Source organism: Macrobrachium rosenbergii, chromosome 21 (assembly GCF_040412425.1).
Source record: "Macrobrachium rosenbergii isolate ZJJX-2024 chromosome 21, ASM4041242v1, whole genome shotgun sequence".
NCBI lineage: Eukaryota > Metazoa > Arthropoda > Malacostraca > Decapoda > Palaemonidae > Macrobrachium > Macrobrachium rosenbergii.
In genome coordinates this window covers 45,302,635-45,374,723 of record NC_089761.1, presented here as the reverse complement: position 1 = coordinate 45,374,723, position 72,089 = coordinate 45,302,635, and the positions used below count along the sequence as shown (strand labels likewise).

At 36.1% G+C, this 72,089-nt stretch overlaps 2 protein-coding genes across 20 annotated transcripts in view; one reads left to right on the top strand and one right to left on the bottom strand.

Annotated features, from left to right (window-relative positions):
• Mks1 (Meckel syndrome, type 1) overlaps positions 1-6,449 on the top strand; it is a 25,504-nt gene extending 19,055 nt beyond the window's left edge. For 2 of the 3 annotated variants that reach the window (XM_067123684.1, XM_067123686.1), the window contains exons 10-14: positions 157-285; positions 387-485; positions 830-996; positions 1,258-1,354; positions 2,917-6,449. In XM_067123684.1, the coding sequence (XP_066979785.1) occupies positions 157-285; positions 387-485; positions 830-996; positions 1,258-1,354; positions 2,917-3,035 (611 nt within the window). In that variant the 3' untranslated portion in view covers positions 3,036-6,449. The remainder of the gene's footprint in view (positions 1-156; positions 286-386; positions 486-829; positions 997-1,257; positions 1,355-2,916) is intronic. The other variant, XM_067123685.1, reaches the window with a different exon arrangement.
• A 12,385-nt stretch (positions 6,450-18,834) lies between these two features.
• Positions 18,835-70,876, bottom strand: ewg (DNA-binding protein Ewg). 17 transcript variants are annotated; one of them, XR_010856543.1, is made up of 16 exons: positions 70,389-70,635; positions 64,655-64,769; positions 59,809-59,877; positions 59,363-59,612; positions 58,325-58,449; positions 53,280-53,396; positions 47,873-48,068; positions 43,421-43,533; positions 33,882-33,986; positions 33,714-33,740; positions 33,373-33,525; positions 27,304-27,433; positions 22,593-22,831; positions 21,398-21,496; positions 19,411-19,513; positions 19,069-19,204 (listed from the first exon to the last, which is right to left on the bottom strand). XR_010856543.1 is itself a non-coding variant. In XM_067123673.1 (15 exons), exons 2-15 carry the CDS (start codon positions 64,682-64,684, stop codon positions 19,469-19,471), a joined length of 1,686 nt encoding a protein of 561 aa, XP_066979774.1. In that variant the 5' UTR covers positions 64,685-64,769; positions 70,389-70,635; the 3' UTR covers positions 18,835-19,468. The 17 variants fall into 17 exon arrangements, 14 of the variants coding, with proteins under 14 accessions (XP_066979774.1, XP_066979781.1, XP_066979780.1 ...); XM_067123673.1 differs by having other exon boundaries at positions 18,835-19,513; positions 27,304-27,421; XR_010856545.1 differs by lacking the exon at positions 21,398-21,496.
• Between the last annotated feature and the right edge of the window lie 1,213 nt (positions 70,877-72,089).

Genomic DNA, 72,089 nt, shown 5'->3' with positions numbered 1-72,089 from the left:
GGGGATTTATATTTATTCATTATTAGCTGTAATCTGTGTTGGATACACATACTATGTATTCTTTATTTTTGTACAGCTTGCTTGTTGACTGATACATGTAACAGTTAATTACTGGTTGCTTAAGAAAACTATATACTGTATGTATATATATTACAGGATGGAAGATCAACAAAGGTTCTGTGTGTGAAGGTTTTACGCCTGCTTGCTCTATGAAGTACGTAGATGATGTCCCAACTGCTCACTATTCTACACCTTTTGTGATTGATGTCACCCGTTCAAAATCAGGTTAGATCTAGAAGTTTTTAGTATATTCACATATAAAAATGATTTTATGTAGTCTGCTTTGCCTATGAAAAATTTAAGATCTGCTCTTCTCCTTGGTGTAGGTCGTGATTGGCCAGTATTATTACTTGGATCTTTTTCGATTGACTGGTGGGACAGAGATCGAGATGAAGGCTATGCAGCTTTTGTCCTGCCTATACCAGGTAATATTTCTTTTTAAATTCATAGGAAGATATTAGACTAAATAATTTTTCCTTGCTAAAAGCCAAAGGGGATAACATGCACTAAATCAACATTCATAACAAATTCCATTTCCCCACATTCTTTATGTATTCCCTTTCATTGGTGTATTCTAACATTTCAAGATTGAGTGGGAAAGGAATAGAAGAAATGTTTGCAGCATTATGAAGAAAAAATTTGAAGAATTTTATTGTTACAGTACTGTTCTGTATAGTATTATAACTTTACCCATTCTGGACAGGCGACTATCATACCTTGTGTATCCAGGGATAGATTATTTTTAAGATCTCTTTTCTATCTTATTCAGATCAAGAGCAGAATGAAGGTGATCATGAGAAAAGAAATGATGTCCATTCTGTTTTAACATGGAGACCTGCCCAGACATCCCCATTTTCTAAAATGCGCAGATACTTTCTCGGAGGATGTCAGCTGTTGACTGATTCATCCTACCTTGTTGTTGGAGCAAATGTCAAGGTATGTGATTAGTTTATTAGTCATAGAATGTATAATTTTATGTGTATATTTAAATCACTGTTGAACTAAAAATCAAACTTGCTTTGATTCTCACCATAATAGTTCTTTGGGTAATAACTGTTGACAAGATGATGATTTGGATACTATTAAATAACCATTTCATTGTATCCATAATGTTTTTTCAACAGGTTGGCAAATATAAATTTTTCTCTAAATTTTTTTTTTTTTTTATACCAGTACTTATTTTTATCTGTTTTACAGAATGGGCAAGCAAGTCGTCTTGGGTTTAGCACAATAAGCAGTGGTGTTGTAGAATTAAGGACAAACTCAATACTGCAGACTGGTGATGCTGACATGAGTAAGTTTGTTTGTATCTCCTCTTTTAAGGTCTTTTTCAACAATTTAGCATTACAAAGGGAAGTCTACACTTTCAAGTGGTATCTTACTCTGAGGAGTTTTACTGATAGCCTTACCTTGGCAAGTGTGCTGGTAAATTGCAGTTTTCTGTATCTTTTCTGACACTGGGAGGGTTGGAACTCTCTTATCATTCTAGCTTGTTCCTGAGTTTATGTCAGAAACTCATAACCAGTCAGTTTCTGACAAGATATCCAAGAGTTTTTTGGCTTCCTCCCTCCAGGACTTTCTTGGCAGGTGTTCGGAAGAAATGTTTTGGTTGTCCATTCCAGGCTAGAGCTTGAAGTCAGGGGCACTGGGTTTTCCTTAGCCTTTCAGAGGAACCTTTTGTTTTCACAGGTAATGAGGGCAGGTGTCTGGTGGTGCCAAACTAACTTTATCTCATTTTACTTCAGTAACATCACCCACAAGTTCTTGGATGCCTTTTACATGTGGTGGCTGCTTAACACATTGTGTAGTAATTAGACTCCTCTTGGACAAAAAGCATTTTTTCTAAGTATTTGGAATGCATAAGGCTGGAGGTTGTTTGGGTGAGTAACTGGCTCCTCTTTCTTCCTTCTCCCATTCTTTTCTTCCTCTGCAAGATAGCATTCAGGCCAAGTACATGCTGGAACAGGCTTTGATGCAGGTAGGCTTCATAGTGAGACATCTTACCTTAGTGCTTCAGGTCATAAGGTGTTCCTCCCTCTGCTCTCTCTGTTAACTGAGGGGGAGGAAATAAAACTAATATTAACCCATCAATTTACTATAATTGACCAAGACATTAGCTGCCTACTGACTTGTGCTCTGCTGTCTTTCAGGCAACACTTGTTTCCCTGAAGTTCTTCAAGAGTAAGAGTACTGTAGACATTTCACTCTGGCTTAGATCCCTATACCAGATTGTTTTTGAGGTTACAGGAGATATTGGTCCCTTGCTCATTATCATTACTGGCATTTCTGGATGGAGATTAAGCATCCCTGTCAGTTGAGAGACTACCCTCCAACTTGAAGAGTAAGTCTCTTCTATAAAAGGGCAATAGTTTTTATTTCCATAGGAACAAATATCAATTGTTTAAAGTAATTTGCATATTTCTTAAGTATACAAACCACAGCTGTAATCATAATCTTGCCTCAACTATCCAGTTGAGTTTGGGGACTCCCTCAACTCATCTGTCTACCTTCAAATAACCAGCTTGTTTCCAAGCTGAAATGAGTTTCCAGCTCACACTGAGGGATATTCCTACATAACAGGCTGTACTGTGTAGGAAGGCTCTAAAAATTTGATATTTTATTGACCATCTGGCACACAGTATGTTTTAAATTGGTCTTAAAAGTCTGTTCAGGCAATCAACTTTATAGGTGGTGAAAAATTTAAAAATTGTCTAAGTAAATGAAAGATAATGCTAATGATTAACTCCTTATATTTTGAAAGTACCTGTAATGTATTAATTATTTTTTTTTTATTTGTTTATGAGCAAGTAGTGATTCCAGGACTTTCATGATACCTGTATTTCATGTTATTTGCAGATCCTTCAGCTATCAAAGGTTTGCATTCCTCCACATGGCAACTCTCAACTCATGCAGTACTTGAGGCATTTCAGCGATCTCGGCAAAAATTAAGGGCTGCTAAGCAGGGTTTGATATAATTAGCTTTTGTGATTGCTTTGGAAAGTACAAAAGTGGTAAGTTTTGAGCCTCCTAAATACAGAAGTTCATTACCGTCCAAGTAGTTTGTTCCCAGCAGATTCTCAAATACTACTACAAGTCAGTGTTCATTTTAAGAAGGTGAACTTTGGGATTTCAAATGATTAGATGATAATGTCAAGGGAGTCACCTTCCATTTCCGCTGAAAATGACTAGACTTTGCTAAGTACAGTAGAATTTAGCTTGGAGTATAAATGAAAATGCCTTATAACCTGTTGACTAGTCACTCAGACACGTGGTGCTGTAAACTAAGCCAAATGTAATTTCTTGAAATTTTCTCTTAAACATGTTTAAAACTCACTGTTATACACAAACTTTTTTTGCTGGTCTTCTTGGCTTATACTAATTCCTGAATTCCAGATAATTTCGTTAGTAGTGGTTAACAAGCAAGCAAAGCCACCCAGCCTGAGTGTCTCCTTTGTCCTGTGCTCAGTATTGTGGTGATTTTGGTTTCGATTACTGAGAAGGAAGGGACTCTGTGTAAAGCAGTTGATGGTTTTGCTTATAAGATGTTTTCACATTTTTAGTTCATATGAGAGCACAGTCTGTTCCTTTGGACGAGGCACTTAACTTCGTAGATGGGAGACTGTTGAATATTTCTAGATTGTTGTTCATAGTTATACAGTACCTTGATGAGTGGCTGTGCGATGTTGAGGATATTAAATTAGACCTCAGTTATCATTATGTATGTCATTTTGAATTACACATTTTAGATGTGTTCTCATCGCAGTTTTAGTATTTCTAGTCTCAGAATGTAGCCCAAAGGGATTAATTCTTAAATAAAGGAGGAAAATGGAGACAGATTTTCAAGTGAGAGAGTCATGGAAACTGAGAGCAGAGACTGGATAAAAAACACTAGTCAGAAAGCAGTGTAGCTTGTATATGAAAGGATGCTGAAAAGTATTAGCAACTATTGACGGGCCAAGAAACTCTCCATTGGACTTTATGTCAAGGATTAATAATGCCAAACATGTAGCTTGTATCATAAGAGATCTTATAGAAAGAGTGGATGAAATGAGATTTCTTGCTTGGATGATCCAATAAAATCAGTGTAGATGTTTCAGAATCTTAGGTGGCATCTTTAAGTTAGTATCAACAGAACTTGGGTTGAATTATACGCGAGGCACTATTGATCACTTGATATGTTTAGAAGGTGCTTAAGTATAGAAGCTGTACCAGAGTACAGTAATAACTATTTAATTCAGATTATTTCCACATGAACACTGGTCTTAGTGACAATGTAGTCCTGATCTGAAACTTACTTATTGCCACATAACTATTATTTGCATGAATCAGTGAAATGGTCATGTAGTAACAGAAGTGAACATCAAGGAACATCATTCAGGAGTGCCTATTGGAGAGTAGTGACCTAAACCAGACTGAAACAACTTAGATTTTATTGTTATAACTAAATGCAGTACCCAAGACATTAAATTCTTATTACTGCTTTATTTTTTCACCTTTCATTAGTGGGATAGATAATTCGTTAATACTGTAACACGATACATTTATGTAGTTTTGACTGCCTTTAGAATATGAATGAGAGAAATGGTGTTGGCCAGCTCTGTGAGAGCTAAGAATTTTGATTGTGCCTTAATTACAACACCCAGTAATAATCATGATCAGCATGCCTCTCACTGGTAGAATTTAGGTATCTAATGTGATCAAGTGAAGTGTAGATCTCTGCTCAAGGAACAGTGTTTGTCTTTAGGTAAAATCATTGGGAAATTGTGAAAGAATTTGCTCTTCTATCTCTTGATTGTGGCTTCATGGTTACCACTGAATCTACCTCGGTTAAATTTGGTAACCCCATCTTATGGTGAGGTAAAATATTCTGAATGTTAGCAACCAAAGCACAAGTATGGATATTTGTGCAGTGCACACTCTTTAGAATTGAGCCAGATAAACAATTCTCATACAACTTGGTCTTATGCAAACAATCAAATAAAAGGGAAAAACTCACGTTGGATCCAACCTTGATATAGCCATTTTATAAAACATGATGTTAGATTCCTTTTAGAAAATTGCAGGAACATACAAAACATTAAAATATATGAGGTTAAGAGTAAGAGATACAAGAATGTCCCACAAAAGGTGGCAAATATAAATTATTATACCATTATACTTTATTGTACTGTAATAGCAAAAATTACAGTAAAATCTTAAAAGCTGAGGAACGTAAATTCAGATATTTAAATACTCTGTGGTCTAGGATCATAAGAACCAAGTGTCTTTTCTAGGGGCTCTTTTGTTAGCCAAATTTATGGCTGCCATAGGTATGCATTTTAGGTACTAAAAATTTTAAAAATCCTCGAAATCAAAGGTAATCTATGGTATTATCAAGTACAGTTTACAGAATCATAAATTATATTACTTCTGCACAGTAGATTATGGAGTAGGAGAATGGTACAAAATAATGTCATAGTTTTTCCAAAGTTTAAGCAGCCATTTAATTTCCTGGATAAAAGGCTGCTGGAAGTGTTGCAATATGTATGGAGTATTTTAAAGGACAGCAGTTGTGCTGCAGGTGAAGATAGAAAATAAAAAGTGCTCTAGATCACTGCCATGTAGAAAACCAAACATGATTAGGTCTAGGTTCACTAAAATCACTTAAAATCACTCTCTGTTGCTGGTTACTTCGTAAAATGTGAATGAAGTCAGGTAAGTAAAAAGTTCCCAAATGCCAGTTTTCTCTCCATTTTTATGATTTAAAACTGTAGACAAGTCTTATGAATGACTAGAAGTGGGATTCTCCAATTCAATTGAACTATTTTACATTAATGACCACAGTAGATAGATAGAATAGAAAATAGAACTTAGGCCAAAGGCCAAGCACAAGGACCTATAAGGTCATTCAGCACAGAAACTGAAATTGATAGTAAAAAGGTTTGAAAGGTGTAACAGGAGGAAAACCTCACAGTTGCACTGTGAATCAATTGTTAGGAGAGGATGGAAAGTTAAGAAGAAAGAAAGAGTTATGAATGGAGGTACAGTAATAGGAATGAAAGGAGTTGAAGGTAGGGGCTGAAGGGACACTGCAGAGAACCTAAGTAATGCCTACAGTGCGCCATATGAGGTGCGCTGATGGTACCACCCCCCTACGGGGAATGACCACAGTAGGCCTGCATCCCTTGTTAATAAGTATTAATGGGGTTATTTGGAATTTAAAGGTAAACCAGTAAACCAGCAAAAAAAAATTTAAGCAGTGGTTTGTTTGAAACATTTTAGATTAAAGTACAGTGTGAACTCGATGTTTGTGAGACACTCCATAAAGTCAGTTATCTGTGTTGCGTTTTTACTAGTCTTGTGTAGTGCAATATTTCTTTTTAAATGTTTAATAAACTAATAATGGCAAATTTCTTTTACTGTAGAGTATAAGTTTATTGTCAGGAATTATTACTTGAAAGTTGTGAAACAGAGTAACCCAAGCAAGTTGTGTAGAATATTGTGTATGAAATGACACAAATGACTTGAAATTCATATCGATATCCCAACCATTTTCAGGCAACAACATTGTTCATCCTTATATCAGTTACGGCATCCCTTTGACCCCCGATTCATTGCCCTGTACATCTTCCTTTTTATTCATTCCATTTTTGGTCTCGTTTTGCTTAGCTATTGGTCTTTTTGAAATTGAAATGGAACTCATTGGTCTTATTAAATTAATTTATATTATTATTCTGTAGCAGATTTGTGTTTACATGAACTAAAAGCACTACTTTTATCAATGCCCTTATACCAGATAAGGTAGGGGACCAAGTGTAAAATTGCAATTTGTACAGTATCTGGTATAGTGACTCTTAAGAAATGGCCAAGACTCCCTTCAACTGAGGATCATTGCCTAAATAGTAGTAATATGGCCAGGCCTTGAAATCAACATTACTAGCACTTACAGAATTGGTCTGGAGGTTTTATTGTTAATGTTAGGTCTTATTTGTTAAATTATGTAAAAATTTAATGACTGGATAAACTAAAAACATTCTTATTATGTGAAAGCATACTTAGAGGCAGGTGCTCATAACTTAATCTTGACATTTTATTTTGTCTTTTCTTCACTAATCATTTACCTGTTGAGATTCCAATGTTGTCATGCAAATTAATCCTTGAGTTACCATTGATATCATGTCATAAATTAAATAACGAAAGACGTTAACTACAAATATTTTGATGTCAGGTAGTACTGGGATGATATCTAGAGGGTGGTGGTGTTGGTTTACCTTTCTCTCTCAAAAGTAGGCTTTATTATAATTAATACTGTATTCAGTAGTTTAATCAGATCATTGAGCTAATATACTGTATTTAGCTTTTGCAGGATTCAGACCTATGCCTGCTTAGAAACGATGGACAGTGACAGACCACTGAGCCATCAAGTGAGATATAAGTTGGTACTGACTCTGTACATATGCCTGCCAAATTCAGATTTTGCTCTTGGAATTGATATCAACCCATCTCCACTATGATAGCTGACTGGTAAGTTTGTAATATGTCGCTACTTATGAATAATTGTCACAAACATGCATGACACTTTTTTATCATGAATATTAAGCTACAAATATCATTTAATATCTAATTCACTGCACCCAAGGGGAATTACCAGTGATAAGTGCTTCATTTCCAGCAGGATTCAAACTGATTCTTGCTTTAGTAACGGCATTAGACAGTAACTTAGACAGCTAAGCCATCAGGAGAGATTTAAATTGATATCGACTTTGCTGTCAATATTCCTGTCAAATTCAGGCTCTGTACTGAGAATTGATATCAACCCATCTCCCATCATGATAGCTGATTGGTAAGTATGTAACATGGCTAATTATGAATTTTTGTCACATGCATGGCATTTATTATATTTAATGATATTAAGACACAAATACTGTTTCCAGTTCACTATACCTTAGGAGTAACTTAAACCCAAGGGGAATTATAAATGACAAGTGATTTGTCCGTAGCAGGATACAAACCAATGCCTTCTTTAGAAAAAGGTTAAGTGGTGGAAAGCGTAGAGTCCAGATTATTCCTAGAATAATGGATATAACATTCATTAAAACCTCCAGGAAATGGAACAGGGGAACAATACTTTCAACTGCATTAAGAATGGAAACCACAAGATCGAGCATATGGAAAAAACTTCAGCTCAAACTGGAAATGCTGTCATTTTTGGGTCCATACCAAACTGACCTCAACCACTGAGTTGAGTCTGCCAGACTCATGCATCTGCAAATGCCACCATGCAAATAGAGAGCAAAGACCTCCACTGTGCTCAGATAGATACTCCTACAGTAAGCTATAACAAAAACTATTCTCAGAAACAGCAATGTTATGCAGATGAGGTGAATCCTATGGTCAGAAGAACCCCTCCAAAACAATCATGAACAGCGCTCTAGCCCTCCTGCATGAACTAATGCATTTCGGGAAGAGGAATCCATAGAACTTTCCCTAAGGGGTTTTTGTTGTCCCATCATTAAACTAGTTCTTCATTGACTTGCACCAAGAAAAAAGGGGGTGCCTCGGCATCACCAAAGAGAGAGCCGGAACCTGACAACAGGTGACTGAGGACAACCCACTAAAGCTGATCTACTTGTTCCTGCCAGGGCAAGAAATGGCACCAGTACTTTCCTGAATTTGCTAAACTCATGAGAATTCTTGTCTGCTAATTGGTCATGACATCTAACTTCCATCCTTATGCCCCACCTGTTAACAGGAAGTAGGGGGTGCTCTTGGGGAGTAAAAGCCCAAGAAAAACCCACTGACCAGGGAACACTGATAATGTATGCATAGCAAGCAAAAGTCAAAGACCATTCAGGTGGGAACCTAGTAACAACCTGTAGAACTGTCTTTGGTTTCAAACTTGTTTTGACAGTGACAGCCCCATAGTGAACAAGAATAGGAAAACTTAAGTTCTGATGGACAGACATATACAGTATAACATATTACAAGTGTTCTATAATTATAAGAAATAATTGTTTATTTACATGAATTCTTCACATCAACACAAGCAAGAAGAATCCTGAACAAAATTTCCCATGCTGCTGCTTATCCATATTCACTAAAAAGATTCCTTTACTTCTGAACTTAACCCCACTATTATGCCAGTTTTATACAAATGGGGACATGTGTTGTTGCTGCTTGAGCCAGGAGCACAAACTGGAAGGAGGGCAAAAGGAATGAAGGTAAGGCAATATTGGACAGTGAAAGTTGTTTTTTTAATGTTCTTTGTTATTCGTGATGTTCACATAATGTTCCTCATCAGAACCCAAAAAACAAGTTGAGTTCCCATTGTTCCAGAACATAATCCACCCTATTACCATTGATTCTTATGGAGAAAGAAATCTATGGACAAATTTTCCATTTATATGAAGTCTTCTGGAATATATCCCATGCATATGGAGAGTAATCTGTACTTGCAAGTACTATGCACATTTCTTGGAACTTTTTAAACATGAAGTCATTTCCTATGATAGGCTACCACACAGCTTGTGCCAGTCCATCCAAAGAATATGTAGTACATTGCTTGCTCCTTAATGGCATGGGTTGAGAGACTGAACTCCAGTCCCAGTTGACCTCTCCCTTTAGACTGGTCCCTCATGACTTCCAGCGCCTTTCTCAGTCATCTCTTTAAACCCTATCCGTAAGGTTAGAGATCTTGGAGGGGAAAATAAGATGGAATTGCTCTCTGAGAGAGGGAAGGTTGGTAGTCTTGGTAAAACTATGGTGTTGGGCTGGAGATCTCAAGTAGCCAAGATTTGGTTCCCTGGCCCCAAGTTAATGGCAAAGGCAATTAAAGCAACCCTCTAAGTGTGGCAGCCAAAACAATGGGATTGTTACGTAGTAACCTTCTCCATCCATTTTTTTCCCATTTCCTCCTACCTAACTGTAGTGGGAAGGAAGGGCTAGGAAAATTTTCCTTCTCTTTATGAATGAAAAAAGGCTGGAATACTGACCTAGGTTTTGGTTAGTTTGTTTCTTCCCAACTCAGGAGCCTGAATGCTCAACTGCACCCAAAGGTTTTGCTGTAGACCACTTTACTGCTTAGGGCTGACAATACACTGGGTGTTAGCATAGAGAATGTGGGACTCCCACTCATTTAGTTCGAGGCTGACTTTTTCATTCAAAAGCCAACTGGCCATGATATTTGTTTTGGTTGTGGAAGCTGTGATTGTTGCCACTTTGGCATCCTTGCAAGGTTTTCAGTTGTCTGCTTGTTTCCTTAACAACCATCAACCTCAACAAGTATCCTATTGCTTCAGAAATATAATCCAGTGGAGTTTAGCAGACTTCCTATACACTTTTGAATTGCATAAATATTACAAAAATCTGGGGAGTCAAATATGTACAAAATATTTGGGTACTCAAATTGATTCAAAATAATGACTGGAATACATTGAAACCAACTATGCATCTTCCTTTTTATATTTACAGTCGACAATAAATTACATAAAATATACAAAGAGGACACCACATAATAATATTACTTTACAATCTAATGAGCTGAGCCTATGGCTTTTTTCCTTTTCTGGAACACAATTGTGGCTAAAGTATTTAAGTACATCATAATTAAAAAGACTATGACATCCTATATGCATCTCCTACATATTCACATTTTATTAACAAAATAAACAAAATCAACACTTGAAATATAAACATTAAAGTACAATGCTTTGATGGGGGAAAAAGTTAAAAACTGCAATAAGAATATGCATATATTTCATTCACTGTTTTAGCAAATCTCCAGTTCACGTTAGGGGAACTGAAATTCTTCCTCTAGATGTTCTGGCTTCTATTTTTTTTTATCCATATCTCTCAAAAGTGTAATAAAAAATTACAGTATTATTAATTACATCTTTATAAATCACGTCAGGCAATGCATTAGATACCATGGAAAAAAAGGCTAAGCTACTTTCAATGGACCATAAGATATCTAAATATCCTTAAACCACAAAATAATTGTTTTCTCAGTGTTTAATCATATGTACTGGAAAAATGTAACTGATAATATAGTATACCTGAAAACTAATCATGCTGCCTTTAGGGAGGTCAGTTCTTTCTAAAACAGAAATATGGGTCATAATTATTTTGCTGAAATTATTTAATAAAAGGGCATAACTTTGGAGCCTGAAATGCCATGCCATTAGCACAGCGCTTTTAGCACTGGAAAAACTACAAATAAGTTTTGAGAGGTGATCTCAGAACTAATGCTATTTAACCCTATGTTTTACCCAATGACAGCAAAAGAAATGTTTGTGACTTGACAAAATACTTGCCTTATATTGGAATATATTGTAAATAATGCAAAAATGCACTACCTTATGATATCAATTTATTTGCTTAATGCAACAGTGAACAAAACTCAGTCCTATCCATCAAGTTCAACAATATTCATTTACAGATATCAAATATACTTGCTCATTTAAAAAAATGCAGACACTGGATTGTGCAAAGTAACTAAATGACTGTAAATAACTAGACTTTCACATTACATTTATTCTTAAGAAAAAATTTTGATGTGAGCTTACAATATTTGTGCTGATATCAAGATACTACAAATAATTTATAGGAGTACAGGAGTAAACTTCATGGCACATGAATACAAGAGAAAAATGGGCTGATGAGGGATGATAAATAAATAAAGTTTGGCACTGAGATTTCTTTGTTAAACTCCTATACAAAGTGTAGTTATCTCCATTTACCTCTATTCTATCTTAACTCTTAATTATACAGGATTTGTTAACACACAAACATGTAGCTATTTATAAAATAAAAAAATAACCAATACAATACTCATTCAGACTACCACTGACTATAATCAACACTGAGTGAAATGACTTGGTGCATTGTGCTGTCAAAGCAGAAAAACAGAAAATAACAAGTACGAATGTAAAGTACGCTCATCCCCCAGTTTTGCCATTTCAAAGATCATGGGCCAAGCTACCGGTACATACAGGATGGATTTTGGTAATCTGTGTTAAATTCATTTTGCCAGGAAAAAAAATTTATATCACAACTGGAACTAAAAGAGAAAAGCTTACAAGTAACAAAAATAGTAATAGGAAGATTCTAGTGAGCACACTCACACAAAAAATTAGTTTAGATTTGATACGCCCACAGTCCAGCATAACCATTATAATTGTGATTCTTCCATTCTCCTACTTTCTGCAAAACTCAGGGATGTGCGTGCATGTTCTGAATTGTATGTCCTTGAAATGCAAAAAATTTTGAAGAGGAGGAATGTAAGAACACAGGCAACAGTAAAAGCCACAACACAGCAAGTAATAAATTAAAATAATTTAATTAATACAGTTAAACAATGCCAACAAGAGAGATCTACTAAAGAGAAAGGACAGGAGTGGAAAAAAAGAAAAAATTATCGTTAACAATTATGAGGGGCCCAAAGACTACTGCACAACAAATGAACTGCAAAATCTGCATATAAAAATATAACCTCGAGTTCACCATATTGTAAAATACCAGCATACAAAGTCCACTAAATATCTGATGAATTGATTTAGAGAAAGGTAACAGTCCATTTTGGACACTTGTCTATACAAGCTTATTTTCTTGACACCCATTTTAATTCACAAATTTCAAAATGTCACTCTAAACAGTTTTAAATTTTGAAAAAAAAAAAAAAAAAAAAAAGCCCACATCTAAGTCTTATGAGGTACATTTTATAATTATACAGTAACATTCACCTAAAGCAGTGAACTTCAACTCTTCAACTGAGAGGTTTATTGCTTAGCTGGCTGAAAGCAACTATACAGTATTTTTATAAAATATAATTTGTAAGACATAAATGAGGCCTTTTAAAAGTAAAGATTCAAGTCACACACTTGTGATTCCTGGCATATATTTGAAAAATTAAACAATGGTGAACTAAGATGTAAAAATACATGAAGATATTACTGTACATTACTTCTGCATAATCTCCATGAAACATTAAGGAACTGACAATGACTGCAATTAAAGTGCTCTATGTATTATTGATGAAGATAAAAATATTCCTTCAATTATAACACCCTGAACATGACTTCCAAAGTTAATACAAAGACTTGTAAAAATAAGAAAATTGCTATCCTGAGCAAAATATCTACAATGCAATCTGCATTGAGTATGTATTTTATCATAATAAAAAGCAAGTGAATCTGAACCCACTTCCAAGTAGTCAAAATTGATCCAAAATTTATCAGTTATTGAACGTACCACAGGAAACATTTCCAGCTTTTATATCCATTTTAAAATTACTATTTACAGGACTTAAAAGAAGTTGAATTACAATGGAGATTATATTCACTTCAAAATTTCTCAAAATCCAGACTTTCAGAGTACTTTTAGGACCTGTCTGGTCCAACAGTTTGATGCTTGTTACATTCTTTATTGTTAGGTGCATGCCTTGCCATTTATGTTGACTGTTATGTATAAATATTAAGTAAACTTCCAAAAATATATTAAACAAAAATTTTTCTTCCACCCAAGAAAACCATAATAATTAATGGATATAATCACTTCAGAGAGTCTAGTTTTCTGAAAAAAATCAATTTAGCATTCTCTTACAACAGTACTGTACTCTGTCCAAATACTGATACTACACTAAGTTGTTTATCTTGTTAATTTTGTGCCTCAAGTACTTGAAAATTGCAATAAAATTCCTCAAAAGATCACATACTCCAAGGCATGATAGCTGTTACATAATGTTACAAGCAACAGTTTTTTTTTTAAACATTTCCTATGTTCTGATCACTTCAAGTACCAAATTTTAAAATTTACAGAAATCTTAGAAACCATTACAAATTGGATGTATAGAAGCTAAAAAAATTGCAATCCAAGTTTTCAAGCCAAAAATTTCAAGGTTATAAAACAGCAGTTCTTCTGTCAAAACATTTAACACCTTCAAATGTTGATAAGTCAGAAACAATAAAAAAAAAGCGCCAGGTGACATTGGGTTAAGTCCCACGTGTCTTCCCTTTGTACCATAATGTTTTACTATACCTACATTACGACATGGAACACTGCAAAATTGGCATCAGAACTACAAGAACACACACAAAGATTCATCAGAAAACTCCAAACAACAAAATGTAACTGCTCAAGTCCTCACAAGAAGGGATCCAAAGATGAAGCAAGATAGACCACTTAATTTTGCCATAAACATTTTTGTATGTTCTCTGGTTAATGATGCTTGAGATTGCTGTGTCCCACGACTTTTGTGAGATCAGCGCTCTCACCCGAAAGATGACTAACACATAACATCAAATGGAGTTATCATATATTCAATGCTCCACAATCTGTAAAGTACTGATTAGTCTTCTTTTTCATTTAATAGTTAGCCAGGGTATGCCACAGTCGACTAGTATCGAAATCATCACAATACAATAAAATTCAGTCCAAGGGTAAATGACCATCTGCATTCCCTCTCTTTAAGCACATCCTACATTTTGGCAAGCAGCCAAAGCCCACGTTCTATTCTTAATGCCTTTTCAAATCTTCCCTGGATATTCAACCTCTTGAGTTTAATTGCCCCTACACGATCAATATACAATCATTACAATACTCTACATGTTCATACAAGAAAATATAATCCTACTGTTACTTTTCAAGTATGTTCAATTTTCTTAATTTAACACATATCACACAAGTTTCACTAACACCAAAGTTTTATGGTGTACAAACCAAAGTCAGACTTTGTCTTCCAACGACTGCTACACTTCCTTTGCAAGGAACATTAAGTCTACAACGGCAGATGCAATCAAAACAACACTAGTACTCTGCTACGTCGTATACTATACAAAGTGCTTTCATTGAAACATCAAAATATTTAATAAAATACTTCAAAAATTTACAGTACTATACTTTGTTACTGTACACTGATGCAAAAATGGTAAAATCATATATACGTATGGTATTCATACACATTCATCAAATAAAAAAAAACATGCATATTATCATTTAGTTTGAATGCATATTTTTTATGAATTAATCAAATATTTTCTTGATCAGTTTCTGACAACATGTAGTACCTCTTCCTTATTCAGTAGGAAAACCAGTCACTCAAAACCTTCCCTCTGAAGGCAGCTGATGCACTTGCCCTATTTAACACGATTATAACAATCCTTTCACTGACAAGTTTATTTACAGATGCCCACACCCAGGCTGCTGTCATTCCACCTAATCCTGTGGCACCATACTGGCCCAACACTAAACTAGTTATCACAGCCATGATTGCTATTTCTAGAGATTAATAGTGACTGGACAGTGGCCTTTTAGAGGTGTACTTTTAAAATACTGAAAATCAACTCCATTACCCTTGTTTACCACTTGTGGTTTGAAAGAAATCCCTGAAACACATTTCTTTTAGAAGTGTTTATGTAATTCAATGTAACAAAAACCTATTTTGTTGCATTTGCTGTGTAATAAAAACTTGTTTAAAAGTGTCGTGATTTTTCTCACAAGGATACTGCACACAAATGCAATACTAACAATTAGGGAATGAATGTCAATGTCTAAGCTCAGATGAATTGGTGCTCCTCCAAATGTGGTATTCTTTGTAACTAGCTGGACAACAAGCATACTAAAGGTCTGGTTTCACCTTAGACCCCAACAGCACAATCTTCTTGTAATCTCTACTTAATGAGAAAGCAACTGTCAATAACGTAATCTAAAGCAACCTGTAATTCAAATAATGCCCCTTGCACGCTACATACAGATAATACCAAAATACTATGAAAATTTTCAATATCTATGGACACTATTTCTCTGATTATATTCTACATAGTACATCGTAACTACCCAAGTAACAAGTACAAAAGAGAAGGGAAGGATATTTTCCCAAAAATTGTTTATACCCACCAAAATGTGAGGCAATCTGTTTTGCCATGGTAACAAAACTGTGGTTTCGGAGCTAGTTTTTCTTTCTGTCGAATAACTGGGTTATGAATCAGGTTTATGAACTACTACTTGATGAAATTTCAAAATTCTGATACAGGTATTTACAACATTTATGCATAACACTTCAAGTAAGTACAAAAGTTACAAAAAACACGACTAGTGAAAAATAAAAAATTCAGCACCAAGAAATGTGAAATACACTATCTCTTAAATAAAAATCTAATTGTTGAAGGTGTTCCAGTAACAAAAGTATATAATAACCAATTCACCTGTCTTAATCAATAAAGGAGGCCACTGTTGAATTCTAGAACATAACACCCAAGCCTCTGTTTTTAATTTTTCTTAATAACAAGGAGTTTCACGCTCAAGAGATCTTTTGGTAGTATGTAATCTCAAAATAACTGTACTAAGTAATTTTACCAAGTTCAGGAAACACACTGCCATTACTTAAAAGAAAATGTGTAATTGCATAAAAACCTCATTGCCTAATTTCGAATGTAAACGTCTAATTTTGAAAAATATAAATTAAAATCTACAAGTTATTCCATGACTACTGATTTTCATTGTCACTTGAAACCCCAAAAAAGACCATTCTCACTACTGAAAATGCTACAAGTTCATATACAGTGGATGCTGGACAGGTTTTACGAAAGTAAAAGTTTTTATATTACACAGATGTTGGACAGGTTTTATCAAAGATATAGTATTTTATATTGTAAACAGTAAATCAAAATGAGATGTGTACTACCCCAAAAACAATATGAGGCCTGTAGTACTATTTTTGTTTAAAAGAATCTTCTTTCTATGACTATTCTGAGAGTCTGAACTTAGTTCAAGCATTACAGTATGTAGGAGTAATTAAAGTAATCAAATATTATACAACTTTTTTTACTATTTGACTACTAATATCTAGGATGATACCATTCATTTTCTGGTTTAGTATTATATTCTAAAAAGTCATTCATTTTCTTGTTTAATATTATATTCTAAAAAGTATATAACATATTCATTACCAATACCAGACACACTGAAAAGAGGCAATGTAATTTAACAAGAACTAAACTGAACCAATGGTAAAATATTTTCTTACTGTGTCTACCAAAAGAACTCCTTACAATACACACTGTTGCATCTGACATGCACAACATTGAGCAACTCCTATATTACACATGACATATACCAAGCAAACTATATTACATCCACCATAAGGAAAAGGAGGGAAATAAATACATGACATGAGAGGATACACTTATATCTTAAATTATAGAAACACTCATGGTACATCAATGATGCATTTCAAAAATAATAACGAGTGCTTCTCTGATCTATTATTGGCTGAATAGTTCAACAGTAAAGCTGTTACCCTTAACAGACTTGATTAACAATCTGTGATATAATGGAGTTTGAGCCACAGGGCAAAGACGAATGAAGAAAAGAAAAAATACCTTTGTGAAGGGAAAACACACAATAGTTATTTTTGCCTTCCTACTTTATAATACAAGTGTACAGCAATTCCAAGTTATACTAAGTTAATTCCACAGAAAATGTTGTAAATACTTTGCCAGATAATTATGAAGAGGTTCTACCTTTCAATAATCATTAAAAACAATTCATGACATATTTATGAAAATTGGGTAAGCACATTCTGTGTACTATACATTTATTATTATTTATATTTTAAAAGAATGAGTTTGAGTTAAAATAACTCTCAGACCTTGGCTGAAGGATTTGTTCTTAATAAACACAGGGTATATTAGATCTTCAGTAAATCACAACTTAAAAATCTGACACACTAACTGAAAACACTGAAGATTCTGACCAAATTTCTTTCACGGATTTGTTTCAAAACTTGAAATTTACTGCAGGATGAAAACTACACATTATATAAAATATGTTTAACTGTTAGTGTTGGTTTTACATTCAGCGTAACCAAGTGATAGCTGAGCATGCAAAACTACATTAAATGACAATAATATACACCAAAATACCCACATATTTAATTTCATTCAGTACTCATATCCAAGAGGCAATGTAAATGACTAGAAAACAAATTGCATCAAAAAGATCATTCTTTTGGTGGTGAAATACTGACTTTTATTCATTCATAAACTTACTCATGACAAAATTCTTTGAGTATTACATTTTTATCCATTTATGTACGTTGTTGAAAACTAATACCTGTACTCCATTTATGCCCCTTTCAATTAAGCTAATTTTTAAAGTGCCTTTCTCTTTCCTTGGTCTGTCTTAAATGTCAACCCTTCATCAAATATGTTCATACACGAAGTACTTTTACTACATATACAATACCCAACTACAATTTACAGCCCTCAAATGTCATACATTTACTGTCATTTTTATTTTACTTGCCCTTGGGGAAAAAATCAAGTTTAGGTAAATATCAAGTCAGAACCCTGCAAAAACTGCTTTCCAGTAATGACCAACAGCATAACTTGTGTATTTTATTCACTTTGGCTCTTAAAATTACTCCCATAACAAACAGTCATCATAAAATTGAGTTTTAACAGTAAAAGAGTAGTATTCAAAACAACTCTCAATGCAGTAAAAATGAAATGTAGTTTGCTTCACCTTCCATATGATTCTGGTATAATGTTTTTTTGTGGTGAAGCCTTCGATCTACTACAACAGAAAAAAGCTGACACTAGGCATAAATAACCTCTTCTGGATTTCCATTTTCTTTGGCAAAATATTTGTGTTGCTTTGGGAAATAACATTGTATTCCTTGTACCTGAAGTACATTTTTTACTACCAGTGAAGATGGGCACACTACCTATTGTATGTTTAAGAATTTCACTTACAGAAATAGAGGAAAAATAACACCTGCTTAGGAAAAATAACACCTGCTTTTGAATAAGGTTAAATTTTACTCTTTCATATATCATCCTATACAGGAAGCAAATATAGAATATATCATTCTTTCCTTGTCATATGACATAATTCTTGAGGATTCAGCAGAATGTAAACCACACCAATAACATTTTAAACTGTGTAGGAGATTTTAAAACTTTCATGAGGGCATCCCCTGACCAGTGCAAACCGTTTCAAATATCTACGAAAATAATTTTCTCTCCCTGGATAAGGAAAACAAACTGCTATCGATATGGAGGTAATGATTATGATGATGATGATGAAGATGATTTTTATAATGACATTTAGTGGCTGCAGCTCAAGTCTCCATATCAGTATGGTTTCATTCTGCTCAGAGGAGCAAAATCTGGAAAGAAAAGTCAACTACAAGCAATAGTTGGGACAGTCAAGAACCAGTTGGATCATTCTGACTCTCGACCTTTAAACGAAGAGAGAAAAAATGATAATAACCCACAGATATAACTTTGTATTCCAGATATCACACTCTAATTCTTTGGTGAAAAGCTGAGATAGGCAGAAAGACAAACATGAATGGGAAACAGTAAGACCAACCATTACTGAAGTTCAGAAGGACTCACAGTCACCCATTGTCATAAAGACCAAAGCCGCCTCATTCTTTATCCACCATGTCTACACTTCCATCATCATCATCATCCTGAAAATAAAAACCAAATGTTGGTAAGCAATTTTAAAACTGAAATATATGTACAATTCTTATAAAGGAATGGATTCCTCACATCCTATTATTTATTCATCCACTAACAATATACTGTAAGAAAATATATACGATTTGCCAACATTATACAACTTCTTTCACCTCAATTTAATATTTACTTACTGTTAAAAAGCATGAAGAGACACATTTAAAGAAAAAACAAGTAAATATAAGTGTGTGTATATGTTGAGAGAGCAAACTACCCAACACCTGGCAACGTAAAGAAAAATGCACGCTAACATAAAATCTGGTAGCTTGCACAGACAGAATTAAACTTGAGCCACACAACTGCTGACACATACTTAACATACTATTTATACCATAACAAGAAAGAAAACCACACACAAGATATCACAATAACAAGCACAAACCAAACACTCGATACAAAACAGAGCAATAAAAAAAAAACACACCCAAGAGATCACAAATAAAGTGAACAAAACAAAACAAAACAAAAAATATACAATATAATACATATAATCAGAGAATTTTGTAACTGTTGTTCAAGTACTGTGACACTGCATCTTCTACCAACCCCCATCCAATTTCTCCATTAAGAACATTCTGATTAAAAAATCACACAGACAAAAGTTAGACAGAAATCTCCAAAACCTTAGAGCAGCTGCAATGACAGGGTACCTGCAGTGCCCTTTTAGATTTGATATACCATTGGCAAGAGAACCTTGATAAGGTTTTTTAGTGTTCAGTAATTCAAAAAGATATTAGTGCTGCTTTCGATTTAGTAAATCACAACGCACTAATTTATAAAATTCAGAATCTTGGAGTGGGTGGATATGTTTTAGGTTTAATTCAAGATTTCCTTACAGGAGTTGCTGTTGATGGTCAGGGTAGTGATTTTGGTCCAGTGTAATTTTTAGTGTTTGCAAGTGATATGGTTGTTGGCCTACAAAATGAGATTGTTCAGTATGCCAATAATGCAACATTTGTGGGTGTAGTAAAGTCTCCACTTATGAGAAATGAAGTTGCCCTTAGCCTTAATCATGACATGGAACTGATTAGTGAATGGTGAGTTGGTGGGGTAGGAAGCTGAACTCCAGTAAAACTAAAAAACTACTGATCAGCAGATCTCATACAGATTTTCCAACCCATCCTCCTCTTCAGGTGGATGGGACTTTGCTGAATGAATCTGAAGCTTTAATTATTCTAGGTGTAACTTTTGACTCACATCTTACTTTTGAGAAGCATCTAATGAAAAGTGTCAGCAAATGCCACATGAAGGTTAGGTATTGTAAGATCTCATATATTTATAACAGTGATAAAATCAATGCAACCTGTTTTAGGTCATGTGTCCTTCCTTTACTAGAATACTGTTCACTGGTGTGGATGTCTGCTTCTGCCAGATTTATCCCTTTTAGATAGAGTGGTTTGTGATGATAGGCTTTTGTTTCTTAATATTTGCAGTTATGACTTGGCCCATTGACAGCTGGTCTCTTGTGTGTCAATTTTTCGTAAGTTGTATTTTAACAGAGATCTTTCACATTCACAATTGATCCGACCCCTTTTTCCTGCTGAGAGCAACCAGATTTGCTGAACAGCAGCACCAATATGCAGTAAATATGCCTCACTGTCGAACTTCTCAGTTCCAGAGGTCCTTTATTCCTCACACTGTTGGACTGTGGAACAGTCTCCCTAAGGATGTTGTGCAATTGGAACTTGTCAAGTTCAAGTGAAGATGCAATGCATCACTACCCTAATACAAATCTTGCATTTTAATAATTTACTTACTTTATCTATTTATTTATCTATTTATTTGTTATTTTTCTTTTTTAATAAGTGATCTCTTCTTTCAGTCTTTCCCCTTACCTCCAGTTCCTTCTTTGTAATGAACACCATTTCTTTGGAAGCTTGCATTTCAAGTCTATGGCTCCTGTGGGCTTGTTCCATATGAATAGGTTTCATCCTCTGAATAATAATAATAATAATATGCATGAGACACACATTTATGTATAGATGGACAATATCCCACTATGCACATACATGCATAATGGTCTTACTTATAGAAGGTTTGACATAAACTTCAACCATGTATGAGGAACTGCAATGGAAAGGTGAAAGTGATGGGCATACTGATACTCGGACACATGCATATTTGACAGAAATCCTTTCACCCACTTATATGGATTTGTGACAAATAACTGTGAAAGACATACTAAGAAACAAGCAGATTGACAAATGTCAGGAAGAAAATTAGTCCCAGAACTTGGTTAGTAGGGTCTAATAGTCTAATAAAAAAAAATTACTGATTAATACCATCTACATTGTGGGAGGCAGGGAGAGAGGAATTACCTACCACCCCTCCTTCACCCAATGGCCCCAGCCTAAAAATAGAAACTAGTATGGGAAATTGAGAACACCTGATGATACCAGTCCATAAGAGGAAAATGTCATGAAATGAAAAAGAAGTGCCAGAAAAAAAACTGAATGACAGAAATTTAGAAAAAAGAATAAAGAAAAATGATGAATAGGATTGGGACTGATTGTATCTAATAGCATTTTGGGAGACTTTTTCTATAATTGTACTGTATAATCTAAGAGAATTTTCATGTTTTCTTTCTCCTCCTTTGAAAACACAAGCCATTTTACCTTAAACTCATTTGAATAACACTTCAAAAATAATAAAAAATGAAAATACAAGAAAATGTTCTCAATTAATTTGTCTGTAACTTGTGAGGTGTGACTATGTAGCAACTATATATAATCTGTCACACACACACACACATATATATAATATGTCCAGTGTAGCTTACTTAAACACATACCCCACTCTCACTCTCTTTCTTCCATAAGTCATCATTAACTTACTGTAAGTTTAAAAACAAATTCATACCTTGCATTATACTTTAAACCTCCCAGTATAACATGTATTGCACAGTAATTAAAAGAACATTGTGCTGGAATATGGATTAAAGAAAACTAAAAATATCCAACTAAAAATAATGATAAAAATGTTAACAACAAAATTACTGTACTCAAGCTCTTGACCAGAGAAAAAACCCACCTGCACAGGTCCTCCTCCAGAAGAGATGATTGTCGAAGCATCTAACGACGCGTTGAGACCCGCTGAAACCTCCACATTTTCAAGCCCTGGTTCAATCTTTGGAACTTGCACTATTGGTGTAACAACCTGCAGTGGCTGCCCATCTGCTCCTTGAATATTGGCTACTACAGTTTGGTAGACAGGTAACGGTACAGTAATCATTCCTGATACAGGATATGAACCTGACACATTAACAGGAACTGTGGAAAAATACAAAATTTACAATAGTTTTTCTTTCACACACAAAGTATCTCTCATGCCCTATCACTTATGATATGACTGGTTGTCCAAGAAATGGGGTCAATCTCTTTATAATTAAGAGCTTACAGTATTCTCCACGTAGAATATTTCATCCCTCTTGCTACGAGAAGCTACCTGCTCACTACATCATCTGTTCCATGTCTCTCTGAGCTAAAACAAAATGATAATAGGCTGAGAGGAGGCCCCTCAGTACAATATGACGTTTGTATTTTTGAAACAAACATTATACTACATATCTTACAAGTTTATACAATAAACAAAACCTCTTCATTTATTTACAGTGGCTAATGCTGAGACTTGAGGTAATTATTATTACTGGTAAAAAATAGCTGAACAAAACTATTGAGACATTAATTTTGTACCCATCTATGGCTTGCCTCAAGAAGGAAAGGTTAGTTAGTTATAAATGATTTGTTTAACCAGACCTCTGAACTCTTTTAGGGTTCTTCTCGGGCTGGGAAAAGAATGGGGGAAAGAGTACATAAAAAAATTAAGTAGTTAACTAAATAAATAAATAATAAAAAAAAGGGGGAGGGAAAAAAAAAAAAAAGAGGGGGAAGATTATATTTTACTTGTCAATTTAATTTTGTTTAGGAAGAGAATGATATTATTAATTGAAAAGTTATTACCTTCTGCTAGAATATCCTTTATTGATTTATTTTGTAAATAAGTCTTTCTTTCATGATGCCATCTGGGACAGTCAATCAAGATGTGTTTGATTGTTACTGGGATGTTACATCTTTCACAAGTTATTGGGTTTGTGTGCGGAGTTGACATCAGATGACCATGTGTGAGTCTGGAGTGTCCTATTCTGAGTCTTGTTAAAATAACCTCATTGATTCTTTGCTTTTGGGTAGAAGAATGCCATTTTTTAACTTCGTTCTTAATTTGTTTTAGTTTGTTTTGTGGGGGTATATTTGTCCAATCATTTTGCCAATCCCTATAAATTAAGGGTTTAACTGATGCTAGCCAGTCTGATATGGGTGCTTTCATAGTAGTTGGGGGGATTGTACAAGCCAATTTTGCAGCTTTATCTGCTTTCTCATTACCCTCAATGCCTACATGGGCTGGGATCCAACAAATTTGAATTTGAAGGCCGTTTGTAATTAACTGATGTATTTCCCGTTGTATATTTTGGACAAGGTGATTATTTGATTTAAATGATCCTATTGCTTCAACTGCACTTCTTGAGTCGCTCAATATGAGTGCTGAAGGAATTCCTTTTTTTGTTATAATCTTGAGAGCCAATTGTATGGCTGTTAATTCTGCTGTAAATACTGATGAAACTGGAACAAGATGACATTAAAGACACCAAACAGCTAAGTGCAAAGAGACCAAATGGAAAAATAAAAGATAGAGTTACATAGCAGGGGTGAAGGGAGGCCATAAAGATCCTTTAGGACTTCTACATTACAGAGTACAAGTACATGGTACACTGTAGAGGGTGGGAGGTGATGCCTTTCAGCCCCTAACCATTCCCACCTCATTTCTTCAACTTGACTGTCCAACACCTCTGCTTATTTATTGTAGTGTACTACTGTTATTATTCACCCTGTGGTGGAGGAGTAAGTATACTATTACCGTAGATTTGTGAGTCATAGAAGGCAACTAAAAGGATAGTCCTGCCTTGGAGATGGACTTTTTTTAGTTAAAGGCTAGGCTCACTGCTGACACCTGCAACGACATGTAGTCATAAAACTTTAGCCAGATTCTTAAACCATGCTGGATGGCATTAGAGAAAACACATCAAGGCAACCAACCCTTTACCTTAGGGTTGGAGGTGGGGATGAAGTGCTACTACTGTTATTATTCATCAAGTAATCTTGACCATCCAGCTCTAATACTGGCATGATGGCTTTGGTTTCCTCATTATAAAATTACATTTCAGTTAATTAATCACAGCTTTAAAAGGCAGGGACTTGCTAAGTTGAATCCACTGAGGATTCTGACAATTTCCTTCATGGATGTGGCCAAGACTTGTCAAAAAAATCAATTTGGGAGAGAGAATATACTCTGCCCGTCACTATCCACAAACAAAACCTAATGGGTGTTGTATGCAAGCTTAGTTGGCTATAAAATGGTCAAGGAGTGAGAAAAGATTACACTGTACTTATAACAATCCACAGAGTTGATTGATAATTCCAACACTTGCAATGATGACTCGAGCACCACTCATATTTCTTTTAAGCTGTATTGACAAAAAGAACAGAATTAACCTAGCAGTCAATGATCCAAAATGCATGCTCTAAGGATCTACAGTACTTCCTTGAAAAAAATGAGACATTTTTAATAAAATAGTCACTAAAACATTGTACAAATACTGACAATCTCTACACCACCAAGTCTGCAGGATGTTGATCTTTTACTTATCCAATCTACCCCACCAAACAAAACCCAAGAGGGTTGAAATGGAAAAAGATGGCAATGACATCCTCCTGACCTGTTTGTAACCTGATCTCAATTATGAAGAAAATCCCAAACTTGAATCTATCCTCTGACATCTGTAACTTGGCCTGAAGCAGATAACTGACCCCATTGGCCAAAAGAAAGGCAAACTTAAAAGCATTCTTGCACATGAGGTTTTGTAAAGGTGCACCATCTCAGGGCACAACTGTTCTCTTATACAACTCATGAACAACAGCATCATGATCCATTTTGATAATTAACTTCAAGTATAGGGGTCTTCCTTCAAAATTCATCTGGAAATCGTCAACTCCTTAATTCTAGAGAGTTCAGACATGTACCTGCTAAAGGCTCTCCTGACAGGTATTTAATTCCTTTAGAAGAAAAATCCATAAATAACTAGAATAAAAGTCACTAGTGAAATTCTGGCCTTTGCAACATCCCAAGAATAAGTCTATAATCTTCTGCACCATTGCCAACAGCCTCAGATTTTGTAATTGCTGGATAAACACATTCCATGATATACAGTTACTACACAAATTATTTTCTAAGGCAACAAAAAAATAAAGTGGATAATAACTAGCTAAACACAATCACAAGCCAAAATTAAATATGTTTGTAATATACATACATCTGAGTCATAAGCTTCAGTTCCTATCTCATCCAAGCAGCACAATTCTACTGATAATTATTCACAAGTATACATATAATTTACCAAACCGAGAGAATGATAAAAAAGAAAAAGAGTCTGTAGTTGACCTTAAGAGAATAATGACAAAAGGCTACCACATATTCAGCAAAAGATATCCAACTGAAAGAATGATGTAGGCTCTTTTTTAAAGAAATTACTATCTTTTGGATAACCAGTCACATTCTGAACTATAAAGGTTTTCCCACTGCATAACGAACTATTTATATGTACTTAAATACTGTCTGTGTAGTAAACAAACATTGGATAAAGAATAGATGCAAAAGAAAAGTGATGAAAACATAATAAAAATTACAAAACACCACAGGTAATGTAACAGTACAGTATATATAATGAACCTTAAAATGTAAATATTACTTTTTCTGGCAGTTTTCAAAATAACAAACCACAGAGGCTGAATCAGAAAAGCCAAAGATTAACTCAAAACTAAGTAAAATTATTTTCTCTATAAAATTATACTAGCCCCATACACATCTGAAATTAACATTTATACTGCAAACAAAATTTCTGAAAATAATATTAATTTCCACAGTACTGTACTTTACTGATAAGCATGACTTTCTACAAACTGTATTTCAAGAATGTCAACAAAAATTGAGACACTGTCACTACAATATACTACTAAGTGGTCAATAACATTTTAGCATGTATAAAAACCATAGTTTTATTGCTAGTAACATTAATTGTTCAAGATGTTGGTTGCACTAGTAAGAAGAACTTTCGTTAGAATTTATATCTGAACTAATGATATTGTTTTCCAATATCATGAATGCCCATAAGCCCAGAGTAGTTCTTCAAATGCACATACTTGATACAAAAATATTTCTTCTGAAATATGACCTTGTTTTCTAGCTTGCTGTTTTTTGTTCACATGAACTTCCTAACTAATGTTCTTCCAGTTTCTATTGCACTGCTCCTGCAGGAGGATAGTTCCTCTTGAAAACAATTTCCATTACTAATATAAAAGGAACACATAGGTTTGCTTTTGAGACAGAAAATTTCCAAGCAAACTCTATTATACATATAGTGTATGCCACAAATCAAATGTTTTATGAGTAATACCATGTCATTTGATGATAGATATGCAACTAAAATTTGCCAAACATAACAAATTCTGTGTACACTACTAAATTGTGTGTATATGCTACTAAAAACTAAACTTTTTCATAAATCACTGTGTAAACAAGCTAGATCAAACCAAGATTTACCATGAGCATTCCATTATTTCTGAGAAAAAGAACTCCAAAATCATAACTTTCATACATTTAATGAAAAAAAATACTTGGAAAAGCTGCTTACTTTGAGATCCATCTTCTCCGGTAAGTATGATGGTCCCTTCGTGACTCAGGCTTCCTTCTGCTACTTGGTTGAGGTCTATATTCACAGAGCCATTCTCACCGTCCAACGATTCCCCATTCTGTGTTGTGATCTGGAAGGTCAATAACCTCATCCTTTTTAACATGTGTCAGGTTAGTCACTAGCACCCAGGAGGAGGAGGAGCCATGCATTTCAAGCAGATAACATAAAAGCTAAAAGCATCTTCAGAGAAATAATAAAGTCCCACAAACTAGGTTAGTCTGTTATTAAGCATGCATGGAAAAAGTACTGGAATGCTAAAAGGCATGATAACAATAATGTCTTTGGATCATACCATAATTGGTCATTCATGGTAAACGACAGAACACTGTAATTATATGACCCCACGAACTGTAGATGCTGTGTTTTGCTGCCAAGTTGCTTGGAATGTAGGATATTAGCCATAAAAGCATGCACTACGATACAAAGCTAATTTCCTGCACCAATTTCCTATTGCAAAAGGAAACCCATTATAGTTCTTGCTTTTTCTGTCCTATCTACACACAAGACCTGAGAAAACTGTTAAAAATACTACAAAGTGTTGTGAAATTAAACACATTAATATCTTAACCAACAAGCTGGTCCTAAGTTAAGGTCCGTATGTGGTGTTCCTAGCAATTTTACTCCTTTTCTTTTTTTCTACTCATCTCCTACTTATACAAATATAGTATATGTTTCTATTTATTTATGAAGTTAACATAAGTAAATTATAAAAAAAAAATCAGCAAAGCATACATTTACAGGAAAGGTTCTCAAAGTGTTCCTGATTACAAATTTAATTGTTCATATGCGGAACGAGCGAAATTTATACATTACTTACATTATACTGCCCCATCTAAAAATTACTATTGTCACTGAAGAAAACCCCTTGGCCCTTCCCCATACCACATTCAGATGCAATCTCTATTGTAAAAAATTACATATACAGGCAGTCCTCGGTTATCGGTGGGGGTTCTGTTCTAGGGGTGTGGTGATAACCGAAAATCAGCGATTTCCCGCACTTTTTTGGCGATTTTTGGGGCTTATCAGCGCCGAAAAGTACTGATTTTCAGTTATCGGCGCCTCTGTTAGGTATGTGTCAGCACCAATACCCAATTATCACTGCCAGTAAGCAGAAATCTGCGATTTTCGTTGCTAGACAAGCGCTGTAAAACCAGATAGCCATTAACCGAGCCTGCCGTTAACTGGGGACTGCCTGTACGTCAAATACATTCATTCCAATTCCTGAAAAATTCAGGTACCACAGCCATTTTCAATTCTATTATGAGTATCCTGGTTATATATAATTAATAAATTTTAAAGAATAAACAAGGTCTAAAAGCATAACTGAAAAGCTGACAAAATGGCAGCCTAATTACCTCCCAAATCTAAATGATTTCAATGAAATGGGAAATATAGATAACTGTTTTTCCTTCAGTTTCTCAATTTTAATTGATATGGTGGTGTGATGAGCAAGCGACATATAAGCAAGTGGCAGGAGCTCTAAGTCAAGAAGGGCATAACTAGACATAAAAATATAAATGATGATGATTAGATTATGCCCTTGTATTTTCTTTTAAAAAACCAGATGGCCTTTCATTTGTACTTGCTAACGTAACTTGGCCTTTCTCTGATATTTCAGGATACCAACCTCAAGCCCCTTACTATTATCAATGCAGCTTTCTATTCAATGGTATTTGCATCCATTAAAATAAAAGTATTTTAATTTTCATTAATTTCCTTTGGCTTATGAGCCGACATGTCACTTTTGAAAGTATGACCTCTTATAGAGCCTTCCTCTTGTCTAAACTGAACTAATTATGCCTGTGCTATTGTCAAAATTTAACTAATACTGCCTAGTCAAATGTTAATCATATAAGGAAAGGACTTCAGTCTTTCATCCCATACTGTACATCACCACTTAAGACAAACAGTTCATCAAACATCTTTATTCTTTCAGAGGTAAGCTCTGTATGACTTGTTTCTTGGGTTCTGATACTATAAATGCCTTCATTTTACCACAGAGTAAAGCACCATCATAGCTTTGAATTATTGGCAAGGACTGGTTAAAAGCACTTATTCTAAAACTAAATCATGATCCAATAAACAACGACACTGGCAGTTTCATGGTGCACAGATTTTAATATGCAATAAATAACATACAACCTAAAATCTGCATGAAATCTTTGTGGAAAAATCAGCAGTAAGCTACACTGCTACATACACTACTAGAGCCTAAAAGAAACAGAAAAATAACCTCAGAACTGACAAGTTCGATTAGTGACAATTTAAGCAAGTTCATTCAATAGCCACCTACAGGACAGCACCAACCGTGAAATAACTCAAGAATTGATCACATAACTACAATCAGTAAACTAATCTCCATCCCAGGTTAGAAGAAAAGCAAACTTACAAAACAATGCTTGTTAATTGGAATTTACATGCTTCACCAAACACAGATATATGCATGCATAGTGTTACAAAATACTTATTATAATACTAATGTTTGTGATTCATGATAATACAAGTAACCTCATGTATACTTCAGTCTAATATGAAATTTTGATCAGTTTGTTTATGCATGAAAGAAATTCATCAATCCTTCAAAACAAGGGCTTGGATAGTTACAATGCTCATAGGCAATATATCCTATAATTCACAACTATATATTTTTATGTATTTTAATTTAAAAATTCTAAATTATCAGTTTCCATACATTCAAAGCCTTTATTTTGCATATGCTCAACACCCAGAAAAATAGTTTGGCCAATTCTTATAAATAAAAAAAAAAATTCTCAGAGGCAAGTACTTCCCCACCACTGATGGGAGACCTTACCCACATTGCCATCATGCCACTCCATACAACTATGAACTGAGGCAATATATGTAGAGCTAACCACAAATTAGGTTTGGACGGCAACCTTCTAAAGGCATCTTTGGTGAAAGTTAAAATTATGATTTTTCATCCCTCTCTGTCATACTGGAGATCCATAGGGTTGTAACGAGTCCTTGGGACTGCATATCTTAGATATATTACCTACTCTATTATTATTCTCACTGGTTACCTACCATAGAGCTGGTAATAACGCCTCGTTACTACCATAAACATATTACCTCCTGGACTATCATTTTCAACTTGTCTAAGTAACTACTGAGTAATTTATATACTATCACAGGGCTGAACCAAAGGATTTGTTTTGAAACAAGGAAAGAAAAGCAAAAGCAGAAAGCAATACAGCCGGGGCCCAAAGGGACACTAAAAATCCTTTTGCTGTTGTTGTTTTACAGGCTGCTCCTTGAGCAGCCTGTAACTGAAACAATCTGTGGAATAAAAGCACATCCTGGCAGTTAAAACTTTTGCACTACCTACAGTGTGCAGTATCCCCCTTGGGGGTTCCCTCCTAGAGTTCTCCATGTCTCCTTAAATGTACAATGCTTGCTAATTTCATTATTAAAGTGTTACAGAATAGTTCAGCAGAGATTTTCTTCACAAAAATGAAAACCCCAGGGCTTGCCAATGTGCCAACCTAAAATATATCTGGGTCATCTCCTAGTCATTCCTACTTTCTAGGAGACATTCAAGTGACTTTGGTTGTAACATACATGTTGAACTTGAGAAAATTTCTCATCTGATTACTTACAATGACTGGGGTGGTCATGTTTACCTGTAACTTAACATCACTACTGTACACTCTTCAAGAATGAAGAGTGACTGCTCAAGTTCAATAAACAAGGTAAGGAGGACCAAACTAAAACCATGTCTTTTTACAACCAGTGTCCACATCGATCACTTGTCACTGTACAGATGAATGGCATCCCACATACAACCTGTCAACACTGACATATCTTCAATTAACAGCATTAAACACTTCAAAGGCACTGACCTTAAGTGAAAAAGGCAAAAATCTGAGCACACTCACTTTAAAATGAAAAGTCTTGATGACCCTTTGCATAGAGTAAAGATCCCTTACCTCAGCCCAAGAATGTCCAAAGAATGCGACTTGCACACCATACTAAGGGGCATATGGACAAGAAAAAAGGCATGGGCATACAGTCCTACAAATTCTAAGATTAAAAATCTTAAATAAATTTAAGATAACACTTTCCTTGTTCATCCCATTTAGATTTATGAAAGCAAATACCACAGACATGTCCCACTCTGCCTGGTACTTTCCAGTCTTGAACCAAAGTAAGTCATTTTTGACATAAACCCATGCTGGTGCTCCTCCTACTAGTTCCCATGATGTTTAGGAGGGGGAATGCCCTATACAGCACGATACACAGGAAAACCTCATGGAACACTTCATTTAATTGGCCTATGTTATTCTTTCAAAGTTTTTATTGTTAGCTTAATCTCATCTTGGTTGTCCTACCCTCTGTAGGGGAGTATGCCCAGTGTGCCTCTTGCAGCACGTAGTAGGAAATGCCTAACATTCTTTGCATGATCTCTTTGGCCCATACCTGCATTGTTTTCTGCCTTTTCTGTCCAGCCCTGTTCATCTTTCCCATATTCTTAGTTCCAAGCATTTAATGAAAAATCATACAGGACAGCCCTCTCAGGCTCAACATGTGATTCAGGGGCTGTTTAAACTATTTTATAATGAGGTTCTACAGCTGTTCCTAACCCCTACCCTGTAGGGGTACTTCTTACAGTGAGTCTTGTATAACAACTTGTTGTTGGTCCTTTTAAGGTTCTTTCCAGCATCACTTCAGCCCCATCAGCATTGTTTTTTCCTCTTTACTCCTCATCTGTTCCCTTTAGTCCCATGCTGCGTGGGGTCAAGTTCAGCTTTAATATGAGACTTGATTATCTTATGGAATTAATTTTTAATACTGATAACCTACAGCTACTATGAAACTTATCCCTCATAGATATTCAAATCAAACCCATACTCTCTTTTATAAGCTACTCTTCCCTGTAAACATCAAGACAACAATCTACGAACTACTTCATAATCTCTAGCTGAATAATTGCAGCCAATCCATCAGTGCAAACCAGACCCTGGATAGACTACTTCCTATTTATGAAGGTATTTTTTTTTTTACACAAGAAGGCCTTCCAGTCTTCTGCCCAAATTACAAGCCCACCAACAAGTCTTCATGTGGCTTGCAGCCCCTACAAATGTAGCCAGTTTTTCATTCACCATAGTTATCGTCTTCCAGCTATAATACTAGATTCTTATCATCACACTTAGAGGCATCCATGGCCTCACTGTCAGCATGCACTGATTTTTCCTAATCACGGATATAGCACTTGATTGTGCAAGGAGTATCATCATCTCCAGATGTGATCAATCAGTCAATGGCTTAGTGAAGAACCCCTTAGGTTTGGGCAGAATTTCTTTTCTTGGTAATTAAGGACTTGAACTACATGCCAACATATTTATATGCAAATATATTTCGATCTAGGAACAAACCTGCCATGTGAGTATTCAAATCCAGCAACAGTATTAAAATAAGGATAAAAAATCTAACTAGCTGGAGTTGATTTGTTGTTCTGCACTTCTGTTGCATCCTGTTACAAACCTCGTAGCCTTTACATGAAGGGAGTCTAACTATACCAATATTTTATTTTTCACATATTCTTTATAACACTGTAAATCACTTGACAAACTCCAAATGGAAAACTGATATTACTACAAGGACTTCCCCAGTGATACAAAGGAAGGAGAAGAATAACCAAAGTATGCACTTCTAGTTAACTTTCTACTGACTTTTAAAACTCCAACAGGAATGGTATGTGACAGAGTGGATAGGAAAATTATTCCTAATAGTATAATATGATACAGTGCTGGCCAATGACAGTAACTTAAAAATTCTTTTAGTCACCAAGAATTTGCTAAGCTGCCTTTCCAGGAATTGAGCATTCATAAACTAGGTTTGCCTAGAAAACTGATAGCATAAATACTCTCAGCAAAATTACTGAACATCAATAGATCAATGAAAGAATCAATATTGCTAGTCAGTTATAACCTGTTTAATTATCAATACTTGAAATAAAAGAAATAAACTTGAAAACAAAGTAGTACTTACATGAGCAATTCCTTGGACATGTGCAGTTGTACCATCAGGTAATTGAATAACAGGGTTATTGGGATCGACTTGAACAATGGAGACAGTACCATCAGGGTTACTAATAGTTTGGACCACTGGACCTGAATATGTAGCATTACCCTGTGCTCCGACCTTCAAGGACAAAAAATCAAATACCTATTGAGTTAAGATGGACTTTGATATTAAGACTTTCAGTTGCTTTTGGTATCAAAACAACCACTTATTTATATCATTCTAAACATATTCAGCAGACGTTATATGATATTATGGTATCTTCAGCAAAACTTCAAAACAAAAAAATTAAACCAATGCATAGTCACCCCGTGTAAGCATATCCTGTCCAGCCTCTAGAAATTGAGAATAATTTTCCTACAAGTTTATTCTAAACATATAATTTTTTTTATAAAGAAATTTCAAAATGACAGATTTACTTTTGCAAAAAATCAAAATCAAAGTCATCATTAACAGCTGAAAGACACTATACATACTTGACTTTTTTCATCTTCTTCATTAAACGCAGGTAACAAGTCATCACGCCCATGGTATTTATAGCAATTTACAACAATCTGACGGAGTGCAGTTGTCCATGAGACCTGAGAGAAACAAAGGTACTAAATTTACTTCATTTCTATTACAACCTTATTTCTACAAAACCTGCATAATTCTATACACCAAACATAATAATGCAGCACACATTAAAACAATGACAAGAGCAATCATCTTTAGCTTTTAAAATATTTCTTTAAGAAAATTCCCAAATACTAAATAATTATTCTTCAACCCTTTATTTAAATGATAAATAACGGGGTTTGAACCCGAAGGGAAATGAAAACCCTATTTTTAGTCTGGGAGCCGCGAGAGCCTCATGCAGTTACGTCTGCCTTAGGCAGCGCCCCGGCTAAATCCCTTATCAGAGAACTTATAGCACAGGGTTGGCACGTATTCATTCCGGTTAATGGAAGCTTGTCACTATTGTGATAGGATATCAGGTCTCGGGAGGTCTGCACTTTGACCCCCTATCCGCCGCATTGATGAATCAATTCATGGCTAAACATCTCCACTGGTTACATCTTTCCATTTGCGCTTCCGTGGCTAGTTCGAACGAATCGGGTCAAAACACGACTACACATCTACTGCGCATGCTCATGTTGCCAACCCAACGTAGGAATAGCCGCGCCTCCCTATAAAGTTATACTCCCTGCAAATGAAGGGGTGGGCATAACCCAATATGCTTAATGCTAACTGGGAGGGTCTGAGGCTCTCGCAGCTCCCAGACTAAAAATAAGGTTTTCATTTCCCTTCTGGTTCAAACCCCGTTTTTTAGTCAAAGGGAGCCATGAGAGCCTCATGCAGGTGTACCAGACAACATTTTTAAGAGGCTTTTGTATATTTATAAAGCCACAAACAACATTTGACAGGGAGGATGGACTTTTAGCCACTATCCCTAACCAAAAAAGCTTTTTCGCTTCCCTTGGGTTCAAACCAAAACCTAAAATCCTTTCCCTTTACAGCTGTAACAGCCCACCTAAAGCTTTAAGCTGTCTCTGAAGAGACTGTGTATTGGTGAAGAGCAAAAGAAATAGACTATAACAGGAAAAAATAACCTACCGGTTTTCAAAACACTCGTTCACTTTAAAGGAAGAGTTCCTCTTGCCAGCCAATTCACCTTCCGGGCGTCCTTATCTCTTGCCCACGACTTTGCCGAGGGATATGCACGCAGTCTGGACACCTCGTATTTGTTTAACATAGTGTTTGACAAACACTCCATGCCCAGACCACCCCGTGTACTTGGATACGTCCTCCATACTAAAGATACCGAAAAAGGCAAGTGAGGTTGCGTACTTACGGAGGTCATGTGACTTTGGATCTGATCCTGGGCATAGATCTACAATTAACTTACAAATGCTGGTTCTGAGGCTTTCTAGGCAAAGTGGGGTGCTTTCGTTTGGTACCAAAAAGAGGGGCCCTTGCGTGACATGGTTGGTGCGATCAAGGTACTTTTTCACTGTGGCCACTGGACACAGCTTCGGATTAGAGGGCAAAGAAGGGATAAATATGGGTTTCCGTCTATGAAACGGATTCTCGTTTTTAGCTAAAAAATCTCCGAATGAAAAGGTTACTTTATTCTTTCCGAAAGAACAAAACTGATCTCCTCTTTCTAGCGCATGGATCTCTGCTGATCTGGCTCCCATCGCCAGGCCCACTAAAAACAACGTTTTTTCTAACAAGAATTTCATAATATTGTCTGAATGTCTGTTCAGAGCAGCTAGGACTATATCTAGATCCCATGATAATTCACATGGTTGTTCACTCAGCCTGCGGAGAGCCATTGATTTCATCATCATTTCAAACACTTCTGAATGCACCTCTACTCCGAATGCGTACCTTAAAGGAACCGCAAGGGCCGCCTTGTGATTTTTAATAGTGGAGGAAGCCAACTTTTTTACATCAAATAAAAACACAAATAACTCCCCCACGAAGTTATTATCAATGGTAGTTGGTTTACGGTCCCTAACGAAGGAGACAAATTTGTTCCACACTGACTGATACTGTTTGGCGGATTTCCCCTTAATATTAGTGATTAAGAATTCCCTGACTTCAGGTGACCATTCCATGAAGCACAGGGATCTGAGAAAGTCCACACGTGAAGGCGTTTCGTCAGAAAGGAGGAGGCGTAGACAGTTATCCCTTGAACCCGCTGGGAAAGAATAGGAAGATGTAGTGGCTTGTGATGAAAAGTCAGCTTCTGTAGGGTTGGAAACCAAGGGCTGTTCGGCCACATTGGAGCAATCAATACTCCCCTCCCCTTGAACTCCTTGAAGAGTTGTACTACTTTCATTAATAAATTCGCTGGGGGAAACAGGTAAATGTTCCCCAGCAGGTTCCAGTCCAGCGAAAGCGCGTCTCTGGCCACTGCTCGAAGGTCGTGATAGGGGGTGACAAAATTCGGTAATTTGTGATTGTCGCGTGTTGCGAACAGATCTACCTGAAGATATGGGTGATCTCGGAGGATCCCGCTGAATGACCCGCTGTCCAATTCCTACTCCCGTTCCTGGGCTTTGAATCTGGAGAGGGAGTCCGCTAGGACATTCTGAGCTCCCGCAAGGTGGGATGCTGACAGAGTCCATTTCTTCACCTGAGCTAATCTCATAATCCCCAGCACTATATGATTCAATGGCTTTGACCTTGATCCCCACGCTTCAAGCATTGTACCACCGGCTTGTTGTCTATGAACAACTGAATGTGAGATCCTCTTGGGTTTCAGTCCCTTGAGTGACAGGAGCACTGCCATCATTTCTTTGATATTGATATGGCAAGATTTGAGGGCTCCCGACCACTTTTCGGACACTGTTCTGATCTGTGTCTCGCCCCCATCCGTCCTTCGACAAAGCATCTGTATGAATGGTCACTGAGACTGGTTTCGGGACTAGCCGGACTGAAGATTTCAGGGCCTGATTCGATGGCCACGGGTTGAGCATTGTCTTGCACCTCCTTTTCATCGGGACCTTGTGGTCTCTGAATGATTTGTTTGCCTTTAAAATGAGAATCCAGTTCAAATCCTTCAAAGTCATTTTCAAGACTGGATCTACTATTGAAGCGAATAGTAGTTTGTCCTGCAGCACTTCTAGGTTCCTTCTGGAAAAACTCTTGGTTTTTCTGAACCTCTTTACCTGATCTACTATTGACCTCCTGGAGGTCTCTGGTAGGGCTAGCTTTCCGCTTTCTAGACACCATTGTAGGCCTAGCCATCTGAATTTCTTTTCTGGCTTCAGCTGTGACTTTTCCCAGTTGATTAAGAACCCGAAGCCCTGCAAGGTCTGAACCACTATTCGGGACGCTTCTAGACACTCTTCTATCGATTCCGCCCAGATCAGCCAGTCGTCCAGATACACCATGACATTCACCCCCTGTAGTCTTAGTTGTTCTAAGATCATTTTGGTCAATTTCGTGAACACTCTGGGGGCTATATTGAGGCCGAATGACATCACTTTGAATCTGTAATGAATGGCGACCCAGACAAAATCCTAGATACTAAAAAATGAGGTTGGATTGGAATGTGCCAATATGCGTCTTTCAAGTCGATAGAAGAGGTGTAGCTGTCCTTTGGCAAGGTATGTCTTATCTGATCTATCGTCAGCATTTTGAATTTAGGACAGTTTATTGCTTTGTTGAGGACAGAGAGGTCCAGAATGACTCTCCTTTCCTGAAAGTCCCTCTTTGGAACACTGAAAAGCCTTCCCTGGAACCTGATAAAGTGGCATTTCTCTATTGTTTCCTCTATTAGCATTTTGTTCACAAATAGGATCGACTCTTTTGTGCTGCGCTGATGAAAGTATTTGTTGCGGAAGGGGCCCTTCCAATCCCAGCGCAGACCTTCGATACCACTTGACAGGCCCAAGGGGACACTTTCCAGGCTTCCTGAACCTCTTCAGTCTGCCCCCAACCTGAAATGTCTCATTGGTTGAATTGACCTCTACCACCACCTCGTCCTCCCCTGTTACCTTTCTTCCCTTGAAAGGATCCGCCTCTTCCACGACCGCCTCGAGCCTCCTGGAACTGTCTAAATTGGGATTGTTGAGATGGCAGTGCACTGCTGCTCTTCAAGGATGGCTGAGAGTGCGGCATAGGGAATTGTTTCTGGGAAGAGGGAAGAGGGACCTTGTCTTCCTGCGTTTTACCCCCCTTGGGTCTGCTTCCGGGTCATATCCTAGTAACTCCTCAAATTTGATACCTCAGTGGGTAGCAATATTATTCAGCTTGGTTACTAGGTCCCTAGGGAAGAGGTCACTACACATAGGGGAGGCGAAGAGGAGCTCCTTTACTGGCATACAGTACACTTCTGGTCAGCGAATTTCAGGGCTTCACGTCTAAGTTTTAATTTGGACGCCGCCCAAGCCTCCAGAAGGTGAATGAAGATTGGGCCCATGTTCCAAATTTGTAACCTTGGAAGCACTGAATCTCTTTGCTGGTCACAGTGGTATGCCTGAGATTCCATTAACGTCAAGGTTGTAATGCAGGACATTAATAGTTTCCTCGCCTCGAACTCCTGAACACACAGGGTGTGGGCAAGGTAAGGAGTGTCCGCAAAAAAGCATGAACGGGCATGGTTTGCTAGAAATTTGCCTTTCTTCATCACCTCTGTGAAGCCTGCTAATGGTTTTGTTAGATCATCCATGGGATCTGGCAGAACTGTTCCAAAGTCCTGGAGTTCCTTTAAAGAGAACTTCGTCCCATGGGCGGCTGACTCTACCCAGTTCTTTTCCCAACATTTGAACAGTTTATTGGTGATAGATGGGAACTTCTCACCAACTGGTACTTTCCTGGCAGGAAGGTTCCTAGCAAGAACCTGGATGCCCAGAGCACTACCTCCCAGGTCCTGGCAGATATTAGAAACGAAGCCCTTCGCCTGATCCTGGGTAAAAATCATGGTTTCCTCCGGTACCATAGCCAGAGTCTTAGGTGTTTGGCATCGAAAGTTTAAACTTACTACCTTTCAAGTGGACAAAAGGTTTTTGCAAACTCTAACCTAGCTAGAGGGGTGCATACATCACTATCATAGAAGATGCCATCCACTGCTCTAGCTAGCCGTGATGCCACCACCCAGGGATTATACTGCTCTGGCTCATCCTCCACCACTCAAATCTGGGAAATCATCTATATTAATGGGTGGATCTGACACTTGTGCTTGCTCCGGAGTCTGTCCCTGAGCCCCTGTATCCAAAGATTTTGCAAGTTGTAGTTCTATCAACTTGTCCAGCTTTGATTCCATTGCAGACATCCTAGCTCCTTGTGCCGCAAACTTTCTCTTAGTAGAGGCAGTTGTGCGGACTGAAACATTATCCTCCTCAACGTCCATAGGAGCCGATTTACTAGGGATGCTGCCAGGAATCGGTTGATCTATTGGGGGTCGAGGCTCAGCATCAGATAGATCCCCCTCATCATCCAGATTTTCAGATTCTCCCAATTCGACCTCATCCTCCGGTAGGAAGGGGGGCACCACAGTGGATGCATTAGGATCCACCATGACATTATCAGGTGAGTTCTCATAACCCCTGACCGACTGAATTCTGGCCGTGGGGAAGAGAAAATCTCTTACACCTTTGTCTGGCAAATAGCCAAGATGACCTTTTGGGCTGATTTTGGAGAATCCTCTTACCCATGCTCTTAAATGTTGTATATTAATATTTGCCATAGAGCCAGAAACAGTGTGATCGCCCGTACGAGCCCATGACAGCCATTCAGTACATATGTCACACCCTTCCAGACTCCAGTATGGATGGTCCATACCCTGTACACTGCAGGGAGCACACCCCCGACAAAACTCATGCTGAGTCTTGATGGAGTCTATCCGTTTCTTACAGGCGCCATTAGCGCACTTATTTGGCAAAGCCTATAAAGAAAATAATACTATGAAACACCCCTAAAATGTTTAAGGAACTATGTTATATAAGCCATTATATCATGAGAAAAACAAGCATATAGTTTTTATATTCTGGAATGAGGTGACATTCATTCTGTATCTATTTTTATATTCTCGAATGAGGTGACATTCATTCTACTATCTCGAATGGCTGGATTCATGCCCAGTCGACATCCCTGTTCAAGGCTCGCCTCTGATGGGAGCTAGGCACAGGGGAAAAAGGGGGGGGGGTTACCCACTGGAGGAGAGCTACAACTGAAGGGCAATATATGATCAAGAACAAGGAAGTCGAATAGTATTGGGATTGTGTCAGTTCTATGACAGAGCAACAGGTAAATCCATGCCATTAGAGTCAAGGGTATCATAGACCAAGAATGTGGGTACCATGTAGGCTTAGCCTAGACTAGGGGATCTAGGTATATCCAATATAGGACATCGATCGCCCCAGACGAATAACGTTGGCCAGAATCGATACTCACGACTTCATTGGTGCATGGCAACAACCTTACAGCTAATAGAACGACATATCTTTATTTGAGTTCATAACTCATTTCCATACTACACTATTCGACATAAAAGAGCTACTATTTCGAATCAATTCGACATAAAAAAGTTACTATTTCGAATCAATTCGTCATGAGAAAAGCGACTATTTCGAAATAATTCGACTTGAGGTATCTGGTAACTCGACTGGGAGCCAGTGTATCATGTGCAATTTTCATTACGAAACAATTCTGTGTCGAAGGCTTCGACAGAGCTTTGATGGAACCTTCTAGAATGTTCCAGAAGCCCGCATCATTTTTCCCACACTGATAATGGGACATAAATCGGAGGTTTTACACAAAAAACTCTATCAAAATGTCCAAAATATAGTTATGTCACATAAATAACAATAAAAAGAATTACCTTAAGTACCGAAAACGGCTATCATCCGCTTCGGTAAACCTAAAAGTAGCAAAGGTTAGTCTAACTTTAGCGCTAGCACTAGCGTTCGGGTTATCGATAATTTCATAACAATCAGGTTTATATAAACTTTCCAAGTATGTTTAACAGTTCACGCTAGGGTTTTTTGACATGCTGAATCTAAAAATTCTACCCTAACCTAAGCTTTTCGCCTTAATTAAGGCAGAATCCTAGCCAAAATACGGGTAGCGGTATGACGCTCCCAAGCCTTCATTTCGGACACGAAAAAATATATGAAAATATTAGTTAAGCAGGACTAAATCTTGTGACTGCGGTAGGGCAGGTACTTATATTATTCCCCGTTGACTGAGATGAAGACTCCATGCCAAATAAAGTTGAAATCCCTCAAATTACGACGGAAAAGATTTTATCACACACCAAAAAGCGCGGCTAGAAAAACATTGGGTTGGCAACATGAGCATGCGCAGTAGATGCGTAGTCGCGTTTTGACCCGATTCATTTGAACTAGCCACGGAAGCGCAAATGGAAAGGTGTAACCAGTGGAGATGTTTAGCCATGAATTGATTCATCAATGCGGTGGATAGGGGGTCAAAGTGCAGACCCCCCGAGACCTGATATCCTATCACAATAGTGACAAGCTTCCGTTAACTGGAATGAATACGTGCCAACCCTGTGCTATAAGTTCTCTGATAAGGGATTTAGCCGGGGCGCTGCCTACAGCAGACGTAACTGCATGAGGCTCTCGCGGCTCCCTTTGACTAAAAAAACACTGTTTATGCAATGATAAATACCACTGCATATGCTTCCAACAACAAATATCCAGTCTCCAGTCACATTGTGCTAATCTCTCTGATATTTAAAGGCAATTCTCTTATACAGTGAACCACCTGTATTTGTGGGGGATGCGTACCACACCCCCCCCCCGAATAGCTAAAATCCGCGAATACTTAAAACCCCTCTAAAAACACTTAGAACTGCCCATTTTGATAGTTTAAACACAAGAAAAACCCTGTAAAAATGCTTATGCCTGAGTATTTTAATAGTTTTATCACAAAAAGTGCATTTATTCATGAAAATTATATGAAAATACAGTAATTAGTGAATATTTCTCAGTGAAAAATACTGCGAATGGGCGAATTTTCCTTGAATAATGGCTAGATATGTTCCAAAGAGAAACTCGCGAATCATGAGAACGCGAATACGGGGGGGGGTTTACTGAATGATAACATTTTGAAAATAATCCCAAGCACAACAAAGCTCCCTCTTCAGTAAGTAGTAAACATTATAGTTTAAAAACAATGGTAGGATGCAAACCCAGTAAGAGTCACAAACCTCAAAGCTATAGGAAAGTACTGTTATGGTATTTCCAATGCACCCTCACAACAGAACACACTGCATCACTGAAGACTACAGTAAACCCCCCGTATTCGCGGACTCACGCATTCGCGGGTTTCTCTATGGAACATATCTAGACATCGTGGAAAATTCGCCCATTCGCGGTACTTTTCACTGAGAAATATTCACTAATTACTGTATTTTCATATAATTTTCATGAATAAATGCACTTTTTGTGATAAAACTATTAAAATACTCAGGTATCAGCATTTTTACAGGGGTTTTCTTGGATTAAGCTATCAAAATGGGCAGTTCTAAGTGTTTTTAGAGGGGTTTTAAGCATTCGCGGATTTGACCTATTCGCAGGGAGGTGTGGGACGCATCCCCCCGCGAATACGGGGGGTTCACTGTACATGCACAATTATAATCAAATTTATCTATATTTTTTCCCCAGGCAAAAACTATTAAGCACTTATCATTCCATCATAAACTACATGTAATTAAGAGGAAATCTTTAGAGTGCAAATTAATATAATTTCCAGGAGTCTCACAAAGGTTATCTTTCTGCTGATGAAAGGCAAATACTGATGACACTAACAGGCAACTACACTGTATACACTAAAAATGTTATTAGTTGCACAGAGAATTCAAGTATAAAAGAAAACTTCCTGGAATTATATAAATCATAAAAAAAAATCACAAGAGGTAACTTCACACTCATGGCCACTACCTAATTCCATGTCTAATTTCCATTCATTACCTTTGTTACCTTCCCATCTGGCTTTTCAAAATCTTTAACTCTGTATTGCCTTAATTTTCACACTGTCAAAATTTGTGCCACATTTGTCTAAAAATATCAATACAGGGTCAGGTTAAATTATAAGATACTTGATTAAAATAAACAATCATTAAAACTGTCATCCACTAAGACAGTACTGTACAGTACTTTCTTCACTGTGCACTGTGTAGGCAGCAGTATAGGCTCTTTGCACCATTTTTTTCTTAATCAATTTCAAAGCTTTACAAGTTTAAATTTAGAGCTGCATCCTTGTTCTTTTCATACTTTTCCTTACATTTTACCTCGTACATTTTAGTTTTCTTAGATTTCTCTTACTTAGCTAGCTTCCTTACCCTGTCCTAATCCCAATTCTAATTTATGCGAGTCTGAATAAATTACTTTATTTGCATAATAATCCTCCAATTTTCAATACTCACTTCAACAAATCCTAGGTCAGCCATAGTCTACATATGTGTATTATCATTATAAAATACCAATATGAAACAAGACCCTCCAAGTCTCATGATTCTAACTGGTTAAGTCAATCAATAAAAAAATAAAAAACATACCTTTTGTTTTTGGTCCTCAGATCTTGCATCCATTCTTACATTTGCCCAAGGTACATCCTTCGGCCACCAAGGCGGTCTCGTTGACTCTTTACCCCACCCTGGTTTCCCTCTCCCTAAAAAAAGAAATGGTAAATTTATGTTAAGTACAATACACAAAACATCAAAGCAACCACCATAAAAAGTTCAAATTTCCAAGAATCGCATATGACTTCTTTTACTTCAGCCTAAAGAATGACCTGAAGTAACTGTAACTAAGATATGGCTCCCACTAACTGGTGTGCGTCTTTAGTCTATTCTACTCATGTTTAGCCTTGTTTTTCTATCAAAGCATCTATTTAAATGTGCCAGGGTACAATAAGAGGAAAATAATTACAAAGTTCACATTTATAGACAACTGGAATTATTCAGTATTATCTAAACACTAGAATTATCTTGTCATATTACTTGTACAACTTCTGGACTTTTCTCTTGCTTATCATTCATGATTTATGCTTGTGCTTTCTCTGGAGATGACCCAATAATCTGATTAAACTATTTATGCAAATTAATAATGAAGACTGTGAAAACAATCACACTCTCTCAAGATGAGGATAAAATATGACCATTTCCTTGGGTGTTAAATCTTGGTATTGTTAATAATACACTAAAAATCATTAAGCTTTATGAGGAATACTGTCCTCACCATCAGAGGAAATATTAAAAATAAAGACGTCTAACATGTCCACAAAACCAACAACCCTCTTAAGACAAACTGTTAATTGCAAAAATTAATAAGCTCTTTAGCTCTCTTTCTCTTCCCTCCTAAATGTTTGCTTACGAACAAACCCTTTGGTCAAGATGTACAAGAAGAGTAACTCAGTGGCCTACTTTATAAGAATGGAGCAGATGCAAAGTAGACGGACAGGGGTAGGTGTGAGAAACTTTAACCTTTCCAAGAATGCAGAGTCATGACCTAACCAGAACCTACCTTCCTAACCTAACTCAGGGTGCCATGCCCTGACCTGGCCATGGGGGGGGGGGGCCAGTAACACTGAATATCCCTGTATCCCTACTCTACATACTACCAATAAGAATCTTCAACTGTTATTCTTTCATGCAACATATTTATTAACTGGTAATATATACATACAAATCAAGTAGGTCTACAGTACCACATGAGCTATGCCTTTGATAATCTCCATTAGTGTATGAAGCAGCCCTTCCAGATATATGGTGTTATTCACAATCATATGACTTCACCCAGGAGAGATTTACATCATCATCATGGAATGATGGTATTTGGTTCACTGTTAAAGTACTTAACGTTTGAGAGACAGCGTATCACCTCTCATTGCAAGGAAGAGCAATCTCCCTGTACATATCTCATATTCCTCTGAGATTCTGATGGCTGCTATAGTCATCATCTTTGAAAGATTTTTTAAAAAACAAATTCACCATAAATTGTAAAAAAAGCATCATATCAAAATTTGAACATGGCATATGTGGACGTTTGTTGTTGTCATGGAGACTGGTACATATTCTGATTTATAGCAAATCTTTTTTAAAAAGTTACATAAATCATTACTCAGCTTGCAGAACTTACACCACTAAAGTATATTCAACTTTTTTAATGTGCTGTGATATCATTCGTGGCTCAAATAGTAAAGATTTTCATATCACTGGAAAGGTTATTATCTTACTTTTACACTGTCAACAGAAGTTAGTAATCTCTTTTCTCTAATTTATTGTGATTTTTTTCTTAGAGAGTAACAATTTACTCAAGATATCAATCATTTTTAATATTTTGGCATTTTAAAATATATCAAGATAAAGTTCAAATCTTTAGCTTTAAAATGACATCAAATTCATTAACATAGTATGAAATATTAATGTTCATGCAGTGATCAAAGAATAACATTGCTAACCATTTTTGCTCAGTCAGTGAAGGGTGAGTTCCTCAAGGGTTAATTTTCTCGCGAAGACTGAATTTAGTGTAATTTTGATGAACAGTTGTACTTCATCATATGTTCGAAAAGGCAAAACAGCGAATATAGTCAAATTGTTACTTTAAAGCTAGTCCAACAAGAAATTAATTACTTTGTCACATTCATAAAAATATCTTTGGACGATAATGTAGCAATGCTTCTACACTATGTCCAGCTCTGGCCATTACTTCGAATTACTCAACTGCTACCAAAGTACACTCCACCTCCTCTCAACTGGAATCAACTTATAATGGGGTATTGATGCCATAAGACTCCATTATAATATGTACGATTCTGGGATTGGTTAAAGGGATAAGCTTCATATTATTACATGATATTTTTCAACAATGCTTAAACATGAGTAAGGAAATCGCAAAATTGAACCACTAAAGTGGACTTGCCCTGGGAACATTCACATCAGATCCAGGGACATTGGATTTCAACAAATGTAACAGGACAGAAGCCATGGCAGGAGCAATTATGTATTGATTCATAACCTTAAAATTTTCTGATAGGAGTTATATACCTTCAACTGGTCACTTATCAACAAACCAAGCATCAGTTTTGCCACTGAACCGTCTACTCATGGTATATGGAGATGTCAGACTGCACCCCAAAGGACCAGAGAACTCATTCCCCTTCATCTGATGTTAGAGAAGCCCACACAATCCCTGACTAGTGACCCTTGAAATACCCAGCTCTCTAGACTAGCAGACTAACAATCAAGCAAAGAGAGCGACATTCCAGCTGGGAACATCAGCCGAAACCCTGTACAGTTTTACTGGTTATGGAACCATAAACAAATTAATCAAGTATATTTTACATTTCTTTAGTGTGCTTTCTATCTTACATAGCTCAAATAGTAATGAATATCATACCATCTGGAAAGGCAATTCATTATACTTTTACACTGGGTAAACAGAAACTATTGGCTCTCTTTTCTCTTATTGTGAATTTCTTTGAAAAAGTAAAATTTTCACATTACAGCCAACTTTTACTTGTGATGTTGATTTTTGCTTTTATGTTTTTTGTCACTTTTAAATATATCATGATAAAGTTCAACTCTTTAGCTTTAAAATCACACCAACTTAATTAATGTAGTATATATGTAGTATAATGTCACACAGAGAGTTCAAAAAAAATTACTGATGAGCATTTTTACTAAATCAGTGAAGGGTAAGTGTTCTAGTGCAAAAATATTTTGACCTGCCACCAAATTCTCAAAGGTTAATGTGTGCACAGGTCTCAACTGATTATGCCTATACAAGACAAAGACAGGAACCCAAGACAACCTAAAACCAAGCTAAGTTCCTTTTGCCATCACTTCTAAAGTTGCTCTTGTTCAGGACATACCAAGACCAAGTAACAAGTATAAGATGTCACTCTAGCTTGATAAAAATCTCTGGTTGTATTCATAAAGCCAAGACTTACCAACACTGCACAAATGGAGGGACCAAAGTTTTCCCTTCCTCTGAACAAGAACTTTTTTCAGCCCAGCTTCTGACAGGCACACAGGCCTCAAGCAACACATGCAAGGCTTCCACTTGGAAATGCAACCTCAGGTGGTTAAATTCATTCCCTTTAAGACCCAAGAGAGAAGATCCCTGCAATAGTTGCCTACTAAAATTAGTAGACTGACCACCTCAACATCACAGACCCTTTCATACTCCTTTTTGATATACTATGGGGCATGACTACTCAACACACTGATCATCATACTATACATTGGCAAATATGTCCGCTACTATTTTAGTCACTTCCAGGCTAATCATGTACGAATCCTTATTCTTTGGCTGAAAGACTTCAGTAACTTAACTTTTCACAATCCTGCTAGCTTACTGACAGACATTTTCAGGTCTCCACCAGCCAGTCCTGGGATTTTGGCAGCTTGTTTCCTCCCAACCTAAATTGCAAACTACCCTCCAAAACATAGGGAAGACCATCTAACCCAGCTGTTCACCATCCGTCTTCAAAAAATTCAAGAAAAAATATTTAATTCAATTCAACCCATGAGCAAAATACACAAAAACCAAAAGGAAAATGTATAAAAAGTGAAATGAACAAAGGCAATCTTAGAAAGTATTACAGCTACAAATATCCATTTAAATCACTGCACAACTTTGATAGGAGTGTCCCTAAACTGGCTATGGCTGTTAAAATATACCTAATTAGCTACAACTAAGGGTAACCCAAGAGTAATTAATACTCTAGCACACATGAATAATTACTAATAACTACCCTAGACTCTGATATCTGCCCGCACATGTGGAGTATTACTGTAGGGCCTGAGACAATTTCATGGGCATGAAAGGGGCTGATTATAAGTAACTAGTTAGTGGTGAAAAAATAAAAATTATAATTATCACAGTTTAAAGTGCATAGATAATGCAGCTAAATTCAATTAAAAGAGACATTACTGAAATCTAAAAGGTAAACTATGAAAACTTTGTTATAAAAACCATTTACTTGATAAAAGCACTGTACATACCTGTAGAATATTTTAACATTAATGGTATAAAAGCTCTTAATTGAGCCTGTGTCATTTTTTCGACAGGAGTGGGTATGCCATCTATGACAAGAGGTGGCAATTCATGGAGAGACGGGTCATCCTGAGGTGGGGGAGGTGCTTGCTGGGCCAACGCATTTTCCAACTCTGTCATTAACATCTGTCTAAGTGTCTTCATCTGCAAGACAAATATTTTCATACTTCAGAATTTTACTGAATACTGGACTGCTAACTAATACGATTATATTTTTATTTTTAATTCTATTTCTTTTCACTACCGAACACAGACTCAAAAATCCAAAAATTTATACATTTTCCTTACACAATAAAGGCAATAATGATCAACTGTGAGTTTCCCAGATGTGTTTGTTCTGTCTCAATCTTGGGTTATTTGGTTTAAAAATACCACATACCTGTGGACATATAACCTTCCATATTTCATGGCCCCTTTAAAAGGGGTTACACATGACATTCAGCATGTTTTCCAATAGTACATATAGATGTTGCATCACTTCACAACTTGTTTATTAACTCCAATCTGTGTTAACAGCAACACAAATAAAAGATCTCAGAAAAACAGATGAGTACAATCCATACAAGAAACTGGAACAACAAATTTAGCAAAACCAAGCTCATGGTGACCAGAAAGCAAGAAAATAATAAAGTCTTAGTCTGGAAAGTGTAAGGTGTACGATGAATACAGTGTTACCCCACTTTTTCGCAGGGATAGGTTCCAGGACCCACCACAGAAATGCAAAATCCCCTCTAAAAACCCTTATAACTGCCAAATACCTTATACCCCTTAAACTAAAATGCTTATAACTTTATTTTAACAGTTTACTGCCTAATTTAATACAAAAAAAGTGAATTAGTGATAATTTTAAAGATATGAAAGTTCCTACAAAATGTGAAAGATATGTTCCACAAAAATCCACGACAGTGTGAAGTGCAGAAAAGTGAAGCACTAAAAGTGTATGGTAGCATTGTACCATGAACTGAATTCAACAAGTGTTACAGGAAATGCTCAGGACTACAATATGTAAATAGTAAAGGATTTCCAATGCACATAAAATAAAGAAAGAACAACTGGTGAAGAGGAAAATTACTAAAGTATAGTAAAACAGGAATTGGAGAAGATAGAACATTACTGTTCATACTGTGAAACCAGTGTGAGAAGGCAATAAGATAAAACCAAGGTTGGATGAAGAAAGAAATTTCCGACTACAATACTCTTAAATATGCAAATACCTATATTACACAAAGCAAAAACCTACAATGCACACATAAAGCATGTACATCTTTGCACATTAGAGACATGGGTGCTTATAAATGGAGATGATTTTAAACAGGTGTGACTACACAAAGCAAAATTTATGGCCGAGGTCCATTTGGCAGATCTTTTCACAAATGAGGTAGTTCCAAGAGATATGGAGTCCAAAAAGCAGAAAAGTTAACCAATATTACATAGAGATAGATGGTTTGGACATGTAATGTGAAGGGAGAAAACTATTCAGTCATAGAAATAGATATGTATGTAACAGAAAAAAAACTTGAAAGAAGGCCGAAAAAATCACGGAGAGAAGTCAGATAAAGGCATGCACCAAAATGGGAATTCAGGCAGTAGGTACACAAAGCAAGGTGTTGAGAACTCACTTCACATTTTACCTTGACGAACATGTAAACTCCACAATGAGTTTGTGCCTTTAAAAACACTAACATCTATGAAGCTTTTACATTTACCTTTGCAACAAACTGTCACATTGACAGTGGTGTACATTTGATGATTAGAGTCTATACATCAATGAAGTTTTGACAACATTATGTCCCAACTTAAAACATCAAACACTTCTCATGCTCAATGCAAAAAAAATGAGCAATAATACATCCTAATTTGTGGTTCCCAAATCTCGAGCCAATCCACATTACATATACCAAAAAAGAAGCGTGGTCTCTCTTCAAAACTTTATTTGGTTTTTTAAATGGATTTTGTTTCAACACAAAGCCACTACATATTACATAATATAGCCTGAACTTCAGTGGGATGGGTTGAGCAGCTAGTCCCAAGAATTGGTAGACTGGGACTCGGTGCTAGCTGCCATGAAGAGCTCTTGGGACTGAAGTAAAGTCAAATCCTTAATATAGTAGAATAACAGGAAACATTAATCTTCATCTGCAGTGATACTATGGAGATAACAAACGCTAACTCATAATGTAGGTGTGGTGTAACATTTAACCCACGAAATTTATGCTTCAAGGATGCCAAACAGAAATCTGATGGAAAGTTAAGATGATGAGAATAGGCAATCACCCAATTCCAGAACCTCAACTGAAGCACAAAACAACTATCCCACAGCTGCTATGTATCCTAGGAAGTTTAAGTACAATCACCAATGAGTAATGTACCTTTAGATAAAAAAAAAACTTACAAAAGCATACTGGCACCTCTAAGCACCTGCCATTAAAACTTAGCTATCATCCAAATTCCTCTTAATCCTATAAGATTCCCAAAGGCAGGGTCCCAAACTTTCCTTTGGCAAAAGTCTGACTGTTTATGGGCAAGGCATTATTTTTCTTTTAGTGTCCACTGTAAAACTATTTCATAACATAATACTGTACTGGTTTTGGTGTTACTTTAAAGCCAGACTTGTACTTTACTTTAGTATGTTAAAAAATGGAAGCAACAAAGTTAAAAGGTCAAGAAGACCAAGTTGAAGTTAGCCAGAACTTCTGTACAGATGAAATCATTTATATTCATCAGGATTCCAAAAAGCTGATATTTACACAATCATAAGTGATTTCAGAAACTCAAAATGATTAAAAAGAATTCAAGTGGAGAGAACTTTGATCTCTACAATATTCACTTTTATTTGTGCAGCCATCTATCATGTCCTCTGCAAAGTTTGTCCCTTGTTACCTGCTTCCTGGAGCACCTTGTATAAAGAATTACTGCACATATATTGCCTGCAGTCCTTTGTCCTCTGAAAGTTCATATGTATCACTCTAACTGGACACAGAAGGTCCCCTTTTCTTGTAGCATGGGAAGAGCCAACTGGATGGTTCTGGCTACAAAGTTTAACCTTGCCAAAGAACAAATGTTGATTGCTGACTTATCTCAAAAGACAACTATCAGAAGCAAAAGTCTTCTAGGTAAGATCTGAAAGAGAAGTAATCCAACATGTTTGCAAGGTTTACTGAGACTTGAAAACCAGGGCAAAGCCCCAACTGGGTGGTATGATCAACTTCTTGGCAACCTTCACTTTGAAAAGTTTTTGACCAATTTTGAGTTGATACAACTCGTCTATGTCCCTTAACTACTGAGACTGATGTATCTTAATGATGTTTCAAAAGCAGAAGAAAAAACCTGGATCACAGGCACTCATCACATCAATGCTTCTCCCATTGCACAAGTCAAAGAAAAGATTCCAGTACAACTAATGGTTGATGATTCAGGCTTACCAGGCCCTGGAAATGGCTTTGGTTGCTTACACTCAAAATTTTCTCTCCAAAGCTTTGTGCACACTCTACACATGGACAGGCCACCCTAGAGGTTCTTTTGAAATAATCAAAGTGGGATTGACAAACCAGCTTCTCCCCAAAAGGTGGCCAAAAAAAATTCTTAGCCTTTACTGTTTGCTAAGTGCTAACAGCCCAAAAGACCAACAAATGCCAGTTCACATAAGTTTCCATAAAATATGCTTGGTCAAATTTGCTTCCAAAACTAAGACTAAAAAGAGAGGCACATAAAGGAAGGCATGACACCTTTTGCCAAAGTCTCCTGAAGGCAAACATCTTACTTGCACAAAATAACATGACATTTCGTTGCATCTACACAGCCCGGCACTTGGTCAAGATAAGAACTCAGGTACAACCAAGGGTTTGTTGGAGTCATGTCCTGGCATCCCCTTCCAAGACATCTGCCAGGGTTTCTGTTGTGGCATTAGTTATGGGAAGGTAGAAAAAGAAAAAATTGGTCCTCTGGCCTCACATCCAATTTTGGTTGTGCTTCAAGATAACACCTTCCTAGCCTTCTGCTGACATTTAAAACTGAAGATACTCGAGATCCACTCCACAAACTCACAAGATGTAGGCCCCTCTTAAGCTAAAGGGGCCTTGGCAAAGTCACTGTCAGGGTAATCCAAGAGGTAAATCTCCTCAAGTCCACTCCAAAACTATTGGATGGGGTATTCATATTGGTCCCCTTAATGCAAGGCATATTGAAAGCTGCCTGTCCAGAATAACATCTTGAGGGACTGAATCATAGCAATGTTGCTCTTGTTGCCTCACAGCCCTAGCAATGACATCTGGAATCATTGCTGGACAGGTCCTTCCATTAATCCAATTGCATGATGACAAACTGCTAATGCAGCTTTTGTTGCTAGCAAGATCCTTGACGAGCACTAGAAAGTCTGGGGATCTTGGTAACCTATTAAGATGACACATTACAAAACTGGTCTAAAAACTCACTTGGTTTTTCCTGGCCTTTAAATTATGGGGGTCCCAAGTTTAAACCCAACTCGTGCTTGATAGACTACACTGGCAAAATAACCTTGGTGTCCAAATCCTTTAAATTTCAAGATCATAACTGGTACTAATCAAATAACACACTTCAAATCTTGTATAACAGGGTATCTAATCCTGGTTTAAATCTAGACTTCAATGGCCTCCAAGAAAATCCACAAATTTCAACTTTACTACTGAACTATAAATTTCACCTCTTAACTCTCTAAAAGAAAAAAACTCAAATACATATCCTGTAACTAATAACCTTATACCCTCCATATTTACTCCCAGTGTAACTGCGGATGCTGGCACAAATTTAACCTGAAATTACTAGATCGAAGAACTACTGTACACCAAAACCAAATAGGCATGCCTGCTGAGTCATCAGAACCAGCTGCCTGTTTCTCCTTGTTCCTAGCCTGAGTGGAGAAAGGGTTTGGATATTTTTTGTCCAGGACATTATACCAATGCATTGGCCTGTCTCTTGCCTCTGCCATTCATGGATGACCTTCAAACCTTTAAATCACTAAATCACTTTTGTTTGTTTACTAAAGATGGTTATGTCTGGGAGTTTGCACACCACATAACTAGAACTTTATTATAAGAAATGGGGTAGTCTTATGAAGTCAAGAGGTTTTTGGCTCAGTGGTCTGGTTAAGCAATTTTTTTTTATCACTTTCTTTAGGTAATGGATTTGTAGCACACACTTTACAATTTATTAGCAAGCAATATTTAGCAGATATAATGCAAAACTTTTACCATGTATTAGAGTGGTTAAAAACCAAACATAAACATTAAACTAAGACAAATAATAACAATAACATTAGAGGTTGATAATACAAATATAACATAGTAAGAGAACTGATAAAAATGACAAAAATATACTTACAACATCTTCCAAAGGTTTTGCACCAAAACACTTAAAATTATTTCCAGACTTGCTGGGGGTAGCAACAACAACAACAGCTTGCTGCCCAACTCTAGTTGCATATTCATCAATCGTTGCCTGAAACAAATTTATGAACATTAGGATCAGAATATAACCCGAGTATAATTTTCTAATGGAACTCTTCACCCCCTGATTAGGGTAAATTCAAACATATCTTGCCAATTTTATTTTATTGTTACTGTGTGTAACTTTGGACTTCAAGCAGTTTTTTTAACCATATTAGTTCATAACTTCACTCATTTCTTTGTCACTTTTCTTTAAGCATACTAATTAAATGTCACTGATATTTTGTTTTTATATGAAGGTCAAATAATTAAAGGCATATATTTAAGAGGAATTTTTCACATACATTCAAGATTTGCTATTCTCCACACAGCATGCACAGTACTGAAAACAGTTGATAATTCTAAAGATATAAGATATGATGGAGTATCAAAACATGAATGTACAGCAAATTTCTTCCATTTTGATCATATTACTGAACAAACTGATATTGGTAATTTAAAACAACTGTCCCAGAGGGCAATATTAAGCAATTTACATATAATTTTTCTTCCATTAAGAACTTTTTGATATCACAAGTATTGTGATTGTCTCATTTTGGGGGCACAAAGAAGTAAAATCGACAATTTACAAATTTCAATTAAATTACAACAACACAACATTTTTGCATCTGATGTATTAAATTACTTTTCCTAACTTCATTAAAACTGAGCTAAGCCACACTGGTTCACGATATATCTAGCATTCCTCTTGATAATTACATTTAATGTATTTTCCACCAAGCACCAATATTGACTTCTAAAATGTGTAACTTCATATCATTTAAAAATTTGTATGACTTGTACCATCCTGCACATCATACCCAAGTATCCAAGAAAAACTGAAAATCTACACTTTTCATAAATCACTTGAAACTTCCAGCATTAAATCTCATAATCAATAACCTGATTTCTGTATAAAACAGCATTCAGCAAAACCCTATGGTAAATTTACATTCACTGTTTCACAACAAACCAATAACTCACAATGTAGCCCATTTCATGTTAGACATAATACCACACTTAGTCCTCCACAGAAGTGGAAAAACAGCAACAAAAGCCACATCCAACACATATGTGCCTTGGGATCTTTAGGTGTCCAGCACTAATCAGCCTCTGTTCTTGTAACTAACAAGCTGTCAATAGTTTGCTATTTCAAGGCCAAAATTAGTTTGATTTTTACTATTATATTCATAACCAATTCTGTGAACAGGAGCCTTGCTAGTAGACATGCTTGATCTGATGCAGAATACAATTAGGTACACTATATGTGGCAAGGCCTGGAGAACAAACTCACTGCATACACTGAAGATGCTATTCTTTCAACAGTTGTTCCTTCTCCACGCCTTAGGTGTTTCATTTCAGAATCCTTGAATAAAGAGATCTGGCATGTATTCGTAAGTGGAGTAGGCTATGAAGCATTAAGCTTAACACAACTAAAACTCAAAGTATGATAGTTAATTGATCCATAATACTTTGGCTTCTGCATCCTGATTTACATTTAAATGGTATGGCTTTAAATGTCAGTGACTTTCTGCCTTTAAGTTTACTTTTAATAAGAAATTGACTTTTGAGAAGCAAATACAAAATATTATTTGGTTGATACTTAGTTGGTATCTTGCAAAAATGTTAATGAATGTTTCCTGATGAAGCTATTATATGTAAGCATTCTAACATTTCTTCTTCCTTGTTTGGAGTATTATTCTCCAGGGTGGTCTTCAGATGCTGGCTCTCATCTCAAACTCTTGGTATCTTGCAGAAATGTTTACAAAGGTTTCAAGATGAAGCTATTATATTTTATTGCTTTAACCCTCTTTTCTCCTTCCTTGTTTGGATTACTGTTCTCCAATAAGGTCTTAACTTTCATCTCAAGCTATATTAGATAGAGTTGTCTCATCAGTTAGGTTTATTTTCCAAACTCTTAATGTTGGCTTGTGGCATAAGTATACCTTAGTTTAACCAGACCACTGAGCTGATTAATAACTCTCCTAGGGCTGGCCCGAAGGATCAGACTTATTTTACATGGCTAAGAACCAGTTGGTTACCTAGCAACGGGACCTACAGCTTATTGTGGAATTCAGACCACATTATACCGAGAGATGAATTTCTATCACCAGAAATAAATTCCTCTAATTCTTCATCGGCCAGCCAGAGACTCAAACTTGGGCCTAGCAGAGTGCTAGCTGAGAACTCTACTGACTCATCCAACAAGGAATATAGATGAGTTTCATTATGTCGCTGCATAAAGTTTACAACAACAAACACATCCTCCACACTCTTCTTTACTTGACCTAGCTGATTTTACCAGCATCACTAAGCAAGCTACTGTTACAAACGGTGTGTTTTTTTCTAGTATAAAGTTTAATACTATTCAGTTTCTTACAAGTGCAGTTGTGGAACCTTCTGATCTCCAAATGTTTAAGCAAGGAGCAAATTCATTCCTGCTTTCTGCTTACATCTGAATTTAAGTGTATCCACTCTATTTTCCATTCCCTACTTTGTTATTTATCACCTTGAGCCTATAACTTGTCTCTCTTTGCAGACTGATTTTCCTTTGGAGTCTTCTTGGGTTAACAGACTCATGACTCTGTCCATAAGGGTTTTCAACTGAAGATTTAAAGAAAGAAAGAAAGAGAAGCATTCTGCCATTTTCTAGCTCTGTTATGGAAAAATTGTTACAAGTCAAGAAAAAGAGAATCAGAGAATTTCACAGCCTTTGAATTGTGTACCCTAAGGAATTAGAGACTTAAAAGCCATAATGTGGGAAGAAATAGCATGATGGATGTTGCACAGCCTCTTGACAAGCAAGAAGTTTTCCCTTTGAGCTCAAGAGAGAGAGAGAGAGAGAGAGAGAGAGAGAGAGAGAGAGAGAGAGAGAGAGAGAGAGAGAGAGAGAGAGAGAGAGAGAGAGACTAGTCACAAGGAAGGTTACAACTGGAAGATTATAACTGGAATTACTGTTGTTCCAGATTAAGCATACTAGGGTGATTATCAGTTGAGTAAACAAATGGTAACTAACAACTCCAAAAAATCAAGAAACAGGTGGAATGGTTGTCTCTAGTGAACAATCCTTCATGTGCCTGATAAACATGCAATTAATTTCTTGCGACTATGAACCAATCTACCTGCATTCTATATGTGACAAAACAATTACATTGTGATCTTTGAAATTTCAGTTTACATAAGAGTTCAGTACCTCAATATATCATTACCTTGTTTTCCTTAACAACCAGAATACATGGAATTTTGTAAAAACAGTTTTTATTTGCATTTCAAAACAATTCTAATTAGATTTTGTTGTCCAATTTTTTCAGATCAGTACTGTACTGAAGCCACTGACAATCAGTTTGTTAGTATTTTATCAAGAACTTAAGAATATTATGCTTATAAATTAGCCTTTCAATATTAAAAATACAAGATTTCCAAAGTGCTATTATATGTTAAGTACTACAGGACAAAATATTAATATGTCATGTAAGAAATTTATAAGTTTCTAAATTGTCTGACATTGGGTTGGATTCATCTCCCACTTATTATTATTATCAGTACAATACTGAATTAACCATCACCATCATTAATGTTTTTACATCAGCCATTCCCTTCATGGGGTTTAGAAGAGGAATAAGTTCCCTTCACTGTCTCTTGTCTTGCACACTTGCAGCCTGACTTCCTATTCAGTCCAAGTCTTCATCTACTATGACATTTATCCATGACTTAATGGGTTTTTCTAAATGGTTTCTCCCTTCTACTTCTGTATCCAATACTTTCCTAACTATCTGTTCCTCATCACTATCCATCGCAAGTCCAAACCACCTCAGTCTATTTTCCAGTAACTGAACACCACACCTCCACATAACTTCATTTGAAATGTGATCTTTCTAATATACTCTAGTCATGAATCTTGGCATTCTAGTTTCACACTTCAAAATCTCATTTTTCTTTTCTAATGCCCATGTTCATACTGCACAGACCAATACAAGTTTCATGCCTGCAAACTTATAAATTTTAACTTTGCTTTCTTTTCTGTCACTATAAGCTTATCTACCATAAGCTTCATTCTGCTTCTGCTGATTTTCAAAACTGAACTATACCACAAATATTTCCTGAGACATTATAATTAATGTATGAATACAGATAGTTCCCCTTAAAACGATTTTTAATCCTACTTATACATGTAACATAAAATAGTTACAGGCATACTGGAAGAATTCAAGATAAATCCTGGTGTCCATCAGTGATTAGCACTGAACCCCTTGCTATTCATCACAGTAATGGGGGAAGCTCACAAGGACTACAGAAAAGATTTCTGGGAGTTGCTATATGAAGATGACCTAGCTTTGACAACAGAATCTGAGGAAGGGGCTGTAAAAATTTTCAGACTGAGGAGTACAATGGGAGTAGGATGAATGAAAATCAACATGATTGGAAATAACCAAGAAAAGCACCATTTGTAGATAGGCCTTGTGGATGTTGTGGGAAAGGCATAGGGCAAACTCACTATTATGTAAAAGATTTTTGGTCCTTGAAACATATCAGCAAATGGGGAAGAGTGTGGAAAGTGTAGGAAGTGGAGAACCATGTTGTTGTACAGGGGCAGTTCTACGAAGAATCAGAATTAAGATTTTGAAAAAGTCTGATAACCACAGATCACACATGAAGAAGGGGCAGTAAGATGTGGAGTCCAGCAACTAGAAAAAAAAGACTAATAACTAAAAGACTGATCATGTGATGAAAGGGAGTGAGGAACAGTTAGCCAGAAAAGCAACGAGTGTGAAAGTAGCAGGACAAAACCATGGAGAGGAAGGATAAACAGAAACCAGATGGAACACAGAGAAAATGCAAAGATGGGAATTTCAGGTCTAACCCCATAAAAGGAAAAGCTTATATAAAATCTTCAATAATGATGATGTTCATGAATGACACGTGAAGTATAATGTTCCTAACCTTTAACTTTCTTAGGAGTCTTGTCTGTTGTCTTTTGCGTATGGAAGGATTTAATTCAAAACTATGATGACGCTTGCGTTTTTTCGCCGACGCAATGGCTGCTGCAGCAGCAACCCCAACCGGACCTGGGCATGCAAAAGGAAGACAAAAAGACAAATAAATCCCTGTCCGCTCCTGGGTGGAGGGAACGGGACTGGGCAATGTAGCTAAGCAAGGGTACTGAACTTTGAATTTCTGACTCTGAAGAGCTTCTAGCTTTTGACTAAGGCAGAGTGAAATACAAATAAGACTGGAATCAAAAAAATATTCAGAGCAATAACAATGAAGGTGATCAGAGGTAAAAAAAATAAATGAGAGTAGAATAATAATAAAATATCTTGTAAATTTCAAGCCAAACAAAATCAAATTTAACAAAAATAAATAAAACTCAAATCAAAAGCAAATAAGTCTTTTTCCCTCCTAAAAACAAAACAAAATAAAAATACAAATAAATGATAGGACATGCACTGAAAAATAAAAATTATACTGTTAAAATAACCATATTGAGGCACACTACATGCAATTGTGCACCACTGTGTTAGTAATGAAAGAAAAAAATCCCATGCATACAAGAGAAACCATTCATGTAGTCAGAGATTAACATCATGCAACTTTTAATTATTCAGTCAATTGCCCTTCCCTTCACCAATTCATGCATGACACTGCTGAGGAGAAGCTTAGGTCATTTAGCTAAAATTAAGACTAGACACTTCTCTGTTATGGACAAGTTAGAATGACCATTCAACTGAAGGCCCCAAAAATTATTTTTTACATTGCCAATATTTACCAATACAGTACCATTATTTCAGTCAAGAGTTAACCTAGTCTTTAATGTTTAACTAAATGCCTACTTCTGTCAAATACAACTAAAACCGCTGCAACCGATGTTAGTAAAATGCTCTGAAAGCCATTCTAGGTCACAGCTTCTCCAGTGCTGGTGTCATACTTATCTATTGGCTCCCTCCACCACCAACAAAATGAAATTAGAGTTGTTCATACCTGACCACCCACCTGCCGCCGCTAACTGGGCGGTCACGTCATCAACTCCTGGAAGAGAACTGTCATCATCATCAAAACTACCAGTGGATGATGGCACATCATCGTCATCATCGTCACTTGTTCCGAGATTATTGGTAACAGCATCGCCAGATCCTCCCCCACCCCCTGTATCATCTCCAAGAGGGTCAACGGCTCCTCCACCTCCAGCAACTCCTGCTAACCCTGATGCACCAACACTGTTCATAACAAGCTAGAAGAAAAAAAAATAAATCTAAATTGCAATGGATTAATAGTATATACTGTACTCTACTTTCATTTACCATAATAGATGTAAAACAAAAACAGTTGGGAAGTTATGATAAAAGTTCAATCTGAAAAATATATCTTTTAATAAATAATTTTCATATCACAAAACAAAACTACAGTGCCCAAGATATCAGCATTACCTGTTGTCCCCCAGCCAATGCCACACGCCATCCCCGTAAAGCTGATGCATCTACACTGTTCATCACCAACTGAAAATATACATTTCTCTCAATAAACTTACTAGTGTCACTCCTTAAACTTAATTACTAATATTGAACTTGTACATGAAAGACCTCCTAAGAACAACATTATGAAAAAGAATCTGGAAAAAATAAATATACTGTACAGTATTTTATTCAAAAAGTTTAATTCAAAAACATGATACAGTTAACAAAAGACTGACATCCAGTAATTATGCAATGTGCATGTGCAAACCCTGAAATTAAGCTAAAAATAAGCTCTCAAAAAGTAGCATTGTACATGAGAGAGAGAGAGAGAGAGAGAGAGAGAGAGAGAGAGAGAGAGAGAGAGAGAGAGAGAGAGAGAGAGAGATGATGTAGTGTTAGGTTAGGAAAATTGTTTTCTTTCGTTAGTAGATATTAGAGAAAATCCTGCACCACAAAGGGATTTGGAGCCATCAGTAAGCCTGGGTCAAGTGAACCTTCATACTTCATGTTTTAAGTTATTTACAATGTTTATGAGAACAAGCAAAAAATTGGCAAAGTGTGTGGAGACGCGTACTTTATACATAATTTTGGGGGGGGAGGATTTTCGATAAATCGGTTTTTAAGTTGAGATAATACTATATTCTGACTTTACTCAGATTGTGGAAAATTTATGGTTAATCACTGCTTTGCTGTTCTCATTTCTTTATGCTTCTGAATAACTCTATTTTGCAGAGTAATTTTGGCAGTTTTACTTTTGGGTACTGTATGTTCATTAATATATTTACAGTTTTTCATTTACTGCTCGATCCTTTATCAATTACTTGTAAATAATTTGCAACTTTTTGTATTCATAAGTATATAGCACATAAGCAATCATATTTTCCAGTTTCTGGCTTATCTCTTATTTATAATGCGTTGCTGTTAATAAAGTTAGCACATATCTATTGACTACAAGGTATGCAAGCTTTTCCTTTTCATCAGGTGGTGTGTAAAGTTCCTTCATAAAAAAAAACGTGGCATCCACATTGAGGGCAATGGTGGATTCTACAGGCTTTGATTCTATTAAACATCAACCAATTATCTTCTTTGCCACTTTTGAAGATTACGGAACTTAACTTCCATTTGCAATTATCTCTAGCACGTCTTCTTCACTTCCTTCACAGCTTGACATCACTAACAGTGGTGTACTTTACACTTTAGTTCTGATTTGGGGTTCAATCCCTTCTTAGTGGCACGCATCCTATGATGTGCAATAATGGCGTAAGAGGAGCAGCAGGCCATTTCACATAAAGTAATAATTATTACTTCGTGCCATGATATTTGAACAAATCTTGCAGGAAAAGATTCAAATCACTTGAAGGCCCATAGATGACTATACGAAAACACAACTCAGCTCACAATACAGGGTGAATAGTCTGACTTGAGATTTCATGGGGGAATGTACTAAACCTCCCTGTCCCAGTACATCTCGTATATATTTGCCCATAAATATACTCAGGTATTGTTGCTGGTTATAGTTCTTATCTTTTGTAGTTTTGCAAAGTAAAGTACAGTACACAAAAATATCAGAAAGAACATGTATAACTCAATGAAAGGCACTACACCTCCCATCCCAGTACATCTTGTAAATGTTCATCCATAAATATACTCCAATTTTAGTTCTAATCTTTTTTGATATTATGTAAGCTGTAAATGTAATTCTGCAAAATAATGTAAGCAAAATATTATAAAGAACATGTATAACTCACTAAATTAGCATATTTTTACAGGTGTCTTGGGAAAGAGGCCCTGCAAAGGAGTGGAAATATTCACTTTCAACTTCCTTTGGAAGAAACACAACATTTTTTTGTTTTCTCATACCATATGCATTTGCATATCTTCCCCTTTCCAGTAATTATTTTTTTAAATTGGTTGACACTAATGTTTGTCCCGTCTCGGAGTGTTGTTAACGTATATTTAGCCAAGCCTGTACGGTTTAAGTTATGAATGTTGTTTTTTCAGTAGAGTATCTGAATTTTTATATTCTGTAGTTTTCTTACTTTATAACATAATTCTTCTCTGGTGATGTAGCATTAGCAAGTGACCTTTATTTGCATATTTATTACTACTATAATTTCATTTTTTCAATTTGGTTAGGGTAGAGAGGTTCTGCAGATAGCAAAGCAGTGAAAACTTTATTTTGAGTAGAATGTCTTCAATTGATTCCTGCATTACAATTTTTTTTCCTTTGTACCATCATAAATAGGTTACTTATAGTTTTATCTTTTTTTTGTTTGCCCTGGTCTTGGTCTTTTGCTGATTTACAGTTCTGTATGCTGGTTTCTTGAATAGATTACTGAGCTCCCTTACTTTCAGTTCCAGTGTTACCTCTCTGATTATCTTTCCTGTCCTCTCTTGGAGCAATTTAACTCAGCAGTTACGCGTATGTGAACATTCTTCGAACCTTCCGAGGTGATTTTGACATTTGATATATATCGGTGTCCACAATTCCACTTAAGTTGTGTGGTTACTTTACCAACATAAGGCACATTTTGGGTCACTGACATTTTTTCTGTATGATCACTTTTTGAGCAATAGTATTTCCACAGGAATAGTGTAAGTATATAGAACTGAAATTCTTTGCTTCTTACAAATATCTTTTCTAATGGCAAATGTTCCCATTAGATTATTTTCATTATCTTCAGTGATATTCCTTTATCTTTCTTAACTGACACCTATATTTCCCAGTCTTGTATATTCTCATCTCTTTTTATATAAGGAATCAATCTCTTTTCATATAAGGAATCAAGTTATGTTCTCTTGTCAACTGGCTCATCTTCATCATATATGGGTAAAACTACTGTCCTTTAGTGCTGTTCATTGTGACAGATTCTTGTTACTGACTATCATAATGGATGAGCAGTTCTTTTGACTACTGGATAGAAATGTTTTTGATAGCCACTCATTTTCTTTTGAATATCTGTCTTTTGAATATCTGAAAGATACTTCTTGATAGTACACTTGACAAAAAAAACTTCCCATGATAATGACAATTTTTTCCCATTTGTTCTCTGCTTCTAAATGGGAGAAAGTCGAAACCCAGTGACCAAAAAGTAAGCAAACATTGTAATTGTCAAAATAAGAAAAGCAACTGGAATTTTATGGCACAAGAAACGATCACAGATATAAAGATAAACAAAAATTATGATGTCAACAATGCTGACTCAAATGAGACACAGAAAGTGAGAAGGAAGCTTAGGGAGTACCCTCCACAGGTCAAAGCATAAACAGGACAGGACTTTATACTTCGATTAGGACAAGCATGATATGGCTGGGGACTTCCATGTCCTTGGAAATAGGGCAATTCATGAATAATGGGACTGTGATGTGACCATTACTGTAAAAACTTTTCACATTTTTTTAAATAAACAGAACAAGAACTATTTAACATTAGGAGAATTAAACATAACTTGCTGTCATTTGCTGACAAACAAAATAATTACTTTTGAAAACAGAGAGGCACATAACATCAAACATTACATATTCAAATTAAAAAAAAAATTATTAATGTACTCAGCAATGTATAAAATGAAGTGTTCAAATAAAAAAAAAAATTATTAATGTACTCAGCAATGTATAAAATGAAGTGACATTACAAAATCTTGAAGAAAATTTCATCTTTGGTAGACCAAAGAAAAGAGTTGAAGGGTAAGCACATTATTATAAAAAAAAAACTAAATTTAAGCATATGCAAACATCCATATGAAATGGAATTCAGTGAAAAGAAAGTACTCTTGAATCAATCTTCTAAATTTAAATTGGAATGAAAAATGCAAAAATGGGCCATACACCACCATCTGTTGAAAAAATACTCTACAATATGCCTGAATAATGCTGATGGTGTTAATCCTTGATATGAAGGCAGCTGAACCAAGTAAATACTGCTGTGTTCTTGACTTGTATCATTGAGGCTTTTTCATGTTATTGAAGAACTCACAATACTATGGCCTATCCACTACTTAATATTGAAAAATATTGTAAAACTTTTAATAAAATAATCAATTTACAACCTAGACTGTTTTCAATACCCAGTGAGAATCTGGTCCAGAATCACTGGACATTTCTAAATGTGTATAACAAGAAACAAACCAAGATAGAATATCCTGTAAACAAATTGAAATTTTTATGTATGAATTTTTCTTCCTGAGATCGTGAGTCATGTGTGCCTAATGTGTTCTTTAGTTATTACAGTAGTTACAGTTGACTTATACACACACAAAGCATCCTATAGAGAAGTTGACAGTAAAAGGTAGGTGAATACAAAATAAGGCTTACAGTACAAAGCAAATGAACATCAGAAAGGAATCTATGTATATCGTTAGTTGAGTAAGAATTTCATGAACAGACAGTCAAATATTCTTAAAAGATTTGAGAAAGCTATACCAGGTTGGCCTAAACTTGACAACATTGCATAAAAGATATTCAGTATTATAACCTGAAGATGACTCAAACTTAATCTTAAGTTACCTTCAATTTTAAAAATGGCTGTTTTTGTTAAAAGGTGTTTAGAACTTGACCTTATCAATAAATGAGATGAGGATTCAGACTCCACTTCAAACATCATCATCATGTTACTTGCAAAACACAGATAAAACCAAAGCTAATAAAATTAAATGTTAAGATGATGGGTACAACAATCCCAAAATTGCAAAATAAAGTATACTGTCCTGTCCTTACCCTATAGTTTATGGTGAATTAAAACTTGAAGAGCCTAATGATATTTATGAGGTATAGAGCTGAGGTGGGATTAAAAAGGGAAAACTGGTCACGGCTAACTTACATATGGTGAACCTGAGTCAGAACCCGGCATTGTAACTTGCTTTGCCTTGAAGTGATGAGTCTAAAGGTGAGGATGAGGAGGATGTTGATGATGATCACACTTTCTCCTCTGGTGCCTGTTAATATGAATACTATTAAAAGTGACACTTGAACAGGGGAACTACAACAATGAAGTGTCAGTCACAGAATACTTACACAATAAATCCCTCATCACAGTGTTAACAGGAACCTAAAATGAATGATAGTCATCAATTGACTATCATTGCATACTGGCATCATTTCACATAAAACTAGAGATATTACCTAATTAAGTGGTATAAGTATATATAAATAATGTGACTTCATTTATTATCTTTTGGAAATTGTTCCTTAAGTATAGCCCCATTTTCAATTCAGAAAAGCCATATAACAATGGCAATCAAAAAAATGAACTAGCTTTTAAAACTGATAAAAAAGGGGCAATTACTATGATAAAATTAAGAGTGTGATATTAAAATTTCTACATTGCAAAATGATTTTCTAAAATTACCAGAGGACTGTACAAGACTGAAAAACAGGATACTGTAATACAATAAGACAGTTTCATAAACATATCACAACAGAGGGTGCCAGCATATACTGTATACTTAAAACAATGTACATTTTAAACCAATAAAACCATTTTTATACATCACAGCTCACAAACCATTATTTTACATTGTCAGGTAGCAATTGCTTTTGATTACCCCATGTTTTTCATTACAAGATGATTTTTACCAACAAAAAATCAGAGGGAGCTCAAACAGATGCTGAGTCACATGAAGAAATCCATAATCTCTCCTGTGGAAATGGGTCCAACATCTTTAATGAGTCGATTGTTCCAAATGTGTATCCTCACTGAAAGAAAAACCAGAATTTCTTTATAAAAATCTAATCTAAGTCCAACATTTTTAAGTTTGTACAATAAACATACTAGTCTTCTAGCTATCTAGGCTTCACTACAGCTTGGAAAGCTTTTTTCTTATGCAGAAAAATCACATCCAGAGCCCTTAAAACAGCAAATATTTTGCTTAGCTTTTTTAAGTCAACAGACACCACTTTTAATAGAAATAATTTCTAAACTTGGCATAATACTTCCTGCAGTGTAAGCAGGTTTAAATTAGGTTTCCTTCAAGCTACTTAAAACCATGAAATCTCTTGCTCCACAAACCAAACCAACAAGGTCAAATCCCACTTAGACAAAAATTTGCTCATACAACAGAGACCTTCATATGAACCTCTAACTGACCACTTAAATAATCTTTTTAATTGTAAATATCAACCTGAAATAATCCTTTTAAGGGTTTAAGACTAGGCACATCATTTTCATCATCTACTGCACTTTGTACCACAGCAAGAAAATGTATGAGCCCTACAAAAGTAACTGCCATTACTATCTACACACTATTCGAATTTCAACTGCCATTACTATCTACATACTATTCGAATTTCAACAGACACTAAACTCATGAAAAAGGTCCCTGATGAGGAAGGGAGATACCATGGAGATAGAAATACTTGTGACACATAGGAGAGGAAAGCCTAAACTAAGATGGAGAGACTGCATTTAAGAAAACACAAGAGACAGAGGAACAGATAAAGGAAGGGCACTAAAGGTATAAACACTGTAAAAGTCTCATTAAAAAGGTGAACCTGACTTGGGATTAAGCTATGAAGAAGAAGAAGAAGAAGAAAAGAAGAAGAAGAAGAAAAAGCTGAAAAGAAGACAAAGAAGAAGAAGACAATGAAGAAGAAGAAGAAGAAGAAGAAGAAGAAGAAGAAGAAGAAGAAGAAGAAGAAGAAGAAGAAGAAGAAGAAGAAGAAGAAGAAGAAGAAGAAGAAGAAGAAGAAGAAGAAGAAGAAGAAGAAGAAAATGGATGTAAGCATGGTATTTAAGGCCACAGAAAGTTTATAAAGACCCAGAATTATGTCATTCGCTTGGTTGCATAACAAACAAAGATTTCTCATATTCAAAGTACTGAAGTAGAATTAAATATGGCCAAACACACATTTCTAAAACCACACCCTCTAACATAATATCCTAGTAAACAACTCTAATGTTCATCAATTAAATCATCTGGAATCTTGCCATCTTTTTCAATCTACTTTGATTCCAAAGAATAGTCTTCCATATTCAGAAAGATGAAGAATCTTAGGTTGTTATCCATGACATTCGAAAATGCTCCTGACACAGTTTGCCTGAAAGTACCTTTAACTAAACCCCTGCCTACTGCTTTACTTTACACAGCATACTAATGTGGTTCTTTAATACTTTTGGTGGAACTTTCCTATGAGCTAATCTTGCTTTATCATCTTTTCCAGTGTTAGGGGATTAAACACTGGATGACATCTCTCCACTCTCTTTTATCCTCAGCATTTCCTGCTTTAAACACCATCTAATGCATATGCAAAATTTTTTTCAGTCCTTCCCTCATATCAACATACTACCATCTCCATATCTAAGTCTTTCAGTCTTATCTACAAGAATGCCTCACTCCAATAACATACCATGGTATATCTAAACCCTTTGAATTATTTCCCCCTTCCAAAAACAACCTCCTTCTATTATCTTTATTAAGTTGATTCCACTCTCCACTTGAATCTTTCCTTTCTAACCTTAAAAAGAATAAGAATATGGTATTAATCTTGTTGGATGCTACTAAAAAGAACCTGGACTATATCACAGACTCATGTAATTTTAAAAATTAGAAACAGCTCCAAAATTTCTTCATTTCTTGTTTTGCTTGTGATAATACTCTTTCACTTCTCAGTAATACTAAGACGAATTTCAATCACTCAACACCTGCCACGATTTCAGACCTGCTAGAAACAAAACACCAATAGAACCTTTATTTTGTCCCAATTTTTGTTTTCACATACAAAACCCACAATTGAACATCACTAGAACTTCCATGTTGCAAGTATCTCGTCTGACCATGTATCAATCAAACATGCATTAACTGCAGCAAGAAAAAACTCAGTGTGAAGCTCTGGCCTCAAAATATTCCAGGGAAGAAATACATGCATAAAGGAAGAATTTAGGCAATTCTCAAGAGAATAGCAATATTATTACAAGTAGTTTTAAATGAAAAATAAAAGCATCATTAATATACTTTTCTCTTTTAAAAGATCGCAGACATGGCTACAAAATTTCAATCTACAATACCAAAATGCTGAGGCCTGTATCGAAACAATAGAAAGGGAAATTTCACTTGAAAGTGAGCTGGAAACATACACAGCTATATTTCAGGCCAGTCATCAAGAAGCATATTGGGCATCAATACCATACAGCAATATTGCAGGAAAAAACTTAACGGAAAAATCATAGTGTAAAAGCCCCCAAACTAATAACACCAGAAAGATAGAATACAACTGAGTAACCTCAGCAAGGTTGCCAATTCCATAAATTACTCTGAGAAGATGTGTTGCCAAGAATCACATGACCCAATGAATGCTTCTCATCTTTTACCAGCAAACTCTAGAGTTTCCTGACCTACCTCTTCTTTTCCCAAACTACCAAATTCTTCAACTTTCAAGAGGTCAGTTTATATTTGTCTTTGGGTTTTAAGTCTCCCAATTTTTATAAATCCACTTTTTCTTCAGTTCAGCAATTAAGCAGGACAAGAAGTTATTTATTCCATCAGTCTCCTTACTGCAAATTACATCACCTTCCATTAAATAAAGAGTTTGTATAGATAGACCATGTAGGGGTAACACAAACAACATTTTATGAAGTTAAATAATCCAATCTGATTTTTTTAATCCAAACCCAGGTCAGTGTTGGAATTCATGAATTTGATATAGTGTGGAAATCTTTCCACTAATTATTTAACAAGAATTAACTTCCTCAAAATAACATAAAACCTTGGAAAAGAAGTGAGATGCCAACCATCATATAAACTTTAAATGCATAAAATAAGAAAAAGCAACTAGTGTCCCATAAATTTATGATAATTACTATAATGAAAATTAAATACTGTAACTTCCTTCCTGAGAAAATATCTATCTAACCACTTCACTTATGCCAATACAAAAATGGGCCTGTCAATATCTTCTCAAAACTAGCCAAATGGAAAAAAAACTGAGTGGAGAATAAGATATAAAAAAGCCTTAATGCAAAGGATGTAACATTACAGTACAACCTTTCAAAAGTAGACCAGTTTAAAGCAAAATATATTCAACATTCTACCCCACAATGAAACTTTAAGAATATGTTGAAAATGCTGACTACAGCAATTCTACAACCCCTCTAAAAGGTCTCTTCAAGATTAAATGCAACTAAAATTTTATTTCACGTTCCTTAATATACAATCACTTGTCCCAGACTTGAACCTAATTATAGGCATTTAGTAGTTTGTCTCTTTGACCTACACTATGAACATTAAATGAATTTTAAAAATAGTTATGGTAAACTTTCATTGAAAATGGTCCTGATATAACTACGAAAACATAAAGACAAAATATCTGCAGAATGAAATGCTACAAATCCGTCCCTTTAAAAATCAGTATCTCTTGAATTCATGTCTTCAGCAAACACAAATAATAATCTAATAACTTCAAATATAAAAATTAAGTAAATTACCTAAGTAATTCAATGAAGGTCATACATAGTAAACAAAACTATTAGTTCTTCTGCAGAATAACCTCATCCAATCTATTTTTAAATGAAATTAAATCATACTGAACTTTAATAAATACTGAAAAAATATAGATATATATTATTGATATATCTCAATATCACTCTCAATCCTCACTGAAGACTGAATGCCAAACCATTAGTAATTAGAACTTGAAAAAATTGGAGAAGCTAAGAACTGAAGCATTGGTTTACAACACAAAATAAGCCTAAACAAGAGCCTAAAAAGTTCTGTAAACAAGCCCTACCTAGCTGTGATTCCCAAAGCCTAATTTAAAGTAATACTTTATATGGAAGTAATCATGACATACTCATTTAAAATGGCATCGAATTGTAGCAGATACTAAAATATAAGGGTAAGGTGATGTGTAAATAGACCAGGAATAGATATCATCAGTGGCTTGTCGGTGGCCTAGGCTATGCAAGCTATGCTATTGCAGAGTCATAACAAGCGAAGTTAAGCCTAACCCAATCGCTCGCCTTTTCCCGTACCTCTTTGTTACATTCCTTGGACTTTGAGAAGAGAAGTTACGTTAACTTCCGAATATGTGATATTTACTACGACTGCGTCCCTTGGACGAAGGGCAAAAGCGCTACTACATTTCCCGTAATCCCGGAATAGCTACGAACACTTTTCAATTGCAAGTTGCATCATCACCATGCTACAGCGGACGGACATATCGGTGTCGGGAGGCAGGAAACGACTTAAAATAACCATCAATAATGCTATTTACACGCGAGACTGACCCAGTTCCTAAACTATTTAAATCCCCATCGGTCCTGGCCCTTTAAAAAGTCCACCCCTGCCAATGGACAGATATATTATTGGCCAGCGCGAGCCAGCCCGTTGCATCAGAGCTCTTCTCAATTGCAAGGTTCTTTCTCGAGGAAAAAAAAGCACATTCATATTGTTTGCAGGCGTTTTAATGCCTCGTTCATGACTCTATGCGCCGCGATGGCATGCCAAGGGGTTCATTCAGTGACATTTGGCGCAAGATGGGCGGGGGTACGGGAACTGAGCAGGCCCAAATGAGCAAAATTTGGACAGTGTCTGTGCCTGGGCTGCGTACGCACATATTACCTGCGTCCTACACTCAATTTTGGGCAGATAGCCACTCCTCTCCTCTGCTGGCGATTAATCCTCCACCTCACCACTCGCTACGCAGGTAATGGCCAATCCTCTCGAATGCAAGGACAGCACCAGGAACCAAGGAACGGCACTCTTAATTTTCTTGTTGAATTGTTTGTGGCAAGAAGGAAAAATATTGATTTTCTCCATGGCTAGCGGCCCACTCTCCGACCCCTGCCATATTGAGTCTGCGCAGAACAAAGCTTAGCAGAAGATATTTGCGGCGGGAACACAAACGTCGCTTATAGGACCCTCCTGCCTACCTCTACACCACTCAACAACCCACAGTTGACCTATTTAGAGGAGGAAAATTGGTCAAACTTACCTGAAATAAGGTCAAAATACGAGGGAGATGCCTTGAAACAAGGACAGGACGCGGAATATGGCCAACCTAGCGATTTTGAACCCCCGTCGCCACCGCCATCTATTGAGACAATCCCACACCATTATTATTTCTTTCTTTCTTTCCTTTTTTCATTTTTTGTCATTTGTATTTTTCCTTTTAATTCGGCGTTGGTCGTCCTTTTGTTGTTACAGTTAGACCCTGTTCTTGAAATACGGTCAGCTGCTTTATGTTTCATTACGAGCTATTTCTTATAGCCACAATTTCATGTTTACGTTATAAGTTGAAGTGACATATCGCAAGTGCGTAGTTTTTTGGGTAATATATTTTACACTTTGATTCCATGTTTCACATTATTCCTCCGTCACGTTATAATCGATCTTTCCTTTTTATTTTTCGAGTCTAAATGAAGATTTATTTGGGCGTACTTGGGAAACTAGGTAACCTACTTTTCGGCAATTTTGACAGAAACAAGCCTCGGGCGACAGAAAAACTAAGCTGCAGAAAATGTAATTAGACCGGCCACGTCCAAAAATTTGTCTTTATTTACCAGTATTAAAATTGAATCCGCTTTTTCCCTAGGACCTACTTGAGTCAGTGGTCACCAAAATATGAAAATAAATCATGCTTTATCAAACAGTTTTTTGCACTGACGCTGTTTCTGCAAATTTTGCAAAAATAGATCTCCTTCAGTTACCCCAGAATGCTAGTGTCGGCCTTTTTTCCCCTTCAAAAAACGCGTTTTCACTTATAATGACGTTTTCGTTTGCACTGTCATCAGCAGTCCCTAACAGGTACATTTTTTTATTACTCAACGTACATCAATTCATCGTAATGTTGCAAGGTTAAGAGACTGAATTATACCTTTAGTAAATGGTTTGGTAAAGCTGAAAGCTCACCATTTGTGTATGTTTATAGACACGTACAGTATATATACATATATATATATATATATATTGTATATATTTGTGTGTGCGCTTGTGTGTATGCATCTATTATATTATATGTATATTTACAAGTACACACACACATACACACACACACATTCACAACACACACACACACACACACACACATATATATATATATATATATATATATATATATATATATATATATATATATATATATATATATATATACGTATATGTGTGTGTGTTTGTGTTTTGAAAGTTATATTATAATTATAATCGCCAATTCCTCCTTACTTCATGAAAGCTAAATTCCTACACTTTGGCAAGCAATTTGACACCCTTTTGACTGTTCAGAAACCTGGATCACAAAAGTGACACAGACATTTTTTCCCCTAT

Excerpts from the sequence above, each read along its gene's own strand:
- ewg (XM_067123671.1), bottom strand. The coding sequence starts at position 64,684 with ATGCCGGGTTCTGACTCAGGTTCACCATAT. Across the intron at positions 21,497-22,592 it reads CTGGAGGAGGACCTGTGCAG|AGGATGAAACCTATTCATAT; the intron begins GTGGGTTTTTTC and ends ATTATTATTCAG. Across the intron at positions 19,514-21,397 it reads TTACAAAGAAGGAACTGGAG|GATGATGATGATGATGGAAG; the intron begins GTAAGGGGAAAG and ends TTTTATTTTCAG.